This window comes from Carassius gibelio, chromosome A11 (genome assembly GCF_023724105.1).
Source record: "Carassius gibelio isolate Cgi1373 ecotype wild population from Czech Republic chromosome A11, carGib1.2-hapl.c, whole genome shotgun sequence".
Classification (NCBI taxonomy): Eukaryota; Metazoa; Chordata; class Actinopteri; order Cypriniformes; family Cyprinidae; genus Carassius; species Carassius gibelio.
Genome location: NC_068381.1, coordinates 5,013,391 through 5,075,261, shown reverse-complemented (window position 1 = coordinate 5,075,261; position 61,871 = coordinate 5,013,391). Strand labels below are relative to the sequence as shown.

Genomic DNA, 61,871 nt, shown 5'->3' with positions numbered 1-61,871 from the left:
TAACTGCTAACTGCTTACAATTGAATAGCTTTGTTTCTGTCTTTACAGATAAGCCATTAAATATGCAGAAAGCATGATTAAAAGTTAGTCTAGATTAAATAATTAAATGACTTTTGTATGTCTTAATAGGCAAAAAAGGTTCCTTTGAACTTGGCTCAGTTATACTGTTCAGAGGTTGCTGCTCTCAGCCCAGCTAAGTATTGTGTTTGTCTCAGATGCCTCTACAAAAATTATTTTGCGAGACATAAAAGTAGATGCAAATCAGAGAACTGCAGATCTATAAAAACAATAGTAAAGCTTGGGTTATTTGTTCTAAGAAAAATAAAATAAAATAAAATGAAATAAAATTAAATAGTACTCTAAAGGAAACCTATGCATATTTTTCCAACAGTAAAACGAGAGAGGCAAGAGACTGATATCCAGAAGAATCACTACGATAGTCATTTTAAATAGCATACAATGTATACAAATGCTTTAGGATATATTCTCTTTGGCAGAAATAAACTCATTGACATACTTCAAATAATTTTCATCACACAGTTGATGGTTTTCTGCTGAGGGAATTTCATCATCTCTTTATATTTATTCAAATAAGAAGAGTTATGCACCCAGTACACTCTGAGGTATTGTTAATATCAGTATGCACTGAGTTTATCTTAAAGGGGGGGTGAAATGCTATTCCATGCATACTGAGTTTTTTACACTGTTAAAGAGTTGGATTCCCATGCTAAACATGGACAAAGTTTCAAAAATTAAGTTGTACGTTTGAAGGAGTATTTCTGTTCCAAAAATACTCCTTCTGGTTTGTCACAAGTTTCGGAAAGTTTTTTTCGAGTATGGCTCTGTGTGACGTTAGATGGAGTGGAATTTCCTTATATGGGTCCTAAGGGCACTCCTGCCGGAAGAGCGCGCGCTCCCGTATAGCGAGGCTGAGCACAGACAATCACTGATCAGAGCGAGAGCGTCGCGAAATGTCACAGAAGTGTGCCAGGGCAAGACAACCCTGCACAGATTACCAAAAAAAAAAAAAAACAACATTAAGGGACCAGTGGATGGAGTTTATTTTTACAGAGCATCAATGGAGTTGTGCAAGTGTTTGTGTTTGTTCCCTGCATTTCGAAGATGCTTGTTTTATAAACAAGATCCAGTTTGACACCGGATTTGCACATCGTTTATTTCTTAAGGATAATGCAGTCCCAACGAAAAAGGGTCACGATCGTGTTTTGGAACCGCAGGCGGTGAGTAAAACTGCTTCAAATATCTCTGTGTTGTTAAATTAGCTATCGGCGCGTAAGCACATCAAGTAAACAACATGCGATGTTGTCATCAAACTGCACTTTCCACATGTACAGCTTAAAAAAAAAAAAAAAAGATGACAAAGTGGAACTTAGTCATTTTCCAAAACCGCTAAGCAAATATATACAGTTTCAGTACATACCACATAGAGACACCTTTGCTGATGCTGCTCTTGTTAAATTTCAGCCTCTGGATCTGTTTCTGGATCATAAATATACGCTGAATCTGACTGTTAGCCATGGTTTGTTTTGGTTGGTTTTGTCCTCACCTAATGTCACAGCTTCCAGACGCTCTCAACGCAAAAGCCTACTGGCACTCGTGATTCTTTAGCTCCGCCCACACGTCACGCCTCCAGCCACTCGTGTTTTTCCGGAAAAAATCAGTACAGACTATCTTTCTCTTATGAATATAATAAAACTAAAGACTATTTGGAGTTATGAAGGATGCAGTACTACTCTATAGGTACTCAAGATTAACAGGATGTTGAGTGAAAATGAGCATTTCACCCCCCCTTTAAATGAAATCCTGAGGCCTAGTCTGAACAGAGCACGCTATGCATTGCCACAACCGAACAACAGGCTACATCCAGCTAACTCAACGTCCATTATCAAATGTCAGACACAGGACTGCTACACAACTACATAACCTTCTAAACTGTAAATAATAATTTACAATATTACAGTTTTACTGTATTTTTGATCAAATAAATGCATTTTTGGTGAGAATAAGACTGTTTTTACAGATCCAAATGATCTGAACAGTAGTGTAGCATAGTATACAAACAGGAAACAGTCTATAACATTGTTTGCTAGCATACCCTTGAGGCCTGTCTGTCACTAATAGTTTACAGATTTAAACTTTGACTGTTAGTAAGCAAAACAAGCAAGGCCTTGGTTATTAACAGGGTGACTCAATACACCATAACTTGTACTTAATCAAGAAGTTATTGTGCCTGCTATGATTGATTGTCTCATTAACTGAACCATGTACTTCTTATAATCATCTAGTGCTCAGGTAATTATTGCTGAATGCGGAAAACAAAGAAAACATAATGGAGCACTGATTAGAAATTTCTACTCTGTGTCTCCATGCAGGTAATCATTGTACTTTTTGTGGTCCTTATATTCAAAAATACATGGCAGAGGTCGATATTTACACATTTCACACTCAAACAATTAAACTTTCTCGATCTAAACAATACTGTTTATCTGCTCAAACAGAAGAACAGCGGAAACAATACGGAAGGATGTGCAATAATGAATAGCAATTCAAATAAGGACATGCTATAGACTAACTACTGACTACAGACTAATTAAACTACTGTTTAATATAAAAGCAGTATATATGCAGCATGACATTATTTTAATCCTAGCATTCTAAACATAATCCTAAACTGGGCAAAATAGCATGTACAAAGGAGCTTAAAGTGTTTCCCCGGACAGGAGTGTGCATTTACTGTGATGCTGTCTTCTCTCTGCAGTCCGTAAAGGGGCTAACAGCAGCCTTAGACAGCCATGTCTGCTGGATCAGATTAATTTGGATCCGTAGTGCAGAGCAGTCCCCTTCACTCCTCTCTCTATTGCACAGAGTCTATGTTAACACCTCTGATGAGTCACAGAATGACAGAAGGAGAGTACAGAACCAGTGGGAGTCAGCTCCACATGAGAAGAACAGGAATGGGTGAAGCCTTACAAGCTGAAATCATGTCTCCTCTCGCTCTAGATACAGTCCTGTGAGGAATACTGCACTATACTGTATACTATAACTGTATACTTCTTTGTGGAGTGAGTCCTATACTCCTGTAGTGCATTATCATGTGTGCTTTATGGTGTTAAAGGAATACAAGAGTAAGTTAATCTCAAATCTGAATCATTTTTTCCACTTTTTCCTTCTTTTCTTTGAAAAAGGCACAAATATGGGTTATAGTGAGGCACTTACAACAGAAACCAATGGGGCCGATAAACATTAAAACGCAATAGTGTAGAAACAAGATATAAGCAATATGAAAGTTAATATGCTTTCATAAAAACCTACGTACTAACCTACTTTGTGTGTAAAGTTTTCATATTTAGCAACATTGCCTTGACTTCTAAACCTCATGAATCCAAACAGCCTTTAAATGACTATAACATTGATTATTTAAACATTTTTACAGCTCACAGTTTTTACAGTTTCAAGACAGGAATTATTAAAAGTAATTTTATAACATTACAAAGCTAATTATAACTGATACAGACTAAATCAAATCTATGCATTAATATAATTATTACAAGCATAAAGAAACCCTAACCTAACCATATAAAACAGTTATTATAAAAAAAATACAATAAAATAAATTATATATTGTGGTTGAAATTTTACATACACTTTGCAGTATCTGCAAAACAAAATAAGAGAGATCATACAGAATGCATGTTCTTTTTTAACCACTGACCTGAACGAGATATTTCAATAAAATGACGTTTACACATAGTCCACAAGAGAAAATAAAAGTTGCATTTATAAAAATTCAATTCAATTCAATTCAAGTTTATTTGTGTAGCGCTTTTTACAATACAAATCGTTACAAAGCAACTTTACAGAAAATTGTGCTTCTACAATATTTAGTAATAGCTTATAAGTGGTGACTGTCCGTTTGTGCACGTATGACAGGATTTGTAGAAAAATGTACAAGTCGTAGTCAGCCAGATGATGAACATTATTAATATTATTCATAATTAATATATGATTCAGTTACACTTGTAGTGATATTGTTAGGTATTTGTTTGTTTGATGAGTCAAAACCAATTTTTTAACCAACATTATGTCACAATTGTCTCCTTAAAGTGTATGGCACTAAACTACTATGTATAGTACTATACTCTAGCATATCACTTCTATACTTTAGTGTGGAGTACTATATGCCTATACTACTGCACTGCAAATCAGACAATCATTACTTGTATATTGACTCACAATGAAGATGTCATGCTGGAACTGTATGGTTTGAAGGCCAGGGGAGCAGTGAACATCTAAAGATTAAGAGTCCTATAATGAAAGAGGTCTAAAATGGGAAGATTTGGCGTTAACCTTTTTAAAATTGGCCTTTCGACATGTGGGCTGGGGTGCATGTCTATATTCTATGTTTTCTTCCAAGGCTTAATAAATGGAACAGTTTAAAGACACTGAGCGGGAGTGTAAAGAGAACGCTAAAAGAATGCCGCAGGCTCACAAAGAACATTTATTCGATTTTTGTGTCATTACAATTCTGGGCCCTTTTATGAGGGTGATGTTTGGGGGCTAAGACAGCGATGCTCCTATTCCATCTGCTGGGAAATAAAGTACCGGATACCGTTCTGTCTCTCCATCCATCTCCCTCAATTCTCCTGTCTTTCTCTTCATCCATGTTTCACTAATAGCACAAACAACACCTACACACTCCTCTGGAAAGTCCATGCAAACACACTAATAGCTTCTGGTTCCTCATTTTGGCCGTCACTCAAAAGAACACATTCTGAGTGTTTGCCATTAAAATTCTCAAACATGTCGACTGTGAAACTAATTTCAAGCTGTCGCTTTCACATGCAATTTAAAATAATAATATACAGTAATAGTATTTTTTTTATCTTACAGACCCCAAACTTTTGAGCTAAATTATATAAATCTTTTATATGAATTCAAAACATAACAGTGCTAAACAACAGGAGACATTCATTTCGCTACAAAAAAAAAAAAAAAAAACGTAAAATGTTGCACAGGGAGTTCCAGGAATACAACTCAACTGAATCTTATTTTAACTGATATTATTTTAAAAAAGAAGAGGTACTGTCATAGTAGTACTATGTTTCTCCCCAACATCGTTTTTAAAAAAAAGCCCAAATGCTGTGAAATGGTTTCAAAGATTGACTTCAGCAAACATCAAACTCTAAAAGCAGTTTTAAAAGAGTTTGGAGTGAAAGAAACCCTTGAGATGATTAGCGCAAGGTCTCGCCTCATCTGTAGGCATCTCACACACTTTGCTAGTGAATGATGAAGTGTCTTGATATGGTACATAAGACATAACACCACTCTGTCAGACAAAGGGCAGATGCAGTCATTTCACACACTGTATGATGGGATGACACTGTACAGAAAAATCTGGACAAATAAGTACATCAATAAAAATATGGGACGTAAACAAGAATAAAAATAAATGTCTGAGTCTCACAATGGCCCATGAGAAAAACAAATGTTTCCCCTGCCCAGGTTGCAATATCCTCCATGGGTTTGTTTTTCCCTCAAACACTCACGCAAGGCTACAACTGTGACTACACACCCATTTCAGAGGTTTAATGATGCTGGTCAGACACAGACAGACTGCCAGTACGTTCAGCAGTAACATTACTGCTCTACAAATACATTTGTGCATTTCTAACACGTCCAAACAGATTCAACTTTAGCTTATGAACAAACCAATCAGACCATAGAGAAACTCTGACATAAAGAATATAGTCTTACTGTGAGAGGCCTGACAATAAAAAATGACAGCTAGGTCATCCAACTGCAAGAAATACATTTAATTTGCATCACTGGATTGTAAATCGATGTTTCAGGTCGGATACACAGTGTATCTGCACTTCAAAACACTTTAGACACAGTTGTGCAAGATACAAAACAAGTCTTTCTTGTAAGACAAGGACGTCTAGCATATTATCTGGTATATAACAATGGGTGTCAAACGGCAGATTGCAAAGAAAAATAATGCTAAAAGCAAAAACTATAAAGGAATTAAACGTATAAGCATGATTCTTTTAGGATTGGAGAATAAATGGGATTTTTAAGTCTTACAGTGGAGGAGGAAAGTCTTCACACATGTTTTGGCGTTGATGTCAAAGGTTGTGCATTCCAAAAAACTTTACAGTATTTGGACACAAATTCATTACTGTAGAGACAAGTCATGTTATAATATTATCAGATCTGTATCAGTGGGTTACAGGGAAAAAGCTAATAAATGCAACTAATCTTATAACTGTGCATCTTTATTGGAAAATAAAAGCTTTTAAAATGGAAGAGGAAACACATTCCAGATGTTTTGTTGTTGATGACAAAGGTTGTGCATCCGATCAAAATATACATTATTTGGGCACAAATTAATCTGTTACTGTAGATGCTAAACAAGTTATATTACCCAATCTATAACTGTGGTTCTCAACCAGGGTGTTGGAGGGGAAAACGCAAATTATATACAATGCAACTAACTCTATAGTTGTGCATATTTAGGAATGGACAATAACTAGTCTTATCATGATCAAGAGAACATTTTTCCCATATGTTTTGTTGCTGACATCAAAAGTCAAGCATCCATTCAAATCTTATTGGCATAAACTCAACTGTTATTGTAGACACAAGTCTACAAATTATCCAACATAACAGTTGTTCTTAACCAGAAGGTTGCAGGGGAAAATAAAACTAAAAGAAATGAATAAAATACAACAAAAACAAATAAAAAAAAGAATCAATATCAAAATGGTAAAAGAAAGAAAATGTAAGAAAAAAATCCTTCCCATATGCTTTGTTGTTGTCAAAGTTTGTGCATAAATCAGATTATAACATTACCCAGACTGTAACTGTGGTTCTCAACCAGTGGTTTGCAGAGGAAAACAATGCTAAAAGCAAATAATATAATGCAACCAACTATTTAATTATGCATATTCAGGACTGGAAGATAAGTTTGCTTTTCAACTTTTAAAATGGAAGAGAAAACATTTCCCATTTGTGGCGTTGTGAACATCAAAGGTTTTGTATCTGTTCAAATTGTATACAGTGTGAATAAAAAAAAGCATTTAATAAAAGCAAATAATAAAATGAAACTCATAGTATAACTTGAGTTGTAAATAAATGGGATTATCAAAAGGAAATGCTTCCCAACTGTTTTGTTGTTGATGTTTGTCATCTAATCCAAATTGACAGTATTTTCACAGAAATGAAACTGTGACTGTAGATGCAAGAAAAATTATCATATTATGCAATCTATAATGCCATCTTTCAACCAGTAGATTGCATGAAAAACAATGCTTAAAAGCAATTATTCAACAGAAACTAACTGAATTAATCCTGCCTATTTAGAATAGGAAAATAAATAGGCTTATCAACTTTTACAATAGAAGCATGCACAAAACACTTTATATATTTTTTTGTTTTTGGCATCCAAGATTGTGCATCCAAACTAACTTTACAGTATTTTGGCCCAAATTCATCAGTTACTGTGAATGCAGGAGACATGACCTGCCCTCATCCAAAAAGCATCAAGAAAACCACACAGTGTAAAAGAAAATACGATCCAGTGAACAATAAATGACTGTGCCAACCATAATGTGCTTTGTGCTATGAATTAGTGGCTGCCAACAGCAAAAAACTATCGTAATTCAAGGGACTTTTTATACAATAAATAATTTTGCTACTGCTCTGGGTTGCCACTTCTTGTCCAATGTAAAATCTGTCCAGAAGCAAAACCACTGGAGAACCACTGCTATACAATATGGAGCCGGAGAGAGAAAGACAGCTAGTAAATTTGCAAACAGCATAAATTGCATCACAAAGTTTGATTAATTCTAAATCTTTAGAATGCAAGGTAATTCACACATTGCATTATTTAAAGATTGTAGAGGGAGATAAGAGAGGGGTGGGGAGGAATTTAGAGAGAGGTAGTGAAAGATTTTCTCTTGCACGTGTAACAGATGAGTCACATGGATCCTCGTCAAAATTTTATCAATTATTAATGCTATAACATTTTATCATGCTTGCACTCTCAGATCTCTCAAGTGTGTTTTACCATGAGATTTTAGTACAAGTGCATTTTGATATCAGCACTGTTAGGCGTGGCTAACAAAGCAATGAATTTTACATCATGTGACTGTAGTCAGCGTTATTAAAACCGAAGCAAACTGAGTTTATATGACTAAACAAGAGTATGGTATGCACCAGATTATCTATATTGCTTTGCTCTATAACCTACCATAGAAGAACCCAGATTCCCATATGCATTTAATATACCACTAACTGCATATGATAATACATTTGATTAATACACATCTAGTAATATTATCAATCATGCATTCAGATCATTAATCTCCTATTTCCATTAAAGCTCAGAAAATAACATAGATGGCTCGGTTCGGGACAGAACAAGGCTAACAGCGTAGACTGTCTGAACTGAATGGAAATAAGACAATATGACAAAACATTCTCATATGGCTGCTTATATATATATATATATATATATATATATATATATATATATATATATATATATATATATATATATATATATATATATATATATATATATATATATATATATATATATATATATATATACTCATATGAATAAAGATCTAGACATCAAGAATGCCAGAGATCAAATAACAGCATATGTTGGTTGATTCCACATCTTATGCATATATAATATATAGGTTTTTAGCTGGCAGCTGGCTTAGTAGCATATCACTGGGTGTATATTATCGGATGTAAAGTGCAATTAAATTAAGGCTGTTAAAAACAAAATTATCGATTCTATATGTGCCCAAAAGTGACTAGTTCTTTTAAATGTGATAATATTCGTGTAGCACAAAGCATAGCATTTAATTTATATAAATATAATTGCTTCAGAAGCGTTTAAATGACTCTCGATACCTGTTCATTCCTGGTCCGTGTGCGGTGCCCATTCCCCCGGCAGGCGCTCCGTTGCTCGGCTTGTGGAGCTGTCCACCGCCCGCTGGTGCTGAAATGGAAGCCGGGGCTCCAGCCGCGGGGACAGCGCCTCCCGGTTGCCCCGGCTGCCCCTCTCCTTCGAGGCTCGCTTCATTCCCCATAGTCCCTCTGAGTGAGACGGAGGAGAAAGACACGATCTGCTGACGAGCGTTTTATAGGGGTCTATTAAAAAAAACTGGGAGAAAACTCAGCGCAGCTCCTCTTCCGCCATCATCACCTACAATCCAGCATCCTGAGCGGAGCGCGCACGCGTGCGCCCAGCGGAAGGGCTCTTCCGAGCACGCGCGGAGCTGGGAGCGTGCAAGAGAACAGTAGCAGGGCGGAGGAGAGGCGTGAACGCGCTTATGTCCTAGATCCACAGTCCTGTAGAATCAAGCCTCGGAAAAAATGCATAGATTACTGATGGCTTCTAGTTATGTAAAATTAAAAAAGTTACTCTTGATGGCAATTTGTTTATTTTCTTGGATAAGATCTCAACGTCTGGATTTTTACAGTGTTATAAGAATAACCGCATTATACAGAATTTTAGATTTTTATTTCGGAATCAGAATCAGAAAAGGGCTTTATTGCCAATTATGTTTGCACATAAAAGGAACTTGTTCTGGTGACAGAAGCTTCCAGTACACAAAGACAACAACAACACAAAGATAATTACAAAAAAAGTTAATAAAACATACATATATAAAAATCAACAAAAAGTGTACATACAGGTGTGCTATATAGATAGAATAGAATAAGATGTAGGGATGGACTTAGTTTTAATATTTATAAAATAGAAAATAATAAACGTCAAATGTGACATTTGCAAGCAAAAACAACAATATCAGCAAAAGTTGTATATACATACATAAATATATTTACAGTATATACACACACACTTAAATAATGTCAAAATAATTAAAAGACATCATAGGTCGAGGCTAGTTGTCACACAGGCATATATCTGAGTAAATAAAAGGTTTCAAATCATCTTTGTCAAGGTTGCATCAGTTACCTCTGAACTAGTGCATCAGAAGCACTCTTTATATTGTGTGATGTTTAGAAAACCTTTGAAGTAGAGAAAGTAAAATATTAAACTTCATTACCCACAGCCATACTGCAAAAAAGGGAACAGATTCTCTGGTGTGATCCAGTGAAAAACAGGACGCCTGCTGCGAGAGAAAGAGAAAGCATGAGCTCAGTGAATAAAGAAAGGCACAGTGCTCTTTCAAAGTCACCAGATATCTCTTCCAAATGGGGAAATTGTCATTTCACAACCAAGCAGAGTTGCTCAAATCATCAATCAGTAAATCAATACTAATTCTGACTCCATCCCAAGCTGTTTCAGCAGACACTAAGAGTGTGGCTGCTATATGCCCTAAAGCATAAATCTCATATTCACCTGCATGGAGGGAATAAAGGAAAATGAAAGAGAGAGAAATGCTTGGAGATCTGCTTGCATTGCAAACAGATTGTGTATACTTTAATGCCTTTTCCTCAAGCTCTTCCACTTACAGACACTACCGTTTGTGTGGGGTCAGTACAATTTTTAAAATCAATAGCTTTATTCAGCAAAGATTCATTAAATTGATCAAAAGTGACAGTAAAGACATACATCAAGTTATAAAAGATTTCTATTTCTATAATATTAGCGTTCGTATTTATAAAAAGAATCCTGAAAAAAGATGCATCATGGTTTACACATTAATTGAACTGTAACTAACAATATCACTGGTTTAACTGTGTTTTAGATCAAATAAATGCAGGCCTTGTGAGCAGAAGAGATTTCTTTCAAAAGCGTTTGACCATTAGTGTAGATGGACTAGTGGTATCCGCATTGGTCAGGAGAGATTAAGGGTTCATGCGAGGTCTTCAGAGCAAGCCTAGTTTAAAACCCTGTAAGTGGAGGTCAGGTCCTCAGATTGAATGTCCTTCACTAAAAGAAGTAGTAGCACAACTCTGCTCAAAAAACCTTTGAATAGCTCCAAAGTTCAGTTCTTAGAGTTTTGTTCAAATCCCCAATATTAAATTAAAACAAGTTTTTCATTTTTAGAGAGTTGTTATAAGGACTTATTTGCTTAAAGGAATAGTTCACCAAATATAAAAAAATATATATATATATATATATATATATATATATATATATATATATATATATATATATATATATATATATATATATATATATATATATATATATATATATATTAGCTTAATATTTACTCACTTTCTGGCCATCCAAGACGTAGATGAATTTGTATCTTCTTCAGGACAGATTTAAATAAATTTTGCATTACATCTCTCATCAGAATGAGAGTCCAAACAGCTCGTAAAAACATCACAATAATCCACAAGCAATCCACACAACCCCATTCCATCAATAAAGTGAAGTGAAAAGCTGCGTGAAGTGAAAACCTGAAAAAGTTTTGTGTTGTTTTGGCAAAAAGTGATGGATTAAAATTAAAACACCTTAAAAATAGATTTGTTTCTTACAAACGCATAGCTGCAAGTGAGCAGGTGATGTAATGCTAAATTCCTCTCAATCTGTTCCGATGAAGAAACTAATTCATCAACATCTTGGATGGCCTGAGAGTAAGTAAATGTTCAGCACATTTTTATTAACTATTCTTTTAACTTGATTTAAACCTGGGTAGCGAAGGCCAATCATGAAGTGAGAATCTAGCAAAGTAGTGTTTGATCTGTGGTTGGTAAAGTCCTCCTTGGATAAGATTAGAAAAGACTGAAGAATTTACTTAAGCTTAAATGATCCATAGGCAAAGTGAAAGTGCATATTTGCCAAGTCTGTCCTCTTTGGCCTGTTAAGATTAACTCATTTCGAGGCCTAATTGAAACAGAGCTAACTGACTGGCACTGAGTCATGGCATGGTGGCAAACTCACTACAGCTGAGTCCTCTCGCACGCTGCCTCCTGCTCACACAGCTGGTCCGCAATTATCTGTTTGCATGGGACCGAGACAAACAAATATGGAAGCGCACTTTGGTCGCAGAGATATCAGCTGTGGTGCAGCTTAAGTTTATAGCATGTGGATCAATGGCAATGTTACTGAGATTAATTTTGCATTGAAAAAGTTTTTACAGCGTAGGTTGTCAGAGTGAGGTTTGTGGAGTTACTACATCAGAGTAAAGCACATCGCCTACATTATTTAAAAATATAGGTTCCGTATTGGCATCTATAGTTCTATAAAGAACCTTAAACATCCGTGGAAACTTTCCATTCTGCAAAAGATTCTTAAAGTGGAAAAGGATTATACAGATTATTAAAACATTCTTCACACTAAGGAAGAAATTGTTCTTTTAAGAACTGTCAACTGAAAGCTTCTTTGGGCAGCCCATAATAGTTGAGCCATTGCTGTGAAAAGCAACTTTTGGAACCATTAAGATTCTGGTGCTGCTAAAGTTTATTGATGTAGCCTAGTTAATAATCAGTTGAAAAATATTGATTGTGAATCTGCTTGGTACATGCCTTCAGCCAAAACTCAGAGGTATTACACAGAGGAAAACCAGAGGTGTTGCAATGTCAAATGAAGAAGAAAGTATTGAGCCTTAAAAAAAATCTAATCACATTTCAGCCATAACTGTGATATATTCAGCCATTTAGAAGAAATTTTCAAGTCTAAAGGGACCAAACACCAAACAAGACAATAGGTTATTCTTATGTGAACAGCCTTCGTAGGGTGGTTTTGGAGGTCAAGGGCGCTAGATGATTCTTCATAGTGAATGATTGGACTTAGACGCCCTCTGGTACACTGCCAAGCCTGTCTGTGAAGTGGCAATGATGACCCTGCTCAAGGAAATGAAGAAAAAAATAAGAAACTAATCTGTAAAGCTGAAACTGAAAACTGAACAGCATGGAGGACAACAGGAAAAAACTCACATTATGAATAACTGACTGTATATAAACGGCAGAACTGAGTATAACGGTGGACTGTACAGAGCCAAACACAGGTGACAATAAGCTGAACAGGTGCATGTCGCCCAAAAGAACGAGGAAACTGCTTAAATGGCGACATCTAGTGGTCTAAAGTATGAGGTGTCAGCCATAAGCAATATTTGCAACCATATGAATCAGAGTGTGTGTGTGTGTGTGTGTGTGTAGTTTCATTTTATTGATCTATCTTTAGATAATATATCTAATATAATCATGTATTAACTATTAACTCAAACATTATCTGCATCTCCTCATAGAACTAACAAACACATATAGTAGCAGCTTCTAAAACTGAATAATCATAATAGTCCTAAATATAAATACAAATCTAAAAAAACTAAATCTGCTGCACGTTGAACAGGATCAATCTTCTGAATGGAGGTTTCCTCATATTTAGACTATTTCCCAGCTGAGGAAGGATTGCTCAAATAGGGGTGAACCAGGAAGAACCGAAGAGCACTGAAATGACAAAATCATTGTAATTAGTGCAATTAGTGTTCTGGGATTCAAAATGGAAGGCAAATAAGCATTTCAATGACTGCTGGCTTCTCTGTGCTCATCATTACACAAGGACTTCACTAATAAACAAAACCACCTCATTATTCCTTTAGACTTTCATTCAGTCCAGGCAGCTTTGTGGTCTTCTCTAGGAAGCAAAACTATGGCTGTCCTTCAACTAAAGTATTTATTACTTCATTATGGTCAAATTAGGCAAGGCCAGATTTTTCACACCATGTTCACTTGAAATTTGTGAATTTGACATTTATCCAATGTATTATGGTATACTGTATATGATAATGGAGTATGAATATCTATCTACTGCAATACAGGAATGGTCCAGGAAGTCTTGTTATGAAAGTCTGCTGTACAAGTTGGCTCTTTCCCTTCAAACAAATCTAGGGTTGTCACCTTAATCCACCAGAATGATCAAAATATGTGCTGCTAGTCAAATCATATAAGTTACGTATATAATACTGTACAATCTTGACATCTAAATGAACTCTCAGAAAAGTTGTTACTTAGCCTTCTGCTTTCACACATACAAATTTGGCGCTTTGATGTTACACGTAAGAACCAATGACGTGTGTGCTGTATTCTTAAACTCTGCCTTCTAGCTATATAAACGTAATGCAAACTGTGTCTAATTACATTTTTTTAAGTAATAAATACTCACATACTCCTCCTATGTTGTTTAGAACGACAACAATGTTGTTTAATATTCTCTAAAATAAAATGAATATAATTATATATTCATAAAAAATAAACAACGGGCATAGCTATATTTCAATTGTGGAAATATAAGTCAAAAACCACATACCAACATTTGGTAGCATCTTTATAGATTTAAGCGCTTAATTTGTAACCCTTTACTTGTAACTGTGTTATTATTTATTTGTCTTGTTTTGTTTCTTTAAAAACTGCAATAATAAATAGCTTTACTGCAAACTTTTATTATATATTTAGTTGAAATAAGTTCACATACTAATGGGCTGCAGTTTAATAATCCTACATCAGGGTTAGTCTGATTCACTGAGAGCCACGGACTACACGTTTGGATCCCCTTATCCAAAGAGCACCAGTGTGAACTCTGACTGTTAAGCACTTCCTTTCACCATTTGTTGAAAATTACTTCATTTTTAAGGGCTTCAAATGGAAAGTGTCACAAACCTAATGAAGCACATTGATGTTGAGGGGCTAAATGCAAAATGCTGTCTGTTTCAGGATTCATCTGTTTATCGTTTCTCTGAAACCAACTGAGACAAAAGCAACTTCATCCAGGAATAACACTGAGATATAAATGATACCAAAAGAGCATTCTGATACTATTCAATCTAAAACAGCTCCACTTGTATACCAATTTCTTTGGACTTTTGTCTCCAAGGCAACAGCGGGCTATCTCTCTAAAAAGATGAAGGTTTGTGTTGGCATGGTAACCACATTGTAATCTCATTGCTTTTTTAGAACCAGGCACCAAACACAAATGTCTAATAATAATAATAATAATAATAACAATCATTATTAATATAATATCTGTGTTTAGGAACCTGACAGAAAAGTCATTTAGCTGGAAAAGCTTTGGATCTTGTATTTTTGCAACAGTGGGTTTTGCAGGGGTGGATGATTGTGTGGGACACCACATGCTGGACTTTGAAAACACACAGAGTGTGTGGGTGCTGTTTCAATACTGCATGAAACCCCACAGGTTGTGTTCCTTTAAGAGGTTGTTAGTCTTCTCTTTATAGTTTCCATTTGTGCATCAGAGCAAACATGCATTTGCAACAGTATACCATTTTAAAGACAATGAGAATATCCAATGATAATATCATATATGACACTTCTGATATATACTTGTATAACCTACTTCTGACATATGAATAGTGGACATGTCAAGCAGTGTCTGTGTCCCTGAAACACATTTTATTTATGTTTTGCAAGGGAACATTTCCTTTTTTTTATTCAACTAGATGTAGTATAAAACTGAAATAAAAATGAATAAAAACTAAACAAATATGTAAACAAAACTACTAAAAATGACAAAACACTGAAACATTACTAAAACTTTAATAAATATTATAATGAAAAAAAAATAAAAAGAGAATAAATACTTTTTTTGAAGGTTAAGCACCTCTTTTCAAACAAAGTGTAATTCAAGGCATAGATTAAATATAAATTAAAAGCTTTTATTTAAAAAAAAAAATGTGATTCAAAATAGTTTCCACATGGTACTCCAAGGTGCTTAAAACAACATTGTTTTATGTTCCAGAACACATAATATCATACCTTTAATTCATTTTAAATGTATTTTAATATGTTATTTTACATTATAAAAGTTTATAAGTAGCACTAGATGTACATGTGGAGACAGTTGCATCAAATGGCAATACTGCCATCTTGTGTTGAAATATAAATTATTTAATTTACATATAACAAATAAACCAATCCAAAACAGAAAACTATTTAAAACACTGTTTTTTATTAACATAAAGCCTAAACACATATACAAATTTATTTATATAAACAATACCATATTACACCGTTACACAAAATGAAAAAAAAGCATTAAGTAAATGTTATAGAAACAAGTCAATCTGTTATATCATTCACAACATCGTAACGGTATTTAAGCTTAAACACAAAAAGTCTTCTCTCGATCTACAGCAGCCGTCTGTAGCACACAAAAGCCGAGTTTGTCCTGGTACGCGCACGCATGCGTGAACACGTACGACGCTATGCGTACACGCTAGGGGGGAGGGGCACGTAAACAGAGAATTCCAAAAAGGAAGGGAGTGTTTCTTTCAACTGACAAACCAATACATCAAGGTATGCTTAAAAAAGGGTCGTTCTGAAATTGTGCATCCTCAGTTTAAAGATTTTTTTAGTAGTTCTGCTGGCGTGTGGGTTTTATTTATTCTTTTGAATCTGCATCCTCGTGCATTTACCATTTTCATCCCAACGCAGCGCCATTACTGTAACGTTACAGGGCAAAATGGACAAAATGGCCATTTTCGACTATATTGTGTTTTACGTGCAATTCTGTTCTTGTGCATTAGTAAAATGTGTGCAGGTGTGCCTTTATGCGCGTTATTCGCGGCATATATCCATATATCCATATGTGGAGCATATAAACAATTAGAATGTTGCTCCTTTCTTGTTAATTTGCTGTGCCTTTATGTCCAGCGCGTGTTTGTCGACGTGTTTTTCTATGCACGAGCTTCCATTTGCTGACCAGAGGTTATGGTAGTTCATTTCAGGTGTCCAAACCAATGCATTAAAATCCTGTAATTTTGTAAATTTCCACATTGCAGTGCATTATAAAGTAATAGACAATGCAACGTCGTGTCCCAGCTTAGATGCATACAACTTTTGCAAAATGAATGAAATCCTTTGTTTATATATATATGTACTAATGTTACCAGTCAAAAGTTTGGTATCAGTAAGACTTTTAATGTTTTTTTTTTAAAATAAGTGTCTTATGCTCATCAAGGCTGCATTTATTTGAGCAAAGCAATATAAATATATAATATAAAATAACGGTTTCTATTTTAATATCCTTTAAAATATAATTTATTTCTGTTATGCATAGCTGAATTTGTATCAGCCATTACTCCAGTATAAAGTGTTACATGATCCTTAATAAATCATTCTAATATGCTGATTAATTATTAGAATTATCAATGTTGGCAACAGTGGTGCTGGAAACTGCAATACTTTTTTCAGGATTCTTTGATTAATAAAAAGTTAAAAAGAACAGCATTTATTATTATTTAACAATATAAATCTTTGCTATCACTTCTTAATAACATAACACATCCTTGCTGAATAAAAGTTTTATTTATTTCAAAAAAATGTTACTGCCCCCAAATTACTGAACTGTAGTGTATATTGTTAGAAAAGATTTCTATTTTAAAATAAATGCTCTTCTTTTTAGCTTTTTATTCATCAAAGAATCCTGAAAAAGTATCACAGGCTGAAAAACAAATATTCAGCAGCACAATAGTGTCCAGTACTGATAATAAATCAGCACATTAGAATGATTTCTGAAAGATCATGTGACACTGACGACTGGAGTGATGATGCTGAAAATTCTGCTTTGCATCACAGGAATAAATTACATTTTAATGTATATTAAAATAGAAAATGCTATTTACATTATTATAATATTTTACAATATACATTTTTTTATCTTGTATGTTTGATCCGATAAATGCAGCCTTGATGAGCATAAGAAAATCCAGTAAAAAAAAAAAACGTTCTGATCCCAAACTTTTGACCCAGAGTGTGTGTGTGTGTGTATATAAATTCATGGAATCTGTATTTATTGGCAGGTTAGAATCATGCCCATTCGCCGATCAGCTGCAGCCCCACCCAAAGAGGATGCACCCCCTGCAAATGCCCCTGACGGAGGTAAGTATTGCCCCTCACCTGGTACATTAGCCATATTGAGTGGGAATAATGACAGTCCACATAGACAAAATGACTTCATAGGGAATAATTCACCCACAAATAAAGTCTGTCATTATATGCTAAAATAATACTGGAACACACGCAACTTGGCACTGAAATCCTTCCCTGAAATTATATGGCTATAAGTTTTGCACGTATTTTTCTGTGCATCTCATTGTTTTCGGTTCCACAGATGCTCCTGCTGAAGGTACTGCAACTGTAGTTGAGAAGGAGAAGGAAAAGGAGAAGGAGAAAGATCCAACACCTACAGAACCTGAAACCAAGGAGGAAAAGAAAGCAGGAGATGAAGGAGAGGAGGTAACCGCTGATGATGAGGGGCAGGCCAAAGACGAAGGAGAGACACCTGATGAGGGGGAGAAAACTGAAGAAGCTGCAACTGAACAAGGGAAGAGCAAGAAGAAAAAAGCCAAGGACGTTGTGGCCAAAATGTAAGTCTGGCTGTTGTACAAAAAAAACATAATTTATTATTTAAGCATTTGATAAATCATGCTCGTTTCTGGCATTTGCTCAAATGTTGCAGTGACAAGGAAGATGACAAAGGGAAAAAGGTGAAAAAGAAGATTCCTGCTTGGGCGACCATTTCCGCCAACAAACTGGCTTCCACCTCTCTTTCCCAGCCCAGAGTTGAAGAAATCATGATAGAAGCAATTGAGGTCTGGTTCAGAATTGAGCTATTCAGTTATCTTTTAGAGAGGATCTGATTGACTTTTCACTAATTCACTAATCAGTTGTTTTAAAGGTTTTAGTTGTTAAAATGTGCAGCACTGATGACATATATTTGTAGGTCAGTGTGAAAGTCAGCAACAAAAAAAAAAAAAAAAGATTATTCCATTGGCCTTTGAATTATTGAAAAAAAAAAAGGCTCTGTGGACTACAAATGTTTATGATAATTACGTGTTTTGTTATTCATGATAATCAGAAATGAGCACAACTTTTATGCAAAAACTTAAGTTTGAAGCCTAAATACAATCAGCAGAAGTGGGAAGTTAAACGTTGCCTGTAAACAAACTACATCACAGTCACATGACTTTAACATCACCGTCATTAAGCATTTTTAAAGAACTCTTTTGAACTTCCCGGCAACCTCTGTTTAACCTCAGAGTTTACAAATTTTTTTAAGTGAGGTATTACTGTAGTATTTTATGTTGTAGTAATAATAAAATGAGAAAATCTCTTTAGTGTGATTTAACCACAGATCTTATTTAAGGCATTTAAGCTAAAGCTCATTTTAAAAAAACAGTGATTTTAGGACCATGAAAATAAAAGTGCAAGAATTGCTCTGTTTCAGGACTCTGTTTTCAATTCTTTGCAAATCAACGAATCAAAAAATGCCGGCTCATATGTACATCTTTACAATCTACTTACAGAGTTGCAAAGAGCGAAGTGGCATGTCTACGATCACCATTATGAAATATGTTATGAAGAAATATCCATCTGTGGAAATGGACAAAAAGACCAAGAACCTCTACAAGAGGGCTCTGAAGCGAATGGTTGAGAAGGGCACTGTCAAACAGGTTATTTGCAACTTAATACTTGAATATTTCTTGTTTTATAAGTCAGAAGCTAACTTTGTCTCATCTTTACACACAGCTGAAAGGCAAAGGCTTCTCTGGAAGCTTCGCCATTGGGAAGGTATCAACACGTCACTTGTTTGTTGTTTAAGTTGTTGAACATTGCTGAGGCACATGAGGTTGAGTACTTTTTGTCATCATTTTTGAATCTTTCATTTTGTCGCTGCAGAAGCTAGCTGCGTCTGCGGGGCCGAAAGAAACGCTGGGAGAGTCTCTGCCCCTGATCATCACCCGCCTCTGTGAACCCAAGGAGGCTTCCTACATCCTGATCAAGAAGTACCTGGAGCAACATTTCCCACAACTCAACGTGGATAGCAGGTCATTACCGACTTGTGTTTAGACTACAGTTTGAATCTAAAAGAATTTACTTAGCATTAGGAATTAAATACTGAATTCAGAAGTTTGTACGATTGTTGAGTGTTTTGGAAAGAAGTCTCATCTGCTTACCAAGGCTGCAACTATTTGATCAGAGATACAGTAAAAACTAATACTGTGCAATCATTCTAATATGCTGCTCAAAAATATTTCTTATTTTTAGCAATGTTGAAAACAGTGATTGAAGGATTGGGTTGTTGTCTATATCTCTCCAAGGCCTGAGGTGTTGAAGAACTGCCTGCAGAAATCTGTAGAAAAGGGCTACTTGGAGCAGATCACTGGAAAGGGTGCCTCTGGAACATTTCAGGTTAGTTAACAGTCTGAATTGCTCAGCGCCTAAAAGCAGGTTTGATCAGACTCTACATTTGCCTTTGACAGTTGAAGAAAGCTGGGAATAAAGTGCTCTTGGGTGGCGGACTGCTGGAGGACGCAATAGTGGCCGCTATTACAGCCATGAATGAGCCCAAGACATGCAGCATCACCATACTGCGCAAATTCCTAATGGAGAGACAGAAGGAGCAGAATAACTTTTTTGTCGGTACGGTACACAAGCTCCTCACTTATCACAGGCTAGGGAGCGTTTTCAGTCTCTGAGGACTCAATTAAGTCATATCTCTTTGTACTTGCTGTTATGGATAATTTTTATAATTATTTTCTGTCTTCTTGCCAGTGCCAAACCTGAAGAGAACCTTGCAGAAGTGTAAAATGATGGGATGGATGGAGCAGATTTCTGGACATGGACTCAGTGGGTCATACCAGCTAAGCTATCCATATTATCCAAGGTAAGTTTAGCTCACCCTAAGCCAGCTCATTTTTGCTAACTAAAACTAAAAGTGTAAAATTAAAAAAACTTTTTTGGTAACTGATATAAGAGGAAATAAAATGAAATATAATTAGTAGTTGACTAGGGGTGTAACGGTACGTGTATTCTATTTTTCACGTGACACGAAAGCGTGTTGGAAGCCTTTCTAGGCAAAATAGAATAGGAAAATATGTTTATATGTAATTTTGTACACAAATACATATTAATTCATGACACTTTGATGTTTGAAAGTCTATAGGTTGACATATATTCAGATATAAATGTAATTTAAAAAATATTCGATTCGAAAAAAATTATCGATTTTCAAATATTGCACCTGTCAAACATAGTCTATTTTGCCGTCAATACTGTTGACAGGTGCAATATGCCAGTGTGTCACCGGCCTAATGTTTTAAAAAGGCATCACGCGAGTTTGAACATCACTACAACTAGGAAAAAAACAACAACTGTAATTAAAACTCAGCTCCCGTCGGCATTTAAACAGACCTTTGCTCTTAATTCCGATCGGTCCAACGCAATAACCAAATTTGAGCAGGTCTAAAAACTGAAACTGTTTCTGCCCTTTACACTTTGGAAAAGTTATATATATTTTTTTCAATTTGAGCAGGCCTGTAAGCTGGGATTGGTAATGCTGCACTGTAATCATAGTTATTTATTTATATTTTTCATTATATTTTATTATATGATATTGGTTTGAGACTGAGAGTATTTTATTTAGTGGAGAACTTTGCAGCAGTATTTTATTTCTTATTATTTTTTATTTTATATATATTTTATTAAAAAGTATTTTAAAAAAAAGTGTAAACAAATTTGTAAAAAAAAGTTTATAGTAATAAACAACCTGCAGTTTAATGTTTGCATTTCTTTCCCTTACTGTACCAAAAATGAACCGAACCGTGACTTTAAAACTGAAGTACGTACCGAACCGTGATTTTTGCATACCGTTACACCCCTATAGTTGACAAAATATTGCCTTGGCAGCTAGCCGAAATAAAAGACGTTTACATTTTAAAAAAAAAAAATAAAATAAAAAAATATGTTTCAAGTACTTAAACTAAAACTTAAATAAAAATACATTTAAGCTGAATAGAAATATGGAAAACTAATACAAATGACTGTAGCACATAAGAAATTACTGAATTTAAAATTAAACTGAAAATAAAAGCTGATTCAAAGTATATAATGAATTATAGGATAAGCAGTAATAAAATTACATCGTCATAAACAAAATGTACTTTTGGGCTTTTCACACTTGCGGTCCTTAATGCAGGATTATTGTTTTGTTTTGTTTTACACAAAAGAAACTCTTACAGGTTTGTGGTGAACTTGGATTGTCTGCACATAGTTGTTTCTTGAGGTAGTTTTTTTAAATTAGTTGATTTCGTCATAGAAGTGTCATAAAGGCATTCTATGAGATGATGCAATTACATAAACTTGAATGAACAAATGATCTGTCTCTCCTCTCTGCAGTCCGGCGGTTCTGTTTCCAGAAATGATGGCAAAACTTAAACAGAAGGAAGGACAAAAGGAAGGACAGAAGCTCAAACGCAAGAGAAGTGATGAATCTGATGAAGAATCCGAAGAAGCGGCAGAGGAAGAATCTGAAGAGGAAGAATCCGATGAGGATGAGCCTCCCCGAAGAAAGAGGTAAAGCATATCACATCACAGTATCCATATAGATATTATCTGATACTCAAACTGTATCTAGAGATTTTATTGTCATCGAGACTTTTGGCTTGGACAAGGCTAAACATGCTTTTTGTTTGTTCGCAGGACTCAGCGTGCAAAACGAACATCTGCGTCCAAAGCTCGTCAAAATAAAAGGGCTAAAAAAGTCAGCAGAAAACCTCCTGCTTCAAAGAAATCAGTTGCATCAGCCAAGAAAGCCCCTCCACCAGCCAAGAAAGCCCCGCCACCAGCCAAGAAAGCGCCGCCACCGGCCAAGAAAGCCCCTCCACCAGCCAAGAAGCCAGCCGCTGCGAGCAAAGCAGTGTCTCGAAAGGCACCAGAGCCTGTCAAAGCCACACCAGTCAAGAAAGCCGCCATGACCAGTAAACCGAAAACACCAGTAGCCAAAAAGATGACAAGCAGGGGGTCCAAACGGCCATCGCCCAAAGCAGCTAAGAAGGAGGCAACTGAATCTGCTGTGAAGGCTAAGCCAGCCGCCCGCAAATCACTCCGAGCTCGGAAATGATTCCCGCGCTTTCTGATGGCAGAAAAGATCAACTGTTGCTGCGTAGACTGCAGTGCTGGCTATTTTCTCCTCTTATTTTTGTAGAAACTTCCATGTTCTCCTTGTCTTGGGCCCTCTGATGAATATACGTAGGACCTCTTCAAAGTTATTCTGCCATTTAAGTACAGGCATTTTGTGTTCAATATTCTTAAATTACAGGTAAAGATATAGAGTAGAAATGCTACTGTTTGTGTTAAGATGCTCATTCAGGTCACCATTATGAGAACGTCGAGAAGGAGCTGTTCTCAGTTGTGTATCAACAAAAAAAATCTATTATTTAAAGTTCTCGTAGTCGGTCTTTCTGTAGAGGCAAGCATTTCAGTTTTTCAGCCGCCCCTTTCTCATCAGTGTTCAAGAAACCTCTTTTCGTACGTTTTATTTCGATCATGTTTTGTGAAGTTACTGTTGTAATAAAAAAAAAAAAACATTTTGTTGATGTTGGCTCTTTCGTCTAAGTCAAAGTAAAGAATGATTATTGATGCCTAACTTTAAGTTGAACCGTCTACCTGAAAGCAAAAATTGGATTTATTAAGATGCATTAAAGAAATGTTGTCATCCATATCCACAACTGTCTTTTTGTTCTGTATAGTCTATGAAGAAGAATATAAGTTGAAAAGATTTTCCGAGCACATTTGACACACTATTAACCCGGTCATACTCTTGTGTGTTAGTTTATCAGGGGGTTAGATGTAATTTTATGAGCATTGCTCAACTTACCGTGTGCATGCATGTAACTGATATACTTTTCTGTAGTCCTTAATAAAGTGACTATATTTGTATTTCATTGTTTGGCCATTTTTTTGGGGGGGGGTGGTTTGGTTTAATATTCAGTTAAGATTAATGATAAAACAGCACTTAAATGACTTTAACTCTGAAACACAAGGTTTGTGCCATTATCACATCAGTCTATATTAATGTGAAATTCTTCATCTTGTTCTAACATGCACTTAAAGAATGCTTTAATTCAGTCGACTTTGAAATGTTTACACAAAACAACGTATCTTGACTTGCTTTGACTTGATTTGGTGCTTAAAGTTTCCTATCATTCACAATCATCAAAGGTTTTACAGGACCAGAGACCGCAGTAAAAAAAAAATATATATATATATATATATATATATATATAATACTAGGAACTAATTATGATGACTAGTATTAAGAATAATTTATATATATATATATATATATATATATATATAAATAATTATATATATATATATATATATATATATATATATATATATATATATATATATATATATATATATATATATAATTATTCTTAATACTAGTCGTCATAATTAGTTCATATATATATAGGTTATATATTATGAACTAATTACGATGACTAGTATTAAGAATAATTACTATATATATATATATATATATATATATATATATACATACATATATATATATTTTATTATTATTATTATTTTATTTATTTATTTATTTTATCCATAGATTCTCAGACCTTTGTTAAAAACCATATATTGTATTTAAATCTCATTTTATAGTATAAATAGCAGTTTGCGAACACAAAAGGTAACTCTTTTTGATGTCTCAGCGAACATGGGTGACGCCCAAACAAATCTATATTCTGCAAAAATGCTGCCCTACACTATTATTTATTTATTTATTATTTAGAATTATTATAATTTTTATTTATTTTTATTTATTTTTTGAATATATATTGTAATAAAAGACTGAACCAATTGGTGTGTATTGTTAAATGAATCAGATTCAGCGATTTATTTCTGATTTCCTTTCTACTTCAAGGAGTCGGGATTCGGGAAATCAGACTGTGTGACTCACTTCAAACAGTCGGAGATCCCGAAGAGAGTGAACGGGGCATCGAAGAGTCTTGTCAAATCTTTCCCTGATATTTCCCAATGAATCTTCTCCGGCTCTGGATAGGCGGGATTTAGAGGATTAAGGTGAGTCAGGATTCCAAACCCCGGAGGATAATCGACCCACCCCGCCAGGTTCAGTCGCGTGGACAAATGTTTGTAAGTTTGGATTTGTTTCATATTATCTGTTTTACTGTTATTTCAACCACTTTCTGTATCCTCACGGTATTGTTCAAGTATTAAAGCGTTGTTATTTCAGAAAGTTCAAGAAGAAATAACGTTTTCTTCCGTTTTTTTTTATTTTTTTGTGTGAAATCGGTTTGGCTGTGTCTCAAAACACACTTTCATTTTGGCCAGTCTTTTCACCGTCTTCTGGTTTTTGAGATAATGCAGCCTGTAGGCTATCTTTGAGGAATGTGTGCATTTACCGTTGTAAACGTTAAGAGAGTGTTGCTTTAATAATCTGTTATCTTACTTTCACTAGTTGTACTGTGCTGTTCTTCCTTAAATTGAAATGTTGGAGGAGTGTGGCTTATCTTATTTTGACAAATATGCTGACCTATTTTTTCTTTCTCTTTCTTTTCTTTTTTAAGCAGTAGATAAGGCAAAGGCTCAGATTGAGACATGGATGAGACGGCTAGCAAGGAGCATGGAATTGTTACAAGATCTGCCGAGGTGAAAATGTTTTTGGTTGATATTTTTTAAAAATTGAATTGTTTCATCCCACACATTGGCATAATTATATCTTGAAAACATCTAACAGTTCTGTTTACTTTGTAAAAACTCCATAATTGTCTAGTACATTGGCTCATTTCCTGTGGATGACAGTTGTTTGGATGATCAGATTCAGCAGCTGCACACTCAGCTGAAGTCTTTCAAGGTAATTGGTGTGAAGTTAAATGACCTTTTTCATATTTGTTTTCTATACAAAAGTTTGGACACTTGACTTAATTTGTTTTTAATGCTCTTGAAAGGCTTTTGGTCTAAATACATATGCTTATGTGCATGCAGTTAGTTTTATAGACCAATATAAATGATTGACATGAGTATTTCATCATTTTAATGACTTTGCTATTATTGTAAAATGTCAATATTTATTTATATAGCGTTTTATACAGTGAAGACCGTTTTAAAGCAGCTTCAGAGGAATAAACAAGAAAGTAAGAGTATTAAAGAAAGAATTCACTTTGAGAATGGAAACATTTTCTTATTTACTCACCTTGTGACATACAGGATGTGCATGTCTTTCTGTCTTCATTCACAAAGTAATTAAGGGTTTTTAAAGAAAACATTCCAGGATTGTTCTCCATTATAGTGGGCTTCAATGTTGGCCAATGGGCTAATGGGAAATTGTTTTCCTTAAAAACCTTAATTTCTTTGTGAATCACAAATTGCGACTGAAGACAGAAAGATATGAACATCTTGGATGACACGGGAGTCAATTATCAGTCATTTTTTGAGGAAGTGAACCAATCCTTTAATGTTGCAAATGTCTTCAGTTATAAAATGAATAGAATATCATCTGTTAAACTGATCTGAAAACACAGTTGTGTCAATGGTTAGCTCGATCTAGCTCTGTGTTTATTCAGCTTAGTTGAATGAAAAATTAAATGTGGAAAATAATCTAAATGAATATGGTTTATAAACATCTGTGTCTGCAGTACTGCAAGAGCAAGCGAACAGTCTCATTGAGATTCTCTGTCAAGGGAGTCAAAGTTTATGATGAAGATGAAACGGTAAGATCATCTTTGGATTTCTGACTTTGCACTTTGTGTGTGTCATGTGGTTGAACTCTGTCATGCATCTCTTCAGACGCTCCTCATGGCTCACGCCATGTGTCGAGTCTCGCTATCAACCTCCCGTCCGTCTGATGCCCAGTTTGCCTTTGTCTCCCATAATCCTGGAAACTCTGATGCCCAGCTCTATTGCCACCTCTTCAGAGCCAGACATGCCCGAGCTGTAAGCATTAACATGACGAAACCCAGCAAAGGTTTTGTGGTTGATGTGTTAATCACTTCAGTTATAAAGCGTCATATTGTGTTTGTAATATTGCACATGTCGGCTCTAGTATCAAGTCACAGTAGTAATAATAATTAGTGCCAAATTTCACTATATACCCTCAACTAGATATGATTAAATAAATAAAAAAATTAGAATAACTTATCAACCACTGTAAGAATTTAATTTCTTGTTTTTTCTCAAATACAGGCCCAGTTCCTGAACCTGCTGCTTTGCCGCTGTTTCCAGCTGTATTTTCTGGAGAAGCACCCAGAGGAAGCACAGGATGAGTGTTCAGGGAAGAAACCAACTCGAACACCATCGTTGCTTAATCAAGGATTCCCTCTCAGTGTTAGTGCCTTGGTGTCCTTCCGCAGGGCCCCAACACAAGGCCTACTGCCGGGGGCAAAGGTTTGTTCTCAACATATCTAGAATATTTTGCTTGGAAAGTTTTCAAGGTTATGAAAATCTATATAAAGGAAATCGATACAATTGGCATAAAAAGCAGTTGAAACAAACACTAGTTTGATTTTAATTGAGTAAAACTCACATATAAAACACAATGAGGGTAACGGAACTCAACAACAAAAAAGCAAATAAAAATGTACTTTGGTTTACATTTTTTAAATGTCTAAAATGTCTCAAGTAGTATTTTATATAGATGCATTCCGCTATTACAGTACAAATACAAACTAATGTATTGCCCTCTAGTGGTTGGACAGTTAGCTGCAGACTGGTGTCAAACAGGACTATTAAACATTATTGAAAGCAACAAATATAAGTACTATTAAAATACGCAAGTTTCTGAACAATACAAGTAACAAAGAACCATGTCAATGAGCAGACATGCTTGATTGCACACTAACATGCACCGAGTATTGGGTCAGTATTAAAAAATTAATACTTTTTATTCAGTGATCAAGTGACCGTAAAGACATTTGCAATGTTACAAAAGATTTAGATTTTAAATAAATGCTGTTCCCTTGAAGCTTATATTCATCAAAGAAAACAATCTATGTAAACTTAAAAAGCTGACGAAAAGCCCTCAATATCCCTTTTGAAACTGCCTGAGAAAAAAAATCCTTAACCGTTTTTCCAACAGTTCGAATGCTGGACTGTTCTGCAGTGTGTTCCTCTTGATTTCCCTCAACAGGTGTTCTCGCAGCCGAGCATGGAGCAAGTCAGCAGTCCTGAAGAGGCCCCCACCTCCTCTCCGACTTTAGTTCGTAAAATGGCAATTCGAACTAAAGTGCTGCGCTCAGGAGCGTATCGCTCTTTTACATTTACTCCCACAAAACAGCGCCACCTGCAGGATAAACTGAGTGCACCACAAGGTGGGATAAGTGTTCATAGAACACTTTCGAAACTGAAAGAGCTCATTAGGTAATGCAAACATCTAGTTAAGGTAACATCTGTGTCTGGCTTAAGACACAGTGGGTTAATTTATTATACTGATCATTTCTCTTTGGTTTTGGTGGTTGCTGAGTCAAAAAGGTGGTGGGGATCTCCATAATATGGATCAGTGTTTTTTTTTTTTTTTCTTAAGTCTTATACATATATAAATATTTTTTCCAGACAGTAATGTTGTGTGCTACTCTGAATATTTTTTATAAAAATGATTTTCTAAAATAAGACTGAACTTGTGGTCAGTCCACACTAAGAATGCTGCAAAGTTTTCTTTTGCCAGAGAAAACAAACATGGACATAGCATTTGTGAAACTTATGAGAACTTGATTCCTGTGGGAATCTGAAGAATCTTTTCTTTTTGTGAAACAGAAAAGGAACAGGCCAGTGCAAAAGCATTCAAGTCTCCCAGTTTGGCCGAGACCGAAGAAGCTCTCGCTCAAGCAGTGTGGTGCTGGGCTGGCGTGTCTAGGTCAGTATTGGTGCACTAAGACAATGAAATGTTATTCTGGCAAATTTAAAGGAACCGTTCACTCACAAATAATTTGCTGAATATTTACTCGCTCTTAGGCCATCCAATATATAGATCTGGATAAATGTAAAGTCACATCATTGCTCACCAATGGATCCTCTGCAGTGAATGGGTGCCATCAGAATGAGTCCAAACAGCTGATAAAACATTTGAATAATTCACAAGTAATCCACGACTTGTGTTCCATCAGTTAATATCTCGTGAAATTGAAGGCTGCATATTTGTGTGAACAAATCCATCAAGTTTTTGACTGTAAACTGTTGCTTCCAGCTACAATAAGAATCCTCTATACATAATCATCTACATATAACATTGCTTATATTATGTATAGAGGATTCTTATTGTAGTGAAAGGAATCTAGTCTGAGTCCATAGAGAAAAATGCCCAGATCAAGCACCATTCTCACACAAAAAATGTCCAAAACAACGGATGGATGTTTGTACTTTTATTATGGAAGACTTCTTATTGTTATTATTAGATTTGTTTCTTACAAAAAGGCAGCTTTTTGCTTCACAAGATGTCAGTTAATGGACTGGAGTCGTGTGGAGTTACTGTGATGTTTTTATCAGCTGTTTGGATTCTCATTCTGACGGCACCCATTCACTAAGAAAAAAAAACTCCTTAATGTTTTTGGATTGCCTGAGGGTGGGTACATTTTTTGCTAATTAAAATTTTCCAACCACAGTAGTGTCAATGCTTTCTTTTTTTTAAGCAGAATCTCTTAATAGTGACTTTTGCATATTTCTCCAGATGCCTAATTCTATTCTGAACACATTTAAGATTTTATTCTGTCGTTTGTCAATTTTAGGCACAAATGTTATCCCCTGATTTTGGGTGATATACCTTTACAGCCAATAACTATATCTTCAATGAATCTATTTCTAAATAAGCTAGGAATTACATGAAAGGAATCAATTCTTCATTGCTTCATTGCTTTTAATGTGGTATGTGTAGTCAGAAATCAGAGACTCTGATTTCCTTTACAGCGACTGTAGTTCCTCACTTCTGGTGGATGATGTCTTGGGTGCCTTCCTGCTATGTCCTCATCCCAAAAAGCCCAGCCGTGGGTCTCTTGTAGTCAAATTTCCCTCAGGACTGGTAACTCATCCGATTAAGAATTCCAAGGGGAAGTTCCGGCTCGAGGTGAGCAAAGATGGAAACTTTTTCATTAGTCTTTTTTGTTTTCCTTGCTTCACTCTTAAACCATGTGTCTGAAGTAAATTGCAGTAAATGTTTAATTTTCCTTTACAGAAGTGCCACATTGACTTTGAAAGCCTTGCTGCTTTGATCGAGTACTACACAGAGTTCAGTGAGGAGCTGGAATGTTCTCTGAGCTGGGCTCGCGTCAACCACTGCTACGATTGGGAAGAGATGGTGAATAAGAGTTCACGTTCACTGCAGGACAACAAGAAAGGCACATTCAAAAACCAAAGTTGGGTTTGAGTCCTGTCTTGTATGGACTTTTTTTTTTATTGTTTTATACTGTATATTTTACTTGCTTTTAAATTTTATCGAGCTGCTGACATTACTAAACCTTCCTAACAAGGATCTTAAATCACTGGCACTTTTTTGTTTGTTTTGACATTTTGAAGGGGTACTTCTGTTTTGCCTGCTGGGAACAATCTTAACTCACTTAAAGCACTCATGTTGTAGTAGGTTTTTTTGTTGTTGCTGTTTTTTTTTTGGGGGGGGGGGGGTTAAAGTTGTGTTCTGCTGAAATGAGCACCTCTGTTTTTCATGTAAATGTCAGATTTAAATGTAAACTTGACAACTTTTTCGAAGGTGCAGACTGTGTTTCATGTACCATGTCTTATGTCTTTTTAGAGATAACTTAAACGCATTCATTGAATGATCTCTCTCTCTCTCTCTCTCTCTTGCTGGCTTTATCTTAATGTTTTATAACTCTTGCACACTGCACCTCATAAATGCACACATTTTCTGTTGTTAGCTTTGCAGCAATGTAAACTGAGTGTCTTTACCTCTTTGCATAAACTGACTGATTATACAGTCATTTTGTCTCCTTTTCTTGTATAGTTTTAATATTCATAACTTCAAAAGAAACCAATGGTATACTGCTATTTAACCAGCTATGTAGATATGGGAAAGTTTAATTTATAGATCTATAAATATGAGTGTGTGAAATAATTTAGTAAAGCGATATGTAGACTACTAATACCAACTTCCTAACATCCTAGGATGCTAAACTTGTTTGTAGTGGGAGCACTTTGTAGACGGTCTCGAGTGACATCAGTCATTGTCCGTGTTTCATTGAGAAACCTGGAGCCATGGAAGAGCCGCCCCAAAAATTCACCTTTGATGGGACTTATTATATGAACCATTCCACTGAGCAGATCTACAACGAGATTGCATATCCTCTGGTGGAGGTAATATTGATTTATATGTGTGGGTGATTGGTCACTGTGACAGCTAGAGCCTCTACAATGGGCTACTTTACTTTGTGCATGCCCATAGATATGGTTATCTGATCCCTATTGTCTCTTATCTGTAACAGGGCACCATAGAGTTTAAATCAGTCACGGAAGTTACCTACAGCCCTTCCTTTTATTGATTATTGACTAGATGCGCATAAGTTGGGCCCTTTAGACTGTAAGTATTAAGCTTTGAGCATCTGTCTGTCTGTCTAGTTGTTTTTCCTCTCTCTCTCTCTTGCTGTCTGTGTTTAATTTTGCATAATGCTATAATCAAATACTATACAATTATTTTGTAAAGCAGGTGTAACTGAGGGCTATGGGACAATTTTCGCTTATGGACAGACAAGAAGTGGCAAGTCTTCCACTATGCAGGTGTTCTAGATCCTCCATCCCAAAGGGGAATCATCCCTAGAGCTTTTGAGCACATCTTTGAGACAATCCAGGTAACCCTTGTGTTGGGGCCCTGCGGAAGGACACTAAGGCACTAACTCACATGTATTTTTTTAGCCATGTCTGTAAATAAAATACACAAAGATTGAATGAAATTCTGCCTCCTTTATCTGTATTAAGGAAGAATTGTGCAAAATTAGTGTTCTATGGTTGCAAACACATACATAAATTACAGTAGTAACAACCAACTTAATTTCAGTTTCTTTACATATTTAACATGTAAATACATTTAGATTAATAAATTAACATGTAAATACATTTAGATGAATACATTTACATTTATAAAGAGTCCATAGAAATTATGAGAAACTGGAAATGTATGAGGTAGGTTGTGGGTGATAAGTCACAGACACATGACTCTTCTCTGGCTGGTCCCACGCAACATAAATCGAACCAGTTCTGATTATCGCAAGTAAACATGTCATCAAGCTCTGCAAGCTGTCTGTAAAAGCACCACAACACAGCCTTTTCACATGCCCTTCTCTCGGGCTGGAGGGTGTCACCTACCTTGACCAGTCGTTCTGCTCGTAATGATAGACTCCTTTGATTCTCTTTATTTTCTCGTCATATCTCATCTTTGCATTAGGATATAGTTTTAGGCGGTATGGTCCGACAATGTTTTCTCTAGCCCGCTGCATTTTGTAGGATTATATTCTGTTTTTCACGCCAATTTTTCATTATTTACATGCCAGATCACTAGCCTGCTATGCCAGACGAGTCAACTGTAGTAAACATACCCATAATTCTTTGCGTTCCGATGACGTTGGCGCAGTTCGGGAGTTATTGGGTTTCGCGAATCATTTGAGTCAGTTCGGGAATTCGGAGCGGGTTCGCGAATCATTTGAGTCAGTTTGGGAGTTCGGAGCGGGGTCGCGAATCATTTGAGTCAGTTTGTCGTTCGCAAATAATTTGAATCAGTTCGGGAGTTCGTAGCGGCATCGCGAATCATTTGAGTCAGTTTGGGAGTTCGGAGCTGGGTCGCGAATCATTTGAGTCAGTTCGGGAGTTCGGAGCGGGTTCGCGAATCATTTGAGTCAGTTTGTTGTTCGCAAATAATTTGAATCAGTTCGGGAGTTCGTAGCGGCATCGCGAATCATTTGAGTCAGTTTGGGAGTTCGGAGCGGGGTCGCGAATCATTTGAGTCAGTTCGGGAGTTCGGAGCGGGTTCGCGAATCATTTGAGTCAGTTTGGGGATCGCGAATCATTTGAATCAGTTCGGGAGTTCGTAGCGGGATCGCGAATCATTTGAGTCAGGTTGGGAGTTCGGAGTGGGGTCGCGAATCATTTGAATCAGTTTGGGAGTTCGGAGCGGGTTCGCGGATCATTTGATAAATATTGTTAATACACTAGACAATATGAAGAAACCACAAAAATGGAGGACCATAATGTATAATGTATCATTTGTATAGGAGCATACATTTATGAAAACATTAGATTGTATGTTTTTAAGATTAACATTTTAGTTATTAAAAATGCTCATACTGCAAAAGGTCTGTATAAAAAAGAAATTCATGCAAAATAAACATACACAAACTTTATATTAACAATAAAGTAAATACAGTAAAACAATATTTAATAAATATGATTTATAGACGACATAAAAACGTATTGAACTGTTTTAAAAGTCCATATGAGAATTTCTGAAACTGAAGTCGACTCGCAATAAACTTGAAACGCACGTTAGCGGTGTCATCAGTGAATCCAGCCAATCGTGGATCAGTTGTGTCGTCATCAGAACCTGTGCAGCCGCTCTTCAGAAGCAGCCATCTTGTAGCAGAACTTCACTTGCGTTAGCATTCCCATTGACTCCCATTCATTTTGGCGTCACTTTAACAGCGAATAACTTTAAATCTGAGGCGTTTAAAGACTCCGTTTGTCCATTATTTATTTCTAAAGATACACGACAATGTATAAAGGGCTCCATTACCTTCTATGTTACATTATGGCCCCGTAGAAACAGTTTTTGTAAAAATAGGCTAACGATTGCGTCATAACCACGTGACTCTCTGTCGCATTACCGTACAGACAGGAGGAGAAGCTCGCAGGCAATTAACTTAATATGGCGTACTGGCGTTAAATTTTAAAATACTATACAAAATAATTAATCAGAATACTTACTCCTGCTCACTCACGCCAAAGAACTCCCCGCTCCCCGCTCAAACTCGCCGTCTCTGCAAGATTAACGATGGCAGTTTGCACGCACAGCTACTAGAAGATTTACATCTGTCAGACAGGTTGCTGACGTCATCAAGCTTAGTTTGAGCCTGCGCGTCAGAAAGGGAAGTGCTAAAAAATGCTCACTTGTCTCAGTTGAGTTCCAATGGGGTCGCTGTGTCCATTTCTTTTACTGTCTATGTTCAGAAGCTGCGCTGGCTGAGTTCTCCGGCTACTCTCGAATCGCTCTCGCGGTACTTTGATGGCACACGTCACAGTCACGTGGCGTCAGCGCTGTATCAAGCCAGACAAAATTTCTAACCGGCATGCACTGCTTCAAGTCAGCCGACGATCGGTCTGTGCAGAGCTCCATGAAGTCGAACAAGCCTATAGACTTCCATTCAAAGATCGTTTTTTTTTTTTAACTGCAGCCACTGCAATACAATCTCAATGAGTCCCGGGAGGGCTAGCCCTAACATGCTTTCATCATCGTGCGTAACCTTAACTTGTGCAACTACTGGTGGGAACAGCTATGCAAATTCAGTTGTCAGCTGAACTTGATCAACATCACAGCGAACGTTACCTCAGCGTAGATTAATTCTGTCGTGTCACTGAAAGAAATACTATTCATTCGTTGTAGCAATAAGGATAAATTGGCAATTAAAGAATGAGGACAACCAAGACCAAATTTAAACATCAAACAAGTATCTACAAAGGGCGAGAAGTCGTTTAAACAAGTATTTTCGAGGAAGTGGTATGAGCAGAGAAAAAGGCACATAATGCATCATCTCTCGAAGAAGGTGAAAAAAACACGAAAGAGCAAAGATGCATATGGATAGTAGGGAGCAGTGTAATATAAGTGCCCCCCTGAGAGAACTGGCAGGAGCCGCCTCTAAATTTTAGAAAAATTAATACAAGACGTAGTCAGCCAGATGATGAACATTATTAATATTATTAATTAATAATTGTTATATGATACAGTCACACTTGTAGTAATATTTTTAGTTCTGTTTGTTGATTCAGAGTCAGCATCATCTGAGGTCCTCTGAGGGTCAGCATCATGTCTTCTCAGGTGTTCTGGATCCAGACTGGAGCTTGTGTAAATCCTAGTTGGGAGCCAAATGTGAAAAAGCTCTACCTCCTTTAGTGGACTTTGCTATCCTAGGAACTATCAAAAGTCCAGCGTTTTGTGACCTTAGGGTGCGTGATGGGTTGTAGCGTGGTAGAAGGCTAGTTAGGTACACAGGAGCTAAACCATTTAGGGCCTTATAGGTAAGTAATGATAATTTGTAACTGATACAGAACTTAATAGGTAGCCAGTGCAGAGACTGTAAAATTGGGGTAATATGATATTTTCTTGACCTTGTAAGGACTCTAGCTGCTGCATTTTGGACTACCTGTAGCTTGTTTATTGAAGAAGCAGGACAACCACCTAGAAGTGCATTACAATAGTCCAGTCTAGAGGTCATGAATGCATGAACTAGCTTTTCTGCATCAGAAACAGACAACATGTTTCGTAGCTTAGCAATGTTTCTAAGATGGAAGAATGCAGTTTTTGTAACATGGGAAATATGATTTTCAAAAGACAAATTGCTGTCTAATATAACACCCAGATTTCTGACTGTAGAGGAAGTAACAGTACATCCGTCTAGTTGCAGATTGTAATCTACAAGATCCTGCATAGTGTTTTTTGGTCCAATAATTAATATCTCTGTCTTATCCGAATTTAATTGGAGAAAATTATTTGTCATCCAATCTTTTGCATTTTTAACACACTCTGTTAGCTTAGATAATTGAGAAGTTTCATCTGGTCTCATTGAGATTTATAGCTGAGTATCATCAGCATAACAGTGGAAGCTAATTCCGTATTTTCTAATAATATTACCAAGGGGCAACATGTATATTGAAAATAGAAGGAGACCTAGGACGGATCCTTGTGGCACTCCATATATTAATGGTGATAAATGAGATGACTCCCCATTTAAATAAACAAAATGGTAGTGATTGGACAGGTAGGATCTAAACCATCTTAGAGCCTGCCCTTGAATACCTGTATAGTTTTGTAATCGATCTATGAGTATGTCATGATCTATGGCGTCGAACGCAGCACTAGGATCAAGTAAGAATAGAAATGAGATGCAGCCTTGATCTGACGCAAGAAGCAGGTCATTTGTAATTTTAACAAGTGCAGCAGGCACGTGCACAGGTAGGGCTCAACCTGTGCAGAGCACATGCCCTTTTTGCCCTTACACTCCGAAGTGCCCTTTTTTTTTGGTGGTGTTTTTTTTTTTTTTTTTTTTTTAATGCTATTGGTCACCCTTTACGTCTGTCTGTCTGTTTTACAAATATTTAGCAAATGAAAGTTCTTAAAACGAGCTTGTGTAAATCTTATTCGATCCTCAAGCTGTCAGTAAGCTGATAACTCCGCCCCCTCTATATTCATTAAATCAACTGAAGTTCCACAGCAGCCGCACAGTAGACACCAGCTGAGCTGAAAAAAGTTTTGCGAAGGGTAAATAAATATCTTGTTGTTTTAATAAGTACTACTAAACACTAGGCGCATATTTATTTATTTGATGTCTGACTGACTCACTGACTGAGACATGTGGGACGTCGCCTGAGAGAGAGGGCTAGCATTTGCCATCTAGTCATAGCCAACACTTAAATAGCCTGTGCATACAGTTGCATTTCATCTTTAATAAAATGCTATTTTGGCCAAATGCATTTTACCACAGGAAAAACTGAGCGCTCCGTCTATATAGCTACAAAAACTAGTTTGTAACCTGTAACGTTAGATGAAAATGTAATGTGATGCCGGCAGGGGCAGGCGCCGTCGCCGTTTTAATGATGGACAAAAAAAAAAAAAAATCACATTTGCTGGCCAAAAACAATATATTGATAAGTAATACAACAACATATAATTTGTTTTTACCATCGGGAAATCATAACAGGTTTCGTACTGGAACTTACACAAAGCGACGAGTGATCCTCGTCACCTACATAACTATATTTCTAAGAAATGTATTCTATGATTTATGATTGCTGATACACTTAATTTATTAACATTTAGGCTAATCACGTGATGGTATACTCTCCGCTCGTCCTCACATGTATAAAATGTTGTAAAACATGGTTTTACTACAGTAATGTAGTAAGTTATAACTAAAAAAAAATTACAGAAGATCACTGTGAAATCGTTATATTTTATCATGCAGAATGTAATTCATGATTCATTCCAAGGGTTCATTTATTTGATCCAAAATACAGCAAAATCAGTAATATTGTGTCATATTTTTACAATTTTAAATAACTGTTTTCTATTTGAATATATTTTAAAATGTGATTTTATTTTTGTGATCAAAGCTGAATTTTCAGCATCTTTACTCCAGTTCAGTACTCTTCAGTGTCACGTGATCCTTCAGAAATGCTTTTCACTGCAACTGTAGTTTTCAAACTATTTTTAGTTTTTTTTTTATTGCTGGCTTATTTTAGGGAAAGTGTAGTGAATAAGAGACCTTCAAGAGACCAACATCCCTGGTCCACCACAGTGTCAAATTTTTTCCAGGTACAAGGCTCACAGAAGGTTGATATTGTAATTAGGGTTAAAGAAGCCCTTAAAACCCTGTTTATCTATCTAATTATCTAATATTATTATTATGGTTGTTATTAATCGTGAATAAATCTAAAGCTTTTGAGACTATTATTTTGTGTTATTGAATTTGTCATGAAGATGTGACCATTTCTTCCTTTTATGCAGGCTTACTAAATAATCTTGATATAAAAAAGGGAGGGGGGTGCCCTTTTTCAGTTTCAGCACATGCCCCTCAAAAGGTCTGTGCACGGCCCTGAAGTGCAGTTTCTGTGCTCGGGATCAGTTCGGGAGTTCGTAGTGGGTTGGCGAATCATTTGAGTCAGTTTGTGGATCGCAAATCATTTGAATCAGTTTGGGAGCTCGGAGCGGGATCGCGAATCATTTGAGTCACTTCGGGAGTTCGGAGCGGGATCGCAAATCATTTGAATCAGTTCGGGAGTTCGGAGCTGGATCGCGAATCATTTGAGTCAGTTTTGGAGTTCGGAGCGGGATCGCGAATCATTTGAGTCAGTTCGGGAGTTCGGAGCGGGTTCGCGAATCATTTGAGTCAGTTTGGGAATCGCGAATCATTTGAATCAGTTCGGGAGTTCGGAGCGGGATCGCGAATCATTTGAGTTAGTTATGGGGATCACGAATCATTTGAGTCAGTTTGGGTCTCGCAACTCATTTGAATCAGTTCGGGAGTTCAGAGCGGGATCACGAATCACGAAAGATTCGCGCTAGTAAACGTTCAAATTGGCCATAACCTTTAATTCGTTGCTGCCAACTAGATCCGCCCCTGCCTGTGTTAACCTATTCATGATGTGCATGCATATGCATATTTATTAAGTCTATTCATTATTCCAGTTAATTTTAGCTAATTTTGCTTTCACCATTTGACATTATTCTATAATGCTTTACTAAGTGTGAAGTTCATGTAACCACAAGTACATACAAGTATTGTCAAGTGAGAATCAGGTACAAGTACAGTCAGGATATTCAAGTGCATGAATATTTAATGACGTGATCATTCTTTATTTTATGAGTGGTCACATTCTAGAACTAATGCAGTCCAATTTGGTGTTAGTACTGTAAAAACTCTAATCATAAACTAGGGTTAAGGTGGTATTAAAAATACTAAATAAGTTTGAAATATTATTATATATATTAACCCAGGGTTAAAAAAAGATTTTAACCTAGGTTAAAAAAAGTTGTTAAACCTGCGTTAGTGTAGTCTGAAAAGCATTTTAGATTCCCAATATCTTATGAATACAAAAAACATCCATAGTAGTCTCATGTCTAAATGAATCCAAATTTCTTTTTAGCAGGAAGAGGAGGAGGACTGCTACAAGAAAATGCTGAGCCATAGTGATAGCGAACATATCGACACTAACTACTTCAAGCCAAAACGGACCAGTCAGCTGTTGGCTAAAGAATATATTAAAAACAATTGAGAGACTGATTTAATATAAACCACTAAATATGCATATTCACTTGTTTCTCTCATGCAGCTGCTGTATGTTTATAAATGATGCAAATTCTAATCATTTTCTCACAGTGAATTATTCTGGTTTAATCTGAAACGGTCAAATCCACCTTTCAGTGGGTCCAGTTTGTCTCCTATAAAAAATGTGATATCTTTCCTCCCACGTTCCTTCTGTTTTGAAGTCCCTTGGAGTCCCACCTGCTCTTGGCAAAGTAAAACTTTTCTTATTTTATTGTGATTATTTTTATGATTATTTTACTTCCTTTTAAAGCACTTTGAATTACTATTGTGTATGAAATGTGCTATATAAATGGTCTGTCATTTAAAAATGTTGTCTTAAAGACTGGTCTAAATTCATTGTCAAATGAAAGTGTCTATTGTTGTTGTTTAAATTCTGTCTTTGATTTGCAGAATCAAATATTTCACATTAGTGCACATTTTGATGATTTCACCTCTTGCAGCCAGACTCAAATCAGTAAGGTGTGATAAATTAAGTCCTAACTTCAATGCAATGAATATGATGTGTAAAAGATTATGTAAAATACTCTAACAATAAGCAATTGAATGCTAGTTTTGTGTATTTCTGTGACTTTGAAGCCCCAGAGAGGTAAATGAGTTGTAATTACAGCTTCGTTGCTGCATTAAAGCAATACACCCTTATCATGATATACATTTCAGCAGATGTAACCTACCCTTGATTAAAAACCCAATAGTTAGTGACCTTTGGCCAGTAGACAGTCGCTGTAAGTAAAACCACTCAGTGAAAAACCCTTTCACGCTGAAGCCAAGCTGTGTATCATTTGATTCATTAAAAACATTATCATAGTTTCAAAGTTTACAGTATATAAAACAATGCATTTAAAAGCAGCGCATCATCTGATATATTTTTTCACATCCGTTTCATTAATCTAATCAATTGGCGATTGAACCCGTTATATTTTTCAACATGGTCACTACAAGCATTCCTGTAAAGTTTTAAATAGTTAGTTAATCAAAGCACAGTGTTTGGACTTGGATACAGTTTAAGCATAATGTCCTTCTATCTGATCATACAGCAGCTAAGCAACCAGACAAACCTGAAACCAGGTAAGACATATCATGCTTAAATTATTGCTTTATTCGTGTGTGTTCTGTGGTTAAACATTACTGTAATTTATGGCTGCTTTCCATGTGCATTAAGGGGTGGATTTGGTTGGAAAAGCCACTGTGAAAGGCCAACTGTAAACTGAGTCAGTACAAACAGAAGAACCATTCTCAGTGTAAGTCATGAACTAGGACAAATTCTGAGATAAAGAACTTTAATGACAGATGAATCTGAAAGGCCAGGTAACATGAACACCAGTCTGTTGGTTGCAACCCAAGATAATGTGCTAATCCACTGAAGTGCTGTGTCAGATCTCACTGACCGGCGTGTAAAATGAGGAGTTTGACTGATAGCTGATCTTTGGGAGCCTGGCTTCTTCAGGTTCATCAGTCTCTGGTGATGCAGACATACTCAAACATATATATATAAAAAAAAAAATTCATGATTCATAAACACAGATTAGGAGCAGGCTTCCAATAGCAAGATCAAAGCGTAATTTAAGGCTAATTGCTAATCTACTTAGATGTAGTTAGAAAAGTATTGAAAGATACTTAGGTTTACCTGGAAAGGTAAACATACAGAATCATCTTAATCTTCAGTGCTAAATTAGGCAAAGGCATCCAAGTGTTATAGTCAATGATTCAGTAATAAATCATCTAAAAGTTAATTGCAACACTGTATTACTTTAAATTGATAAAAGTTAACTGTGCTATTTCTTTGCAACTACTGCTACCAAACAGAACTGAAAAATAATGGGCATTGATCCATCAAATGCCCAAAACCCATGCCATTGGTTGAGCTAATGTTGGTGAGGATGTTTTTACAGGTTTCAGAAGAGTCAGCCTACCAATGGCTTTTAACATTATAAAATTGCATACTTTTATTAATCGGTTGTTAAGTCTGACATCATGCATCACAGTTTCTGCTGGGTCCAAACGCTCCGTCAGATGCCAAAACAAACAACAAAATCACCATACCAGAATCTTAGCAGGCTAGAGATTGATTCATGTTTTAAAAATGGTTAAAATACTGGTGTCTGCAAGAGGTTGTATACAGCAGCACTGTCACAGTCAGCAAATTTCAGTTTTTCAGCAATCCTAGTTTTCGTAATGCCTCTCTCCGATCTCTTCCAATGCTGGGAACTGGCACAATGTGGCCTTTGGAACGAGATGATGCATGCAATTCCTTTTTTGTGGATACCGATGCATTAGAATCCTTAGAATTCATTAGGGTGTCTGTAAAGTGGTTTTTGGCCCCTATTGGAGAAGAACCTGATTGGTAGTCCTGAGAATTTACATTCAATACTGTGATGTTAGAACTTGACAGTACAGTCCCAGCGTGTTCCAGTGTGGCAGATGTCCCGGTTGAAGTCATATCGGCATGTTGCAGATGAGATGAAGCTGTAGAGAGGTTGCACCTTTGGTGGAAAGTGCTGCAACTTTGTAATGGCTGGTTTATTTGTTCTCCAGGAACACATGGGGCAAGACGTTCACTTGTGGTCTGGTTTTGCTCTTTGTTTGTTGGGGAATGTGAATGCTTTAGTTGTTGACAGATTGGGTTCTTTGTATCCTTAAGGAGACCCAGCTTGCAAAGAGCCTCTACTCTTACTTTCTCTGGGTTCATTAATTTATCTACAGACAATACCCCTGGGTAAGACATGGTTGAGTGGATCTTGGAGTTGGAGTCTTCTTCCTGGTTCATTGGGACTTTGTGTGGGGTTTTCAATTTAGGTTTAGGTGCGACAGGTGGAGGAGTGGGCTTGGAGTTCCTACTTGTCAAGGCCTGTGAGTTCTGGGTATGAGTTTGGGATGCAGAGATGCTTTGATCTTTATTTGTAGAAACCCGCTGTTCTTCGGTTTTGTCTTCAGTTGCATTGGTTCTCCGCATGGAAGCACTCTTTCGCAGATGTACAAGTGCTTCATAAGAGAGTGGTCCTCTACGTGCCACATTCTCTGGTTGAGATTTATTTTGTTGTTTTTCCATTGTTTCTTTACTGCTATTGATTTTATATGGAGGTGGTATCACTAACACATTGACCTCTGAGGGAACCTTTGGAGCTTCTTCATGGAGCTGGTTACTTTCACAAGCCACTTTGATTGCAGTTTTTTTCTGGGATGCAGTTAATTCAGGTTTGTGTTGGATTCGTGAGCTGCGGTTTGCAAGGACAAATGGAGTAGGAACCATATAATTCAGAATTTCATTTTGCACCAAGCTGCTAGATGACAATGGACTTTCAAATTGGCTTTTGGGAACATCTACAAACAATAAAATACTATTTTAATGCATTATCAGTAATGGTTAAGAGTTATAAATACTAAAGGAGCATCAACACACCTTGACTAGGGAGCTTGTTGGGTCTTGTCGACGAGGAGAGGTGGGCTGCTTTGTTAGCTACATTTCCTCGAGCTGGCAGCTGATAAGATTCGTCATTGGATAGGCCACTGTCATCCTCTGTATCCAGTGACTGAATGGTCTCCTCTAGGTACATGAGACAAGCCCTCTCCTCGGCAGAGAGATACTCCATACTTTCATCACTCTGAAACATAAATTATTCCCATTTGTGGACTCTAACCTTTAATATGTGTTCATTAAAGGGATAGTTGATTCAGAAATGAAAATTCTGTCGTCATTTTCTCAGCCTTATTTTGTTCAAAACCTGAATGACTTACACGCTAAGGACTGGGTGGTCAATGTGCACCATTAAGATACTAATTTGTACACTTTGGATACGAATATGTTCCTTTAAAGTACAAATGTGCACACTTTAGGGGTAAATAAGGTACTAAGGTGCACCTTTTGAAAATGTACCGCCCAAGTGACTGAGGGTGAACTTTTTTCTGCTTTCTTTAGAATACAAAAGAAGATCATCTGAAGAACGTTTCTGTTCATATAAAGTCAATGGTGTCCAAAGCAACCCTTACTTTCTCAAAATATGTTCCAAAGAAAATAACAATACAGATTTGGAACAACACGAAGTAAATGATGACAGAATTTTCAATTTTGGGTGAATTTACTCTTTCATATATTTTATCAACATTTTACAGTACATCAAAACAACTGAAGATGTAGATTTAAGTGTATTTGATAACATTATGTACAGTATGTCTTCATAAAAAAAGGATATCTTACAAAGCATGAGTTGAAGCTGACCACACTGTCACAGCTGCCATTACTGTCAATCTCGCCCATTGTGTCGAGGCCAGTGCCATCTTGCCACATGTCACTTATCGGCATTTGCAAATTATGCAAACCTCCACCCTGATATGAATTCAAAGTTCTTTAACAGTGTTGATGAAACTGCATTTCCCCTAAAAGTAGAATAAAAAATGCTAATGAAGTGTCTTGATATGTACCATTTGTAAGTGGTAATAGTAGAAATTGTAGATCAATTAAATACAATCTTATACAAAAAACACATAAGACAATTATATTTTTATTTATTTTAAAAATGTTTGTGATTATAATAATCAGATCATGTGAATGAGATTAGATGTTACAGCTTTTCTAGTGAAGGCATGAAGGAAGATAGCGAATCATCCATTTGTTTAAAGATAAACTAAACTTTGTCTTGTCTTGTGCTTCAGAAATGGTTCCATTTATTCCAGCTTCAACTTACACCTTATGAAAGATCAGTAAGAACAATATCAATTCATTTTGTTTTATTAGTTGTCACATAAAAGGCTCTCACTGTTGTAAATTTGAATATGACGTGAATGATGATAATACATTTTTTTTTTACATTGATGGATTGTATTGTGTGATAAAGCAAATGTAACAGCAAACATGTTTTCTTTGGGGAGAGATGAATGAGGCAGTTGCAGATGGATAGAAAATAAAACCATCATCAGAACAGTATGACATTTGTTTTTTGACATTTGAACTTTCAAATAAACAGTAATCAGTAAACCTTAACAATGACTGTAAAACGAGGTCCATTTCCAGAGACATAATTAACCCACTGGCCTTTTTATATTATCTATAACCTTAATAACATACTAAGAAAATGCTTAGTCCTTTTTGTAACTGCATCACCGATAACGCACTTTGAAATGTCTTTCATGCTGTTCTAGAGAAGTCATACCCATCTATAATCATAATAACACTGAAATGACTTCATTATGTACATTTGACCTGTATTACACAAGAAAACACACATATATGTTATCTACTAAGGGACCGTGAAACTATCTGCCAGACTACACTAGAAATGAACACCTGGGTAAGACGTAAAATACTGCTGAACAATCTAAAAACATGAGAGCATGTAAAATCTGATTTTAATTGATACATGTCAGCACATTATTTACAATAGTATAATTAATCTATGTTTCCTTTCTGCTTTAAATTCTAGGATTAATTGCCAAGCCTTCAATTAAAACCGACATAAATAATCATAGGCAACCTGAAACATGCTTTAATAAAAGTTTACCTTTAGTGCAGAAACGAGATAGCAGCCCAGCAGGTGCACGTGCTTCTACAGTGTCGGTGCTGTGAGGCACAGTGAGGTGTCAGTACTGGACATAAAGAAATCTTCCACCAATCATTTTCCTTTCTTTCCTGCAGCAGCCAATCAGAGAACTGACTGTTGAGTGTACGGCAAAATAAATTAATAAAAACGAAAGTTAATATCAAAATAGTCGTTTAGTGGCTAGAAAAGACCTGGAAGATGAGTAAGAAAAGACTTAACTACACACACTACTTCTGTGCACGCGCCTGGAATGACAAACACACGATGACAGAAAGTGTCGAGAGGATCACCGGCAAATCCTGCTTAATCGCGTTATGAAGGGTTTCTTAAAATAACATTAGTTTAATCCCTGTCAACTGGAACTGATTTGATCCTATTTAACTGACTGAGATTCATTAGGTTTTCACTCCACATACAGACGATCAATTTTAATTATTTATTTATTTCTCCATACAAAACGAACTAGTTTGTTTGGTGCTACCTGTGCTGGTAAGAAGTCCAGTCGTGATTAGTAAGGTTAACTAATGTAACTAGTGTTTTTATTTTTTTTCTACGCTACTAACTACTCATTAGTTCTTATTCCGATCTGATAGTATATATTAAATTACACACCATAAAGTAAACTTGAGAAACACCATTAAGGAATAATAAATGGTATCTAGTGAATGAGATACAGGATTATTTATAGATTATATATTCGTAATTCTAAAATAAGTAACATAAAAATGGCTACTACTTAAATAAATGTTGAAAGGCACAAGATGTTTACATTTTATAAACTAAAGAATATGGAGCGGTACTTGTCGGCACAGAACTTGCCACCACTATGTAACAGATTGGTTGGCCACAATGGTTGGTTGCGAAGGGGTTCTGGGTGTTTCTAGGACATTCAAGACTTTATGATGTCAACACTGGGTTTCCTGTGTTGTTTCATTGGAAACAATTTGCTTGGGAAAGTTTAATACCGTCTCTAACATGAAATTTTGACAGTAGTTCGTTAACACTAGTAACTACTAATAACATTTAGTTAAAAACTAATTACAAATAAGTAAATAATAAATCACACAAGGATATTTATATATCTCAATTCAAGTTTATTTATCATTACCCAGTATAACCAGTGATTTTGTAGCAAAGAGTGCTGTCCATGCAGTTTCTCACTCAAAGTTCTTTTAGTATAGACAAAAACACTGATCACGGCCATTTAGAAAAATCACTGCAAAATAACAACAAAAAAAGTCCTTTGGACTTACAATGGCACCATTTGTTCAAAATAAAAAAGCTGCAAACAAGTAAACAACAGTGTGGATATTACCTGACTGAAAAATACTGAGAATGTACCTCATCATCATCATAAATCAGGCCTTGCAAGATGTGTTCTCTCTAAATTTCATCCACACTCTAATACTATGATACTTTGCTACACTAAACCTCATATATCAGCCCTGTACGCAAAAAAAGTTTGTCATCTCTTCAAATGTCAAAACTACAATCACTCTTCCTAACAATGGTCACTTGAGAGAGAATAAACACATTTTGCATAAAACAATCTTGTGTGGTCATTTGCAGAGATTACACAAGTGCCCTTCAAAGAAAAACAAAATCTAGATTCACAAAGTAGTTCAGTGAGATTCTACAATCAGCACCATTGTCATCCACTTCAGCTTAAAATACACACTTTCTTGTTAACTAGCTTACTGAAAATGCGTAAAAACTGCATTGAGTAGAGTATTCAGAGTCGACACTTGATCTATGTGAGTATTTCAAGTAACAGATAGAATGGAGCCAGTGAACTTAAGACTTCATGTAGTGCCATCGATCGTTCAGAAGCTGTGCGTATGACCTTAAAAAACAGATAATATAATAAATACAGTAATGCCATGGTTAAATTAGAGTTAATGAAAGGCATGTCTAAGCAGTGCTCCACCATTTTTTTGTTTGTTTGTTCAATACTACTCTGGCCACATCCACAGAAGCTCTTTATGTGTGAAAAAAAATTACATTTACGATTAATTTGTTTAAAATTATGAACAATTAGAATTCCATATTAAAGGTTAAATTATTTGTTCAGTACTACCAAAGGTTTAGCTAGCATTGTCACTCACACATCTTTGAGTTGCAGGCAACAGAAAAGTGTTTACATGAGGTTATGGGTGAATCTCACGAAACCATGTAGGTCACATTTAACAGCGGAACTCAAATAAAAATTTGTTATGTTTAGCTTAAGCAAAAGGATTTTAAGAACATTAAGAATTTTATTATTATTATTTTCATCCTAAATTGTTAAGATACAGTAACTAATTTTACAGTTAAAATTACTATAATTAAATTAATAAGCATACATCCTAAGCAACCTACCATTAATAATGAAATGTAAAAATACTTCATAATATATTACTAATATTACATTTTGGGTAGAAATTAGCCTAATTGTCATGATGATGAAAAATAGGCATCCCCCTCTCTTTATATATTCAGTTTTGTTATATGACCTGGATGTGTTTTGCAAAATTCACCCTAATACTAGTATCGTAATCTTTATAACAAACAGGTAGTCAGTGGAGAATCCCTTTAAAATTTGGTTTGAAGATACGGCTTCTGGATTTCTGGCTAACAGCCTAAAAACACAAGCACACTTAATACTTCAACCTCAAGAGTAAAGCAAAGTTAAAAGAATACTGAACAATCTGAGAACTCGACAAGTGAAAGTCTTCTGAAGCCGCTAGACGATGTGAGGTAGAGGACTGTACCAAGCTGGAACAGGCAGCAGTGAAAGAGCGGGTACCATGTCAGGTGTTGTGGCAGTGGTAAAGGTGGGGGCGGGGGTTCGAAAACAGAGCGAAGAGCATCACACCTCCCCAAAGTTGGTGTGGCCGGTCTCCTTGGCATGCTCCCTTGCTTCCTTCTGCCCCACCAGGCCAGTTTGGCACACCATGCAGCGCAGAGTGAAGCGGTTGACGTCCGTATACTGACGCTTCCTCCGCGCCTCATCCGCGAGCTCCAACGCTTGGGCCAAGATTACATCATCGGTAGTGGAGAAAACCGTTTGTGCGGGGACATCTGAATTTGGCACCACCTTCTGGAGTGGGTCATAGTGAATACCATCATAAATAAGCAGCACTCGTTTGGTGTAACCCGCATCCTCGCCGAAGCGGTCGACTCGGACAGTCTGAGTGTCAACGACGCAGATCTCACACTGGAAGAACTTAGAGAGGATTGAAACCTCAATGGCGCCTCCCCACGTGTCATCACGACGGATCCAGGTGCAATAGTCCTCATTAGTCTTGCCCAATACTGCCTCGGAGTACGCGGTGGGGTCACTAGCTACAATTTGTGCAATGAGCCCGCGCATTTCAGGCACACAGGCTGGGTCGTAAACACCTCCTTCCATAACGTAGTTCACACTGGTAAACAGACAAGAGTTGTCGGCAGGGACGACGTGGCGCTCCAGAACCGGGGACAGGTCAAGACTGGGCCCTTTGGACACAGCAGTTTGCGTTTGGGGTTTAGGTTTGTTCTTCTCCTCCTCAACAATCAGCGTGTCTCCTGGAACACATCAATGATCCCACCTCAGCAACAACAAAAGTGTATGAATGGCTTTATGAACACAGAATTAAAGGAAAAATAATTTGCCGAAAACATGTTTCAGTGTTTTAACTTCAAGCCACTGTTTCTGGCTAACATACGAGTCCTCTATCCATAATACTGGTGTGGATTACTTTAGATTATTATATATAGATATTTTTATATTCTTTTATATTAATTCTAATAGCACCCATTCACTGCATGTAGAAGTGATGGAATGATACATTCTCAACATTCTATTCCAATGAGGAAACATACCCATCTACTTTTTGGGTTGGCTTAAAGGGTTAGTTCACCCAAAAAATGAAAATGACCCTCATGTCAATCCCAAACCCGTAAGACCTCCGTTCATCTTCGGACCAAAGTTTAAGATGCTTTAGATTTAGTCCAAGAGCTTTCTGACCCTCCATTGAAAACGTATGTATGGTATACTGTCCATGTCCAGAAAGGTAAGAAAAACATCATCACAGTAGTCCATGTGACATCAGAGGGTCAATTAGAATTAGTTGAAGGATCCAAAATACATTTTGGTCCAAAATGTAGCATTATCTTCTCTTCCGGGTATGTTGTGAGCGTCTTCAGCGGCACTGCTGACGTGTTATCTTTGTTATTGGGCGCACCAAAAAACACGTCAGCAGCTTTGTGAACACACTCACAACAGACCCGGAGGAGAAGACAATGTTGCATAGTCGTAATTTCTTTTTTTTTTTGGACCAAAATGTATTTTCGATGCTTCAACTGACTAACTGACCCTCTGATGTCACATGGACTACTTTGATTATGTTTTTATTATCTTTCTGGACATGGACATTATACCGTACATACATTTTCAATGGAGGGAAAGAAAGATCACGGACTAAATCTAAAATATCATAAACTGTGTTCCGAAGATGAACGGAGGTCTTTTTTTGGAACGACATGAAGGTGAGTCATTAATGACACAATTTTTGGGTGAACTAACACTTTAAGCAGGAGTACATTTTCATTTTGGGGTGAACTATTTTTTGTAACACATTGCAAATAAAGAGTAGTGAACATACAATGCAAAGCAAAGTCAAACCTGATTTTATAGGGTAGTCTTTTAGGTGGGCTTCACCATTGCGTAGATCTAGGCTGGATGGTGGATAACCCACCATGATCTTCTGTACATCACACGGTATTCCTGTCAGCTCCTCGATCTTATCTTTAAGCTCCTGAACACAAGATTGGTGTGTAAGGCCCTGCATCAGATGGGTCCCGTTCTTGGCTTTGCAACGCAAACGTAGCATCCTGTACCTGTTCAGTTCTGAACACAGAAGAGTTGCATGAATCGAATTTGTATTAAGATAGAAGCAGTTACATTTGGGCTTTAAAATAAGGCCATTTGCTACAGTAAAACTATCATAGTGAAAATATAGATACAACGTCAGCTAAACGAAAAGGCAGTTTCTTTTGAATGACAGCTGAAAAATGTGTACGCATTTACACAGTATAGGAGTACGTAATTAATCCATTAAACGAGAAATATGATCGAGTATTTACAAATATATCACTACCGGTAATGTATTATACTAAGAACTTGAACAAAAACAAATGTTCTACACCTAAACCAAAATATATATAAAGACAAAATATGCATATATAATTACTAATTTAAAACTTTCTACTTTCATTTTTTTTCGCACTTAAACAAAAGTAATATAAAAGACAGTTGACAATAATCTAAGCTAGGCTAGGTTAGCCAGGCTAACGATAACATTGCAAAAACTCAGCTGATATATAATTAATTAACCTTAAATTAAATGTTTCTTTCAGTTTAAAAACATCCTCCAAAGATAAATGATAATTTGGTCTTATTACATATAAATTACGGGTAGTTTGCAGCTGGCTCGATGCTAAGTCACTCACCACTGAGCGCCTTCAAAACAACAATTGTCACACTCACTGACCTAGCAGAAACATGCGTTTAACGTCACACAATCTGTGGACACGTCATGTAAACCACACAAAATGTGTATTTCAAATTTAATTTTATTATAAATAAATTGTTAACTTAAAAAATGTGTGCAATATCAGTATTGATACATTAATAAAAACTTTACATGAAATATTTGTACTAAAAAAAAATTATATATATATTACCAACCAATTTCAGAGGTTAAAAAACAGTTAAAAAAAACTTTGCCTCCAGTTGTTTAGTAAGGTTTGGAAAATTATTAATTGAAAGCTCACATTTATCTCACTTGATGATTTCGTTGATTTTTTCGCTTTACAAATCTGCTAATTTAGTATAACTGTGACTTATTCATGTAATGTAATTTGAATGTACATTACATGATATGTAGATGGTTTATTGCTTTCTCTGTGTTCAATCGCAACATTTGTCTTTCTTTTTTTTTTTCTCTCTTTCTTGTGTCTCATGTCAGAACACAGCCCATTCCCTTTGAAGTACTGGGATAAAACCTAAATAATAGATATTTAAACACTAATAATTTACTATTGTTGAGAAAATTTAATAAAACAAGTAAATACAAATCACACACTTGAAGTCTGCTTTTCATTTTGATAGCACTTTAGCCTACAGAAGAATACAACAAATAATAACACATGTAACTGATGAGGCTATGGATCCAGTGAAAATGAAAATATCTACTGATACAATGCACAGTAGAAATATAGTAAAAGTGATATGTTATATTAAAAAGTATATGTAGTACAACTTAAAGTAAAGTGAATAATATGAAAGGCGAGTACAACGGTACAATAAAATATGAGATATAATAGATTTATTAAATTCTATGTATAATATGAATAATACCATAATAAATAACTGAACAACAATAGGTTAATAATAGCAAGAAGAATATGTAATATAAAGGGTGGAATAATACAGAATAGATACAAATGAAGAATAAATTAATAGTAAAATAAAGAGTAAAATAAAAAAAAATTGAAATGTAATTTTAAAATACTAATTATTAATCAAATTAAGCAACTAATGACACAACACAAAAATATTGTGGACATGAGTTCCAAATTGTATTTAATTAATGAGTTCCTTAAGTATAATATATACATGTACTCACACACACACACACACACACACACACACACACACACACACACACACACACACACACACATATATATATATATATATATATATATATATATATATATATATATATATATATATATATATATATATATATAATAGAAAATCCTCTGAATCAATCTCAGCTCAAGAAACACATTTTATTTAAGTTTTCAGTTCTGCCTTTCTCTGGGAATAGAGTGGTTTATTTGTGAAGACAAAACCTGACTAATAAACATTAATTCCCCGCCGCTTCCCTCAAGATTTTCTATTTCATTCAATTAATGAGTCAAATCATGTAAAATACTTGACGATGCTTGACATTTTGTTCTATAATGCACATTAAAAACACTCATGCAGAAAACACAACACTTCGGAGCCTGTTCGCGACTCTGTTGATTCAGATCGGCACTTCGGAGCATGTTCGCGACTCGGTTGATTCAGATCGGGACTTCGGAGCCTGTTCGCGACTCGGTTGATTCAGATCGGCACTTCGGAGCCTGTTCGCGACTTGGTTGATTCAGATCGGCACTTCGGAGTCTGTTCGCGACTCGGTTGATTCAGATCGGCACTTCGGAGCCTGTTCGCGACTCTGATTCAGAACGGGACTTCGGAGCACTGATCTATACATATAACTTCGGAGTCTGTTTTTATTATCGTGTGACGGTTTGTAGGTATCCAATCTGTCGATGAGTCAGGTATGTTTTGTTTTCTTCTGTCCTGATGTGTGAGTTATGAGAATTGCCCGCTCCAATATGGCGGCGACGTTGACGTGCGGTCGAGCGGCCAATGAGGCGTCTAGGTATGTCTTATGAATAGAAACATTTATCTGTAATGTGTCTCCAGGCCACAAGCGGCGTTACAAATAATCAACACGTCATTTTACCTGCGTCATTCTCTTTCCGGAATTGCGCCGCCATCGAAATAGCAGCGAACAACGTGAGGTATTTGTTACCGCGCTAATAAATATTGCGTTTAATTGGACGTAGATCACCTTTTTCTAAAAATATCGGAATATTATTTGGGAGAATGGCGTACAGAGGACAAGGACAGAAGGTTCAGAAGGTCATGGTGCAGCCGATCGTATCCTTCAGAGAGCAGAACTGAGTCGCTTAACGTTACTCCCATTGTATTGAGATGCTTTGGTTTCCTAAATGTTTGTACCAGGTTTGTGTTGGTCCTGGTTACGTTACTTATAAATGAATGAAAAAAAATCATATTTAAAGTTAATGAGTCATATTATTATGACAGTATAATGTTATTGCTATATTTGTTTGTTTCCTTAATTTTACTTTCAGAACCTTATTTTTAGGTATCTACAGAATGTAAGTTCGTAATTTTATTCAACACTTAAGTATATTTAACACACACATATATATATATATATATATAATCTGTGTGTGTGTGTGTGTACATTTTAAATTATGTATTTTGTATGAAATGTGAGGTCTTACCCCAGTCAATTTTATTTTCTGTTACTTTTGTTTTATTATATATATATATATATATATATATATATGATGTTATTTTTATTTTTAGTTTGTGGTTAAAATTACTGTAATAAAATTAATAAGCATAAATCCAAAGCAGCCTACCATCAATACTACAATGTCAAAATACTTAATAATTTTAATCTCATAATATAATCCTAATATAAATTGAGAATTTTATGGAGAAATGTGCCGAATTGTCATGAAAAATATCACAATGTAAAAAAAGGGTCTCTCTCTGAATTTATATATATATATATATATATATATATATATATATATATATGTATATGTATGTGTGTGTGTATATATGTATATATATTAGGGATGGCAAGTGATTAATTTTTTTTAAATCTAATTACATGATGTGGTGATTAATTAATTGAATTAATCTTGCATCACATTTGGAGAAATTACTCTGAAATAATAATTTAAAGTCACTGTTGTGCAAAGCATCAAACAGAGATTACAAAAAGTAAGTTCAGCAAGAAATATTTTGTTTGATAAAATGTATTACACATACTCTTTTGGACCATGTGAGTACATGTTGACAGAAGTGTCATTGTTGGTTGGGTGAAGTATAACTTTAATGATTTATTTTCTTAATTTTATTATTATTATTACTATGGAAATATGAAATCATTTCTTTAATGAAATGATACGCTAAATAATAAACTAAAACTGCCAGTAGGTGGTGGTAAATGCCTTAATGATTAAGTCATCGAGTCATTTATTCATTCGTTTGATTCGTTCAAATGGCCGATTCATTCAGGGGTGAATAAATGGTTCATCATTAGGCTTTTTCGACTTGAAGCGGGTCATCACCATAAGACCGATCGTTGTGATATCAAAGTACCGCAAGAGCTTACAGAGCCGATGACTCCTTGTGCTTTTGAATCGCTCTCGCCGTACTTTGATGTCAAACATAGATGCATCTGTGCAGCGCCACTTCAAAGCCAGCGCGACTATAGCCAGTGGTTCAATGTGCCAAATGGTTCACCCAATTCGTTCAAAACATGGATTAAGAAATGAAATGCTGCTGTGGGTTGCTCGGGGATTAGCAGTTCTGATTTGTCTTCATATTTTAGTCGGCAAAATTGAGCAAAACAGAGAACATTGTGTCTAAAATAACACAATATTAACGTCTTAATGAACTGTTGTATAAGATGAGTATCACATTTGCACTCGTGTGATATTGCACTTAGCCTACAGCTGGTGTGATATTTCTTAACTATGTGATGTAAATATGAGACACAATCTCAAACAGGGGCATTTTGCCCCATATCTTGAATTTTAGGGATATTCTCTAGGCTCCATCATGCAGTAAGTTGTTGCTCTGCCTCATATTAGTCATCAATCGACTGTATGAAATGGCAGATGATCTTCACAGGTCTGTGGCGGGGCAAGTGCGTTAAATGCATTAATAATTTGTATGCGTTAATTTTCCACCATAATGAATTAATCTAATTAATGCGTTGAATTACCAGCCCATATATATATATATATATATATATATACACACACACACACACACTCTGCATTTATATTGTTCTACATTTTTAGGAGAACATAACCTGCAGTGTTTATTTATCCTCTTCATATGATGGATGGTGTGGTCCGTAAAACCAAAAATCCAAACGACCGGCTATTAATAGTTTTTCCCTCTCTGTGCAGCGTTCCCGAATCCAGGTATGGCTCTACGAACAGGTCAACATGCGGATAGAGGGCTGCATCATTGTGAGTAAACGCAGCAAGTCTCCAAGTTCATTCTTTCCACACAGCTCATTTCACTTTACTGATACTTTTGTGAACCATTTTATGCAAGCATGTGAATAGTTAACTTTTATAATTGATTTCTTTGTGTTTGAAGGGATTTGATGAGTACATGAATTTGGTTTTGGATGACGCAGAGGAGGTTCACATGAAGACCAAGAACAGGAAGCCCCTTGGTAAGTGTGAACTTTGCGATACCGGCGAGTCATGCGTTTCTGAGAAATAACTTTTGTTTGATGTAAAATAAGATATGACTTTAAACTTATTTTTTTCTCTCCAATAAGGGCGGATTATGTTGAAAGGAGATAACATCACATTGCTGCAGAGTGTGTCCAACTGATCGTCTGTTAGTTCTTCATCTGCATATTATTTGTTTGCTGTTAGATTTTTGTTCTGTTTTCATTCGTCAAGATTAGGAATTTTGACCCATGCTTATAATCGAGAAAACTTTTTTTTCTAAATGTCAAAAATAAAAAATCTCACTGTTTCAGGCTAATGTTGTTAGTGTTGGAATTATTGATGAGACAATTGACTTAAGTTTTGAGGAAAAAAGTTTGAGAAAAAAAAAAAAAACTTAAATGTAAATGTTAAAATATAACTATAAAAAGAAGCTGATGCTGCATTTATTTAATCAGAAATATAATAAAAACAGTACTGTTAAATATTACAACTTAACCTTTTTTAATGTAATATATTTAAAAATGTCATTTATTCTTGTCATGGCAAAGCATATAAAAAAAATATTTGAAGATAAGCTTCAAAACAACAGCATTTATTTATCTTTTTGTAACATTGTACATGTCTTTAATATCATGCATGTTAGTGTGCAATCAAGCATGTCTGCTCATTAACAGTTCGTTTTTACTTATATATATTTTTTAATATGCATATTTTAATAGTACTTGGAAGTAATATTTGTTGCTTTTGTAAAGTCCTGTTTGACCCCAGTCTGCAGCTAACTGTCTAACCACTAGAGGGCAATACATTAGTTTGTTTTAGTACTGTAATAGCAGGATGCGTCTATATAAGATACTACTTGTGACATTTTAGACCGCTTTTATAAAGGTGTTGGTGGGGTGGGGGGGTACCTATTTATTTGCCTTTTTTTAGTTATTTCCCCCACTGTTCAATAAGTGAATTTTACTCATATAGTCCAATAAAGCAAACTGTGTAACTTTTCTTAAAAAGTAAGTAAATCTTAAAAGAGACCCCATTTTTTTGTCCTTTCAAACGCAAAAGTTAAATGTAGATGTTGGCCACAAATGTTACAGATGGGATTAAATGGGTTAACATGCTTTTAACCAAAACGACTAGCTGTTATATTGCACATGATTTAATGACTTATTTAACTTTTCTAATCCTTTTTTGAGGCAAAAATAAATTAAACATAACACATTTATAAACAAAATATTTAAGATTATTTTTATTTAATAATGAATTAATGCCCTTCATGGTTGTAAACAAGTCAAGTCACCTTTATTGATAAAACGCTTTATACAATACAGATTGTGTCAAAGCAGCTTCACAGTGTCAAACAGGAAAAATGTGTGCTGATAATGCAAGAGGACAATAGAAAACAGACAGTTTATCAGTTAAAGTCAGTTCATGGATGATTTAGTGATGTCATCATCCAGTTCAGCTCTCTTCCAACAGTGTCCCCAACTAAGCAAGCCAGAGGCGACAGTGGCAAGGAACCGAAAGCCCATCAGTGACAGAGATTGAGAAAAAAAACTTGGGAGAAACCAGGCTCAGTCAGGGCCAGACGAAATCAGAATGGTGTGGTTTAATTCCAGGCTGCAGCACGAGTCCTGTTTGAGCAGAGGACTCGTCTGGTTCCCGTGGTCTTGAGCTGATGGCCGATGAGGTCTTCACAGATGTCTCTGGGGTTCGGCTAGTTGATATGATCTCGGCTGACATTCAGGGCTGTTGAGGTCCTCTAGAAGCTGGACCACCATCTGGACTGGATCTGGGTGGCTAAGGTGACCTCGGAAAAAATAAATAATTCAGACTTCGAATAAATGTGATGAAATGATAGAATTCAGCAAAGTTTAAAACAATCACAACACAGTTGCAGCCGTAAAGCGTCAAATGATTTGTGCACTGAAGTGATTTTTTTTTAACGAGTACGCAATGATTGTTCAAGAGATGAATACACAACATCTGCATAGTTCTTTATCTAAACGTTATTGCATGTTGCAGTTTGTGGTATTAGTTTCAAATCCCCCAACAACTAATTTTACGCTCAAAGCTTTAGATTTCAATAACGGTTGTTTTCCTCAAGGGGAAGTTTGATAAAAATCTGGAAATATGAAAACAGCAGCATGTCAGCAGTGCTCAGATGGGTTTGCCAGAGAGCAGGAGAGCTGTGACTTTGAAGTCAGAGGCAGTGGTTGGTGAGTCTCTAGATAGGGGCTCACTGTCAGCCTGTGGAGGAAGCGGTATCTAAATCACGAGTAAGAGCATTGCATGTGTGCACACAGCCGGAGAACCAGATGCAGCCATGAAGCTCATCGGGAGGAAGTCAGTTGCTGACTCCAGAGACTTTAAGCTCACTTTATAACTGCGACCACACGCTTTCAGTCGTTCACTGTGGGTTCAACCACAGTAATGTTGCATAATGTCAGTCCCCTTGTGAATTTTTCTTTCAGTATTCATTCAGTGTGAATCTTTGCTGGGGGGGGGGTGGGGGGGGGGTTAAAGGTACATGATCAAAATCCATTCTGTTTCATATGCAGATGAAAACAAATGTGTCCAGAATTTACAGAACAGAACGTAAAGTCACTTTCTCAATAAACGTTCATGGTTTTTTGTGAACAATGCATTGTATTCAAAAGTAGCAAAAATGTGATTTTGCACATCAAAATACAACTTTTAACTTAATGGCTTTATAGAAGGTGATGTCACATACAATAAAGTCAAATCCTGGTAGCCTAGATAAATTACAACCCTACATTTTGTTTTTGTTGAATATTAGCTATGTATATTATGCATAGTATTTTTGGTGCTTATGGAACAGCGCTGAAAGATAGATTTGCTAATGTGAGCAGTACAGGCTTATAAAAATAAACTAAAACCATAAAAAGTCAGCTACTTCAAATAAAGTAAATGTTAAATTATATATATATATATATATATATATATATATATATATATATATATATGTATAAACACTGAACTGATTGTATTTATAATTGTTATTTAGTTTAGCATGAGGTAGTAAAATATCTAAAATTAAAACTGAAATAAAAATAATAAAAAACAAATAAAAATATCATAAACAACAAGATGACTAAAACCTTAACTAAAATGAAAATGGAATATATACATATATGATTAAATAAAATTATAATAGTATCTCAAAAAAAAAAAACTTGGAAGTGCGAGTTAAAAAATAAAATACGTTTTTGATAAATTTTTTACATTTCAAATTGAATTAAAAAACTGCAACACAATTGTTTTGATTATGATTGGGTCATGTGACAGTCAGTGTTGGGTAGATTACTAACTAAATTTAGTCTGTAACTGATTCCAAATTACGTGACAACAATTGTAAAGAATGTAATCCATTACATTACACATTTTAGTTAATATAATCAAAGACTTTTTTTTATTACTTTAAGATTACTTTTGACATTTTTTTTTATCACATTAATTTAAATAAGATTATCTTGGACCATTTTGATATAAAATAGAAAGAAAATATATTCCATTCACTCACATTTTATATATGCTTCATATAATTGTGTATGTGACAAATAAAAATCTTGAATCTTGTTAGCAGCAATATAAAGGATGTTAAACATTACATTACGTTAGGCGATGTGGGCGCTGTGGTTTACCAGTCATACTCTTCCATGCACACTTTTGCACGTAACGTCACTCAGTTTCCTTAAGTTACGCAAATCCCACCCTTCAGTAGGAACCAGCCCTTCCTTTCCTCTCACCCCAGTCAAAAACCAATGAGACGTCCGTTTCTGCCATGACCAGGCTGTGGGAAACCAACCAAACACTTTGGAGACAGTTCAGCTCTTGCTGGGTTTAGTCGTCGGAAACACTGCCCAGGTCAGATTGCCATCCGGGAGCTCCCGAGGGGCCTTCCTGTTCCTGCGGGTGGGATTGTTGTGAGCGTGTCCTTTGTTCTCCCTCCCCCCCGGCCCGACCCGTCTCCTACATCGGCTCCAACCAGACAGGTTCAGTCCACTGCATCAACTCAACCTGTATTTATAATATAACCCCGGATTGTCTGGTTCACGCACACGTGTTTGGACTGATGATGTTTTTGTGCACTTTAAGAATAGTGTATCCAAATAGGAGATGCTTTCACATTAAATAGGGATTTAAAAAAAACTTCAGGCAGTTTATCTGACTGCCATCCTCTCTGTCTGGAAACAGTGATGGCCGGGTTGTTTTCATTGTTCTGAACTGAAGATGAAAATACTTCATATAGAGGCTCAAAGAGCTCAAAAAAGAAAAATTAACCTTGCAAATGTTATTCTTTGTAAATTCTTCTTCTTTCTTTTTTTTTAGTTATTAACAGAACAATTTGATTCATGAGAAATTACACTTATACAAATAGGAATACACATGTAATGACAGTTCTAAAAAATAAATAAATAATAAAAAAAGATTTTAAAAGGGGAAGTAGTTTTATTAATAATATTATTTTAAAATATAATGATATTTGAAAATTCTCTGTCCTCCAAATAAAAATGTAATTAACAGAAACTGCATGAAACCTTTTGTAAACTTAACAAATAGTTTTCCAAGTTTATGTTTTGTTAAGGTTGGAAACCTGTTATTAAACATAATTATCAGTTAAGCAGTTTCTTTTATTTATAATATTATTTAAAATATATATGTTGAAAAGTTCATTAACGAAGAGCAGGAAGTATTTTGTAAACTTAAAATTAGCAAATATATTTAACAAATACATATTTAAAAATATATATAATAATAATATTTGAAAAATAGTTGACAACAGCAAGCCTTTTTGTAAACTAAAACAAATATAAGACATAAACTTATTTCATATACTGTATCTGTAAATGAAACTGCATGTTAAGGTCAGTAAGTCTTAAAAAAATTATTAGATTACACCTAGTTTATTACTTAATCAAAATATTTGTTAAAAAATATATTATAATTATTTTACATTTTTTCATTATCTATCAAAGGTAGGTTGTTGATGTAGAACCTCCAGAACTAGGGTGCTTTCCTCACTAGATGTGCAAAAAAAAAAAAACGCTGCACAAACGCTGCAAATGCTGTTTACACGAAGGTGACACTCCACCAAAGCATTCTGAGCGCACAGGCAGTGACCTGTGAACATGTTGCTTATCTTGTTTTAACAGTCTGTTCGTAATACATAATACCTCAATTTTTCTCCTGTTAACACATACAATAATATGCAAGTCTGATAAGGGCTTTTGTTTCTCATTTTCACCCAAGGAAACATTTGTAGCATTTTTCATTGTGACACACTTTGGCACAAATGGACTTGGCACCAATGGGCAAAGGTCCAGACTCTAAGTGTGAGTAAAAAAGAGTCCAAATCAGGCCAGGCTTTGTGCAAATAAAAAATGAACAGACTTCAGACAATTGCATGTTTAAGCGTCATCAAATGATCAGTGTTAGAGGGTATCAAAAGACTACAGATCTACAGATATAGAAATGTAAAACACAACAAACATGAAAGCAATCGCATGTTCTTAGTACTTAAGGTGATTCAATGAAAAGACCTCCTATCTGCTGTGAAAAAAAACAGACAAATTTACAGTTTCATTACAGTTTATCCCTATTAACCTTTTTTAATGAAAATGCAAGGTATGTTTTGTAGGAGAAAAATGTTTTATCTTATTTTTTAAATAATATCCACTATTAAAATAGTATTTCTTTAATATACAACATTATTAACAAAGTTGTCATTTTAAGATCGCTCCCTATAGTAACAAAGAATTTTGTGTAAGAAAACAAATTAAAAAAATTAAAAAATTAAATTTTATTTATATATAATTATACATATAATGTACATTAAATTAATTATAAATATTTATATATATAATTTAAAATATTTATAAATATACATTTAATATGAAATTGGATTTAAAAAAAAGTTAATTATTACTTTTAGAAATAATTTTGTGTTATAAATTAGGACATAATGTTTGTTTTTATTTCTGTATATTCCTTTTTAGTCCAAATCCTTTAAAAAAAAATTGCAACACAAAAATAAACTTTGTGAAAGTTGGCTTCAGCTATTCATTGTTGAAGTCATTGTTTGCACATATGTTAATGAGGAACCCAAAAGGCACCAGTTTCAAAATGACCCTAAACAAACAGACTACAAAGTGACACTTATGTAATTTAGTGCATTTTGGAATAGATTTGTTGTTGCTGTTTCTGCAGTGAACACTCACTCTCTAAACTTGAGTGTTGAGTGTTGAGTGTAAACTTCTCACTCATGTTTGCTAAAATTGGTCACTTTTCCACCTTTCATGGAAGTTTTTGTTTTGTTTGCAAGGTAGACTTTTGCATGCACACACATTTGCGCACACACACACACAATGTGTTGGCAATTCAATATGAAGTGCCTAAATGTACCAAACAAAAGACCTGCAGGGGAGCAAAAGGAGATGTGGAACAAAAAACAAACGAGTAATGAAATTATAACAATACAGAGAGAGAGTGAGAGGTGCGGGTGCCACAATGGCAGGGAACAATCGTGCCGCGTCAATGGAAAAAAAAGTGTGTGCGGAGAGGGGGGAGGAGGGGTAGGCTTTGGACAATAGGCCGGTGACAGCGACACAATGCCAGCACTGTTTTCAATTAGACATTATCTCATAGACAGAGTGGCAGGTTTCATTGTGCTAGGGGGCTATTTTCAGGGCCGCCTTTGTGTGCGGCACTGCCAATATTCCCTTCAGCCCCTGCTGTGAGCCGGCCCTTTATTCTCGCTACTGTTTGTTTTGTTTTTTTTGCACAAGTGCTAAAGTAGAAATGTGGGTGGTTTCGGAGCAGACAGGCATCTGAAAGGAGAAAAAGGGGGAGTGGGGCATAACTTGTGTCTTGTCACCTGGGTTTACCACGGCAAATTGGAAATAGCAAAGAGCTGGAATCTCTTGGCAGACTTGAATGCAACACCAATTTGACATGCACTGCGAGTGTGTGTGCCGTTTGGTGGCCTGGTGGGCATCATGGTCTTGATCTAGGATGGTTTGACTATGCATAGTGGATGAAAATAAGAATTCCCATGTCATTCCGAACCAGCTTATTCTAGAGCATGGTTCTAGCAAAGTCAAGGTCATGGCTTTGATTCCAAGGGAATGCATGAAGCGAAAATCCATTTCTGAAGACAATGACAAGACTGATGCTAGATGCAAGCATGCCAGTTTAAAAGACTGAGTTTTTAAAGAGTTTTTAGTTCATACTGTGACCACATCTTTCCCCTGTAGCTCAAACAGTAGAGAATGGATGATAAGATTATTGGCTTGATTCCCAGACAATGCATGAACTGCTTAAAAATCTAATATCAGACACCTACCAAATGCATAAATGTAAATGTCTGTCAAGCTACAAAAATAACAAAAAGTACTTAAAATGTACC

General features: G+C 35.8%; 5 protein-coding genes across 9 annotated transcripts; 3 read left to right on the top strand and 2 right to left on the bottom strand.

Annotated features, from left to right (window-relative positions):
- The first annotated feature begins 16,126 nt into the window (after positions 1-16,126).
- LOC128022107 (heterochromatin protein 1-binding protein 3) lies at positions 16,127-23,697 on the top strand. Its single transcript, XM_052609355.1, has 12 exons — positions 16,127-16,272; positions 17,778-17,856; positions 18,089-18,344; positions 18,437-18,569; positions 19,284-19,430; positions 19,507-19,548; positions 19,657-19,805; positions 20,079-20,169; positions 20,241-20,400; positions 20,533-20,644; positions 22,156-22,332; positions 22,459-23,697. The coding sequence occupies exons 2-12, from the start codon at positions 17,787-17,789 to the stop codon at positions 22,877-22,879; spliced, it is 1,758 nt and encodes a 585-aa protein (XP_052465315.1). The 5' UTR covers positions 16,127-16,272; positions 17,778-17,786; the 3' UTR covers positions 22,880-23,697.
- Positions 23,698-24,727: 1,030 nt separating this feature from the next.
- Positions 24,728-30,713, top strand: LOC128022106 (SH2 domain-containing protein 5). Of its 2 annotated transcripts, none has more exons than XM_052609353.1 (10): positions 24,728-24,927; positions 25,365-25,443; positions 25,568-25,648; positions 26,430-26,504; positions 26,581-26,727; positions 26,977-27,177; positions 27,920-28,100; positions 28,543-28,642; positions 29,689-29,845; positions 29,954-30,713. In XM_052609353.1, the coding sequence occupies exons 2-10, from the start codon at positions 25,393-25,395 to the stop codon at positions 30,143-30,145; spliced, it is 1,185 nt and encodes a 394-aa protein (XP_052465313.1). In that variant the 5' UTR covers positions 24,728-24,927; positions 25,365-25,392; the 3' UTR covers positions 30,146-30,713. The 2 variants fall into 2 exon arrangements, with proteins under 2 accessions (XP_052465313.1, XP_052465312.1); XM_052609352.1 differs by having other exon boundaries at positions 25,362-25,443.
- A 9,363-nt stretch (positions 30,714-40,076) lies between these two features.
- On the bottom strand, positions 40,077-45,297 carry LOC128022102 (specifically androgen-regulated gene protein). Of its 2 annotated transcripts, none has more exons than XM_052609347.1 (4): positions 44,309-45,297; positions 43,009-43,187; positions 42,214-42,415; positions 40,077-42,134 (listed from the first exon to the last, which is right to left on the bottom strand). In XM_052609347.1, the coding sequence occupies exons 2-4, from the start codon at positions 43,111-43,113 to the stop codon at positions 40,960-40,962; spliced, it is 1,482 nt and encodes a 493-aa protein (XP_052465307.1). In that variant the 5' UTR covers positions 43,114-43,187; positions 44,309-45,297; the 3' UTR covers positions 40,077-40,959. The 2 variants fall into 2 exon arrangements, with proteins under 2 accessions (XP_052465307.1, XP_052465306.1); XM_052609346.1 differs by having other exon boundaries at positions 43,009-43,137; positions 44,309-44,984.
- Positions 45,298-45,418: 121 nt separating this feature from the next.
- LOC128022103 (ubiquitin thioesterase OTU1) lies at positions 45,419-49,897 on the bottom strand. Of its 3 annotated transcripts, none has more exons than XM_052609348.1 (3): positions 49,820-49,897; positions 48,993-49,217; positions 45,419-47,893 (listed from the first exon to the last, which is right to left on the bottom strand). In XM_052609348.1, the coding sequence occupies exons 2-3, from the start codon at positions 49,198-49,200 to the stop codon at positions 47,196-47,198; spliced, it is 906 nt and encodes a 301-aa protein (XP_052465308.1). In that variant the 5' UTR covers positions 49,201-49,217; positions 49,820-49,897; the 3' UTR covers positions 45,419-47,195. The 3 variants fall into 3 exon arrangements, with proteins under 3 accessions (XP_052465308.1, XP_052465309.1, XP_052465310.1); XM_052609349.1 differs by having other exon boundaries at positions 49,772-49,841; XM_052609350.1 differs by lacking the exon at positions 49,820-49,897 and adding an exon at positions 49,704-49,800.
- A 1,997-nt stretch (positions 49,898-51,894) lies between these two features.
- On the top strand, positions 51,895-54,764 carry LOC128022105 (small nuclear ribonucleoprotein E). The gene is made up of 5 exons (XM_052609351.1): positions 51,895-52,088; positions 52,304-52,330; positions 54,170-54,232; positions 54,366-54,444; positions 54,553-54,764. Exons 1-5 carry the CDS (start codon positions 52,035-52,037, stop codon positions 54,606-54,608), a joined length of 279 nt encoding a protein of 92 aa, XP_052465311.1. The 5' UTR covers positions 51,895-52,034; the 3' UTR covers positions 54,609-54,764.
- The last annotated feature ends 7,107 nt before the right edge of the window (positions 54,765-61,871 follow it).

What these genes read in the sequence shown, in the direction of transcription:
- LOC128022107 (XM_052609355.1), top strand. Translation starts at nt 17,787, where the DNA reads ATGCCCATTCGCCGATCAGCTGCAGCCCCACCCAAAGAGGATGCACCC. An exon ending in TCATGATAGAAGCAATTGAG is followed by an intron (nt 18,570 to 19,283) that starts GTCTGGTTCAGA and finishes ATCTACTTACAG; the next exon opens with AGTTGCAAAGAGCGAAGTGG. An exon ending in CAACTCAACGTGGATAGCAG is followed by an intron (nt 19,806 to 20,078) that starts GTCATTACCGAC and finishes TATCTCTCCAAG; the next exon opens with GCCTGAGGTGTTGAAGAACT.
- LOC128022106 (XM_052609353.1), top strand. Translation starts at nt 25,393, where the DNA reads ATGGATGAGACGGCTAGCAAGGAGCATGGAATTGTTACAAGATCTGCC. An exon ending in TTGTTACAAGATCTGCCGAG is followed by an intron (nt 25,444 to 25,567) that starts GTGAAAATGTTT and finishes ATAATTGTCTAG; the next exon opens with TACATTGGCTCATTTCCTGT. An exon ending in TAAACTGAGTGCACCACAAG is followed by an intron (nt 28,101 to 28,542) that starts GTGGGATAAGTG and finishes TTTGTGAAACAG; the next exon opens with AAAAGGAACAGGCCAGTGCA.
- LOC128022102 (XM_052609347.1), bottom strand. Translation starts at nt 43,113, where the DNA reads ATGCCGATAAGTGACATGTGGCAAGATGGCACTGGCCTCGACACAATG. An exon ending in TCAGCTTCAACTCATGCTTT is followed by an intron (nt 42,416 to 43,008) that starts GTAAGATATCCT and finishes TTTATGTTTCAG; the next exon opens with AGTGATGAAAGTATGGAGTA. An exon ending in CAACAAGCTCCCTAGTCAAG is followed by an intron (nt 42,135 to 42,213) that starts GTGTGTTGATGC and finishes TATTGTTTGTAG; the next exon opens with ATGTTCCCAAAAGCCAATTT.
- LOC128022103 (XM_052609348.1), bottom strand. Translation starts at nt 49,200, where the DNA reads ATGCTACGTTTGCGTTGCAAAGCCAAGAACGGGACCCATCTGATGCAG. An exon ending in AGACTACCCTATAAAATCAG is followed by an intron (nt 47,894 to 48,992) that starts GTTTGACTTTGC and finishes GATGTGTTCCAG; the next exon opens with GAGACACGCTGATTGTTGAG.
- LOC128022105 (XM_052609351.1), top strand. Translation starts at nt 52,035, where the DNA reads ATGGCGTACAGAGGACAAGGACAGAAGGTTCAGAAGGTCATGGTGCAG. An exon ending in TTTTTAGGTATCTACAGAAT is followed by an intron (nt 52,331 to 54,169) that starts GTAAGTTCGTAA and finishes CTCTCTGTGCAG; the next exon opens with CGTTCCCGAATCCAGGTATG. An exon ending in CAAGAACAGGAAGCCCCTTG is followed by an intron (nt 54,445 to 54,552) that starts GTAAGTGTGAAC and finishes CTCTCCAATAAG; the next exon opens with GGCGGATTATGTTGAAAGGA.